The sequence below is a fragment of the Uloborus diversus genome, chromosome 8 (assembly GCF_026930045.1).
Source record: "Uloborus diversus isolate 005 chromosome 8, Udiv.v.3.1, whole genome shotgun sequence".
NCBI classification, from domain to species: domain Eukaryota; kingdom Metazoa; phylum Arthropoda; class Arachnida; order Araneae; family Uloboridae; genus Uloborus; species Uloborus diversus.
In genome coordinates this window covers 33,398,194-33,470,282 of record NC_072738.1, presented here as the reverse complement: position 1 = coordinate 33,470,282, position 72,089 = coordinate 33,398,194, and the positions used below count along the sequence as shown (strand labels likewise).

The following is a 72,089-nucleotide window of genomic DNA, read 5'->3' as shown; positions in this document are numbered from 1 at the left end:
AATAAACAAGTTATTAAGCAACAAAAACAGTCACACAAGGTGTATGACACGCCACGAAGGTTGTGAACCAAAAATTTTCTAAAAAAAAAATTAAAAATTTGTTGTCAGGTTTAAATAGATATATTTTTGATGACATTAAAAATCATCGTTAAATGAATTGTTCCCTAAAGTTTTTACTGTAAAAGCCGTGTGACAGAAAAGTTACACTTTTTGAACAATGACCCATAAACATAACTGCGGGCCCACCCACTAAATTAAGGCACGAGCCGCCACTGTTGATCATATGACAACTAATGATGTCACCTCCTAAGCTGTAGCATTGGCTGACATCATTAGATGTCAAGTGATCAATCGGCCGGTCGCTACCGGTTGAGCAAAGCTTGCGTTTGACGGTCGGCGTTAATCGGTTGCTAACCACAGCGTTCTTGAGAACTACCGGTTACCTGGTTGCTTTCGATATCGTTTTATGAGCCTCACCGGTTGATCTATCGGTCGACCGCAACTCCAGTTGGTTGATGGAGCCACGTGACATTTTTGACCAATTATATGTATTTTCAGTGGCGTAGCTAGACCCGACTTTCGGGGGGGGTTACTTTTATATATATATATATATATATATATATATATATATATAATACATATATATATATATATAATATATATATATATATATATATATGTATAATCGCTTGGAATTTTTTCCTTTTCTTCTTTTTTTTTCTTTCACTTCTCTCTTCATTCTCTCTTTTTTTTTGAGACTAACTTTTCGGCGGGGGTTTTGTCCCCAAAACCCCCCCCTTAGCTACGCCCCTGTGTATTTTTCACCTGGGAAGTGTCTGCTACTCCTCGATTTTTCTAGCAACCTTTGTAGTAACTTGGCGTGGTTTCAGACGTCCTCGATATTTGGCGATCACGTTCGCGTTGTTTTTTCCAACGAGCAACAACTGCGCCTCGTGTTTGCTCAGCATACTTTCCTATATGGATAGTATTTTAATGATCTAATTATTGTAATTATGGAGGAATGACTTTTGAAGTAGGGGCGAAGTTTTCCTCATTTGAAAGCTTACAAGACAAATTACGGAAAAAGAGAATTTTGTGCATTTTGATGTGCAAGATACTGCTAAATTGACGAGTGATGTTCATATTCGACACGTTAAAAACATGGAACTGTCGAATTGGTGTATTACAAATTAAAATACACCAATGTTTTTGGCGGGCGAGAGTGCCAAAAAAAGGAAAGAAAACAAAAATGAAAGGAAATCTATAAGTGAGTATAAGTTTTGTATGTTGACCAGTACACCGAACTATAAGAAATATAATCTAATTTTCTTACAAGTTGCTTCCTCTTTAAAAAATAATACTACCTTGCATGTATTAGCTGTTTTATAAGGTTATAAATAAATACACTGCTCAAAATGTGTCGCAATTCATTAATGACCCTAAGTTCGCTGATGATTGGTTTTATGAACCGTATTTAGTCACCAAACAAGATATCTGGTGTTTTGGGGACCTCGATTTGGTGTATTTTTAATCAACATAATTGCAGCTTTCTGTTTGATAATACATTTATTGCATTAACTGCCATTTTTAATACTAAGAGCTCCTACAGCTCAACAGGCAATTAAAATAGCAATGGGTAATTATTTTATACTTAATGCCAAATTGCTTCATGTAATATCTTTTCAATAGTGTTTTTATAGCTCTTTTACTGTGTGTTATTCTTGTTGCACTGTAATGTTTGTATTATATTCCTGGCTTTTTTCTTTTCATGGCAATGCATTACTGGTCCAGTTTTTGTGAGGCTACTTTTATCTAAAGATGGACAGCATCTTGTCAAGTGGATGTAAATAACAGCTAAATTGTTAGTGATTTTGACCTGGAGTTTATGGCAACTATGACGTTAGGCGACTGCAATGGTTTGACGCGCATGAACGAACGAAAAGTACCCAAGGATAATTGGTAAGGTCAAATTTTAATAATTAAGTTTAATTTATGTTTCACAAAAGAACTAGATAAGTGCCCAAAAAAACAGTATTGAAAACTTCAATTCTTAAAGAATCAAATATTTATTTAAAAATTGGTGCACCTAGTTAATCTATTACAAAATTGTTTCGCTCGACCTTGCATGTCAATAATATGATTTGATGCGGGTAAAATGTTACAATGTACTTAATATTTCGCTATTGAGGTGTAAATGATGTTTGATGCACTTTTGAATCCATTGGGAGACCTGGAATCCTATTTTCTCAAGTATTAACCTTGAAGTGGCCACTACTGAAGCACTGATCACAAGTGGTGTGTTTATCTTATATGTCTGTGAGCACTCCAGGTTAAAATGCATTGTGTGCAAAGCATTTCCCCGCTTGATATTTGTTATTCTTGATTTTTTTTCTATGCACAGAAGGCAGAAATTCATATTAATTTATTATAATTGTTCTCCTTTTGGATGCTATTCTATATTGTTCATCTGAGTAAGTAGAAACCTGGTGTAATAGACAACAGAAATATAACAATTTATTTATGAAAACAGTGAAAACTCATGCATTGCTTCCTATTCCATTGTGATGCATTGTAATATTGTTGCATTTAAGATTGAAATTACATTGTTTTTTCCCCCCACAGTTAAAGAAGTATTTTGGGCGTGCAGCTTCAGAAACTGAATTCCTTACTGAATGGTACATGGTAGAGAGATTTGGCTTCATTTACTGTCAGTCATTTCCTCTGCTTGTACTTTTCAGTTTAGCCTGAGCCTGAAGAGTAACAACTGAATCAACAGAAGTATGGATCTGTACAATGTTTCAAGGGTTTTCATCTGTAAGAGGTAATCAAGTAGAAAATCATACAACTTTAGTTGTATGTAGTATTTTTAAAGTAGATAAAGTAGTATTTTTACTTATCTTAGTAGTATTTTTAAAAGTTGATAAATGACACAAGTCTACATGAACTTTTTCCCATGTGTTCTAACTTGTGATTGTTTATTGATTTGTGTTCAAAAAAAGTTAAGCAGAGTAAGCTATTAAAAACAGCTTGTTAACCTATTAAAACTATTAAATAAATGATTTAATTAGAAATAGATGAGAAATATAATACAGTTGACTCTATCTAACGACTTTCAGGGGACCGCAAAAAATCATACTTAAATAGAATACTTCTAAAACTGCAGTGGAGTATCTGGTACTATGAAAAGTCATTCAATAGAATGTCGTTAAACAGAGAACCAACTGCAATTTGATGTCTGAAAAAGGAGAAAAAACAATGCATTGTGTATTATTCCAGTATGATTATGATGCATGGCAATTTTTGTGCATTTAAGTTTTAAATTAAGTTGTTTTTTCCCCTTCAGTCCAAGAAGTATTTCACATGTGCAGATGCAAAAACTGAAAATTCCTGACTAAATGGCACATAGTAGAGAGATTTGGCTTCATTTGCTGTCATTTCCTCTGCTTATGCTTTTCAATTTAGTCTGAGCCTGAAGAGTAATAACTGATTCAACAAAAGTATGAATATGTGATATTTCAGGAGTTTTAATCTGTAATAAGTAATCAAGGAGGAAATTATTCAACTTTAAAATCATCAAATAACAAGTGTACATGAATTTTTTCTTATGTTCTAACTTTATTATTCATTGATTTGTGTTATGCAGTTGACTCTAATTCTAATATTTTTTTTTATCTCATAGATTTCATTGGGTCCCTAACTCTTGAGAAGGCTGTGGTTGCTTCCCGTAACTCAAAGGTTACAGCCGTTTTTTTTCAGGACTTTGAGTACAGTGATTGAGAGTTAACTGTACTATGTAGTATTTTGTCTACACATCTGAGGAGCAAAAGCTAACTGTGCTGCTAGCAAAAGATAACAGCTCAGGCTCATTGATCTCTCGAATTTAGTGATTGGCATAGCTAACCTAAATAATTTTTTACTGTGTATTTGTTAAATAATTTTTTATACCTTCTGACACCTCTTTACACTCCCCTGATGAAAAAGTGTTACGCAGTTTTACTCCATATAGAGATGTTTGGAGCTTCTTTAGATCACCTGTTTCTTTCATGTCTTGATATCTCTTACCCCATCTTTGTTAATAGCACCCATAATTTTTGTAAAATAGTTCAAATGAAAAGAAAGTAAATTTTTAAGCTCAATGGAAGACTGTAGGAGTATATTCTTGAAGATTTAAAGCTTGGATCCTCCTTTTTCTAGATATTTGCCTAGAAGCTTGTTAAGACATCTTTAAAGGCATCCTACGTCGAACATTGAAGGAACAGTGTGAAGCAGGATAATGGTAGAACTAACGAGACATTGGGGCAAAATATTGAAATTATTTTGTGTAATTTGTCTGCTTGTCATCAAAAAAGGGTGGAAGTATCTGAAGACATAACATGCCTCATAACAATTCATTTAAGAGGAATTGGTTAATTTTTAAAAGGTTTTTGCCATATTGTTTGGAGGCTTGCTCCATTTCCCTTGAATTAGGATCTTTTGATCAAATCTAATTTGTTAAACTGATATATTTCTGTTTCATTCATAAAGAAATAAAGATTTGATCATTTGAATTGGTACCTACTATGCATATATTTTTGGAAGCTATAAATAAAGTTCTTGTATCAAATCTATGTGTCTGTATATTTTATGTTTTCTACTAGATTGTTAAAAATTTTTCTGCAACCTCTCAAATTAGCTACTATATTTTTTAACAACTACATCTAGCCATTTCATATAAATCTTAGAAGTGTGGTGGGAAAAAAAAAAACATTTTAATCATTTGAAGTTTGGTTGCTCAAAAGTTTGTTTCTTTCCTCTCTTTTTCAAGATTGTCATTTTTTTCAAGCATTTGCAGCATAGCCCATTCTGGTCAAAAGACCCCACAGTAATACAAAGACCACACACAAACTTTAATTTCACAATTTTACTTGAAAACGCATAAATTGTTGTAACTTGAAAAAAAGAAAAAAAAAAAGGGCCCTGGCATTCATTTGAATTTTGACGTCTTGAATTCAAATTATGTTTTTCAAAATCACAAATTGCGATAGGACCCTACTTGTTGAGTTTCTATGTATAGAATGGAAGTAAAGGACAAATTCACACTCATCATATCATGACCAATGATTTTCTAGGTTAGGTAAAAGGAGGCATATTCTTAAAAAAAAACTAGTAATTAGGATGAGGTAATAAAGAATGACCAAATTGCACTCGTGCACTTTTCATAAAGATTAAACTTACAACGTATAATGTTATACCTTTATCTTTACCAGAATTAAGTATTTTTAGATGTTTTTCCTGAAAATACTTGATTTTACACAAAAAAAAAAAAAAAAACTTTATGCAAAAACTATTTGAGGTAAGCCTTAAATGAAAACGATTTGTAACCATGACGACAAAAATTAGTCTCGCTAAATAAATATTTAAAACAAAATTTTTATTCGTTTACAAATATTTTATTAATTCCCTCATTATTTGGGGTTTGAGTATACATATTTAATATTTGTTTTCTCCTATTATGGGAAGAAAAAAAAAATTAATTTTTTGATTAATTTTGTATTTAATGACTCAAGAATCTCAACGGAATATCAATTTTCCTTGATGTGGAGTTGAGATACGTTCATTAATTAGCATATCTATCACTTAAATTTATTTTACCGATCAACCCGTGAAAAGATTATTCTTGGCGCTTTTTTCCCCCCCTACTCTAACCTAAACTCCAAATTCGACCTACAGAATCTGCTTTTCCCACTTCTGTAATGTTCCTAACTATGACATGAACGGAAAAATCGCACTTTTTTCCTTTCTAGGAATAAATGGTTTTGAGTTTTTTTTTTTTTTGGACCACCGTTTCAGGAGGTGTTTTGTCACCAACCCTAATCTATGCTAGACTGGCTGGAAGTTGCGCCCCCTCCTTCCCCAAAGGATAAATTAATTTCACTATTTTAGTTATTACTTGACTTTTCTTTTGCATTTTTTACGTAGTTAATTAAAAAGAACACAAAACACACACAGCATATTTGCTTGCTAAGGAAGTATTACTGGAGTCAGAGGCTCAGAGTTGCAGAATACATTTAACTCACTAGTTTCGAATTCAAGGGACCGTATTATCGCGATTCTTCCACTAATTCTTCTTTGATGGAATCAATAATTATTTTGATATTTTTTTATTTTAAATTTTTTTTTTTTTTTTTAATTTGTAGGTGCTCCTAAAAGAGTCATTTTGATCGAAGAACCTATTTGCGATTTTTTTTTTCAGCTCATGAAAAATGCAAAATGAAAGAAATCATATGGTAGTTTCTTGGGAAAAACCATGATTTTTAATGGAAACGGCATGTAGTATCAATACGTTATCTCAACTGTATCATGGTTTCAAGAACAAATCAGCAATTGTTTTGAAATTCACACAAATATAGTTTCTGAATTCTTCAGTAAAACTTATATGTTATGATTTTCTTTATAAATTAATTTAAAAAACTCAAGAAAAGTATGGGTTTATTTAATAGCTTTGCTCTTGTGTTATAATCTTAACGGCAATGTTCCTGAGTAAAACTGCTCATTGTCTAGCATCTCGGTGACATTATATTGGGTTTAGTATTTAAATGGCTTGAAACGTTAAAGATGTTTTCGGGCTACATTAAAAGTATATTAGTGCATAATATTCATGTACTTCGAAGTAAATTCCTCGATCTAAAGGAGAAATAAAAAACATGCACTTTTAAAAATAAAGTCATTAAAACTTTGTTATAAAACATCGAAGGTGACGCGGGGGGGGGGGGGGGGCTATTCAATTTTTCGTACCCTCTCCAAATGATTTTTCTGTATCCGCCCCCTGGCTGGCTGGTCGTCGCATTCGTATTAGTTATTAAGCACAAAGTACTTTTTTTTTATCAGGGACAATTGCCACAATAGACCATAGTCGTGGGGAGGGGGGGAGGTCAGGCCCGTTATTTGGACAGTTTGGTCTTAAAGGAGGGTAGCCTCCGATTGAAAAAACTATAAGATCTTGAAGGAAAACTCAAGCTCTGGCGGCCCTGTATTGGTAGGCCCAATTTTTTTCTTGAAGGGGCTCTGTTTTTTTATTTTACTTTAAACTGAGCAGGACCGGATCTATAAATTTTGTGCCCCAAAATCTGTAGGGTCCTTCCCCTAGTAGTATGTTTGTGACGTAAATCCAGCCTGGAACCGAGGACACTCATGCTCCCCTCTCCCATTGTGCAATTCATAACTATATCGTCCAAATAAGCTGTCGTGCTGTCTTTGTGTAGATCAGAAACACGGTTACAAAGCAAGATTCATGCTTAGGAACATATGACGTTAACGTAATGCTGACGCACGATATTCATACAAAGTCAGAAACCGAAACAGAGGCAGTGTCGGATTAAAAACCTGAAGAAATACTAAAAATGATGCTGAACAAAAAAAATCAACAGTTTCGGAATAGCGTTCGACCTTGCCAATGTTCATTAAGATAAAGTATAGTAGTTGACATTAGTCCAAAAAATTTTTATGACGGGGGGGGGGGGCAGTTGACACCTCCCGATCCCCAAAAGAGACAAACTTGGAATGAAGAAACAGTTTAATAGTATCAAAAGAGTGCCTAAATCTTTCTCATGAGCGGTGTCCTAACTCCATTTAACCCCTTGATATATCATATTGATCCCGGAAAATGGGCGCCCATATGCAACATTTTGAGAAGTGGGAGACCAGATATTTTCCCCATGGGTGTAGCAGGATATATTTTCCCCGTGGAAACCGATTTCTGTACTGATTAGAGTTATTAAAATTTGACATTTTTGATAACTTATTCATTAGTAGCTAGAGAAATGTTAATACATTTTTGCAAAGAAAAAGTACTAAAATCAAGAAAGCTCTGATTTCCGAGGGTGCCCACCTGGGATAGGGGGGGGGGGGGGTCATGGCGCATACTGCGCCATTAAAATATTTATAGGGAGGGGTATTTTTCTCATTTGGGGGGAGGAGCTCAATATTGAGAGGGGTGCGCCCTTGCCCTTAGGGGGACGCCTCGGTGAGTTCTAAGGGGGGAGAGCTCGAGCCCTCACTTGCCACCCATATGAGCGGCTATGACCGGAGTACCCCCCCCCCCATAAAGAGAGTCCCTCTAAAATGAGGATAAACATATCACTTAAAACTACCCCCTTAAAAACCTAATTAAACCTAAATAACGTCAACGGTCCTGTTCAAGCGACGCATCAAATTAAAGACAGTAGTCCCTGAAAAGCTTCATTTGAATGACAGGGGTGCTCATCCCCGATGGACAAGGGCGCATCTCTTCTCAATGTCGCAAAAAACACCCGAGCAAGAGTCCCTCCCGAATGAAAAAAATACCCCTAAAAGAACCTCCCTAAAAATGCCATGATCCTCCCCCTAGGTGGGTACCCCTGTGAATGAGGACATTTAATACTCAAGAACTCAAACTATATTATAAAAAGAAAAACATTCCCCAAAAGTCTCCATTAGAGTATTAAGAGATCTCCTTTCCAATACATATTCCTCTTAACCATTTCCGCCCTCTAAAAATCTCCGTAGGGACTCTATAATACTAGTTCGAAAACCCATGAGAACTCTAGTAGCCTCAAAGCTTTTGTAACATTGATTCCGAACGTATTTCTCAGCACGCAAGAAAAAAATGGCAACCGACAAGATTACTCAACTGTATAATTCGTCATGTAATTTATTTCCTGTAGAATTAGAAGTTTTTCGCCAAGATGAGCGATTGTTTTGCCAATAAGTAGTCTCTACTGGAGTAGACTACGTTAGCCAATCACAGCTGCTTATTTTCGAGGAGTAGTAGCAACGTCCTTTCACCTGCGTGTTATTCGTCTGCGTGATGTCTGCGCAAGTAACCGGTGATCAACCGAAAGCGTTCGATGAAGCATTGGTTCGTAAACAACCGGTTAGTAATCGCTGACGTCACTGTTGTCACGTGATTAATCAACCCGTCGCTACCGGTCATTCTCGTCGAACGTAAGCAAAATCAGCTACTCCAAAAAACCGGTGCAACTTACTGCTTAACTGAAACTGTAATCCCAATTTCAAAAGACGAGTTCGCGGGTACGCGCTACGGATTTTAAAAGAAAGTTGGTTGTTTGTAATGAAATTTAAAGCTTAAAAATGCCAAAAGTAAGTGTTTTCTTGCCATATTCTTCCATTTTATTCAATTGCATTAAAAATATTTTGTGATAGTTCAATCGATTCTTTACATTTTTGTTTTTGCTATATTTATCACTTTCCAAAAATCTATCGCCTCCGTGAGACCTTTCACTCAGGCTGAACAAATGTCAATGGGTCATTCCATATCAAATCAACCAATAAAAAATAAATTTTGAAGGTCAATGTTTTGCATTGTTATGATTTTTTGTCTGTTTATTATACTTACCTCCAGGATGAAAAAACTGAAGTTTCAATTTTTTTCAACAATTCTTTGCAAAGTTATATATTTTTTAAACTTTGGAGGAATTTGAAATTTTGCATTTATTAAAATCTTAAGAGGGCTATTATTAGAGTACTATTTGACTTAGAAGTTTACAATTGGTGCTGTTTTGTTCAGTCTTTTATAAGGTTTTCAAAAATATATAACAAAGCCCAGTTGCTAAAAAAAATTTTTTATAATTTTTTTATTAAAAAAGTTTTTTTAATTTGTAAAAATTCAAAATCGAAATTTTTAATTTTCTTGAAAAAAATATATGTTACTTAGCCTTTTGTTAGCAACATTTATTCAAAATTTCAAGATGGCATTCTTTTGGTATCATGCAGAAAATTTTTTTTTCCTCTTTCAACAGTGCTTTAATGGGTCATTCCATGTCAAATCAACCAATAAAAAATAAATTTTTAAAGTCAATGTTTTAGAATGTAATGATTTTTTATCTGTCTATGATACACACCTCCATGATGACAAATCTGAAGTTTGAAATTATTTCAACAATTCTTTCCAAAGTTATAAATTTTTAACTCTGGAAGCATCATAAATTTTACATTGTTTAGTAATCTTTAAAAGGCTATTATCAAAGAACTAATTGACTTAAAAGGTTAAAACTTGTGCTGTTTTGTTCAGTATTTTAGAAGGTTTTAAAAAATATATAACAAAACCTATCTACAAAAAAAAATGTCATTTATTTATAAAAAAAAAAACTATTTTGTAAAATTTAAAAATCAAAATTTTTAACTTTTTGAAAAAAAAAAAAAAAAAAACAGGGTACTTAGTCTTTTTTTAGCAACATAAATTCAAAATTTCATGATGGCATTTTTAGTGGTATCATGGAGAAAAAAAAATTGTCTTTCAAACAGTTGCTTTAATTTTATTTAAAAAACATTTGTTCTAATGAAAAATAGTTAAAGTTTAAACTGGGACTATTGCATAGAAGAACAAGAACTTGGCAGTATTGCAAGCATATTAACAAGTTCAAACAATTTTTTCGGTGAAAAAATATTTCTTATTGAATAAAAATCTAAATTTTATTTAAATTTGAAAACTTTAATTTAAAAGTTACTGAAGCTTTTTTAGTCATATTTTAAAAGCAAATTTAAGTTTTATTTATATATAATTTAATTGCTACAATATAAAATTTAATATTTTTTTAAAACCCATTAAGAAGCAGTTTGAGATGCGTGTAACTCACTTTGCTACTATAGAACTCAATTTGTAAGTCCTAGTATAGATATACTTTCTTCGTAAGATTTCAATTGCTTTTGCCATCTCCTCTTTCGAGACTTGGTATGTTCTGCTTGTAGCAGTGACATGATGTAATTTGCACAGAACAAAATATTTAGGAATGGTCAAAATGTCTGCTTTTCTTGGATAAATGAATGATGATGATGGTTCGCTAGGATGAAGGAAAGAAACCTGGATTTCTTCTTCTACCTGATCTTTTGAAATTACATATCCTATACACCATTTGCTGTCATAGGCATAAGCAATATAGCCCACAATTTCTTCAAACTGTACATTCCCATTATGAGGACTTATGAACTCGGGATCCTCTGTACTAGAGCCTGGTTTTGGATCTTTGCTGAACTCATTCATAACATCATCAGTTTCAGGAACTAAAGAATGTTTTTGCTTACTTAATTGCATGCGACAAGCAGTACAAATTCTCATTCCTTCTTAAATGCCATATGTTAGTGTTGTCATCCACAAACTTGCAGTTCTTAGATCTTTTTTCATCCAATGTCCTTCCTTTTTAAATGGATTGCAGCAAAATATGCTCCATTGTTTATCCATTTTCAACTGAAAGTTGGCTGTTAACAACAAAAATATGCATAAATTTAACATTAAAATAACAATAAAACTTTGAAAAAAATTTCTCAAAGAAAGCAAGCAGTAAAATTTAGAATGTACACTGTCCAAGAACATACTAAGTACTGAAGATTTCAATGCCTCTGTAGTGAGAGAAAGCAGACGGGTTTCATATTACACCAGGAGAAAGCTTAAGGATTCGTTACAGCAGGCAGCTGATGAGTGGAAGTGGCTACTTAGCAGGGATGTAGGTGCTGAAGCATGACTCATGATGGTCAAGCCCTTCTACTGTATAAACCCATGAATATAGGATTGAAAAAATGTTGATTGGAGACCTTTGCTTTACTGAATTATTTTAACTTTCGATTACGGACCATTTGCCATCGATAAGTAGACTAATATATTTTCAGTTAATAAATTTTAATTCTTGGCTATTTAAAAAAACCTGCATATATATATATATATATATATATATATATATATATATATATATATATATATATATATATATATATATATATATATATATATTTCTGTATAAATAAGCATCTATATATTTAAAGGAATCAAACAAAGGGTGCCAATAACACCTCCTCAAATACTATACAGGCCCTCCACCCCACAGGGACGAAACCTCTTTACAGAGAAAAATGTCCCTTAAACATACCCTTAAAAATCTTAATGCCACAGTTTTTGCCATCCTTCCACCCCCTTTGGTTGATCCAGCTGATCAAGCAGTAAGAATTGCTACATGAATAAAGATGTTGAAAGAGGAAATATTTTTTTTTTCTAATGATACCACAATAATGCCATCATGAAACTTTGCATAAATGTTGCTAAAGTAAGACTTAATAACATAAATTTTTTTCAAAAAAATTAAAAATTTCGATTTTGAGTTTTTTTGAGTTAAAAAATTTTTTTTCAAAAAAATGTTTAAAAAAAGAAAAAGGTAGAACTAGGTAATGTCATATATTTTATAAAACCTTATTAAATACAGTACAAAACACTACCAGTTTTAACTCTTTGAGTCAAATAGTTTTTTAATTACGGCCGTTTAAAGAAAACGTGTCAGGAAAAATTTTCAACTTCATCAAAACTTTAAAATATTATAATTCGAAAACAAATGAGTGAAAAAATCCAAAACATTGTATATTTTCTCTGTTGTGGTAATACTCCATTGGAACAAAAAATGAGCAAAATCTAAAGACATGACGTTTTGACCATTGGTTGATTTGATATGGAATTACCCCAATCTTGCATTTTAAAAGCTCTTCACCCATCATGGAGATAGATTTAGATTCATTTTAAGTTGCCTTCCATATTTCCTTTTCCTTCTAATAAACTGCTCAATCTCATTACTAGGGATTGCAATACCGGATCAAAAATTTAATACCGATATTCGGCTTTTTTAAAACGTGATACCGGAATACCGGTATTTAAAATTTCTCAAAAATTGCTTGAAAACATATTGTTTCGTTGCCACATTTCATAATTTTGTACAAAAATTGTATTATGGAAATGTTTTATGAACAAATTTAAAATACAAATACAAATACAAAAGTGACGACCAGCAACAGGCTCTGGGCCCAGCTAGACTGGTCCTAGTCAATTTACAATCCCCAGTGAAGATCAATGGCCCTCTTAAAACTATCTACTCCCATGCTCATTACCACCTCTTCCGGTAAGCTGTTCCAAGGTTCCACTACCCTGCTATAATAATAATTTTTCCTAATATCCGTGTTAGCCTGAGATTTAAATAGCTTAAAACAATGGCCCCTTGTCCTGTTTTCTGTGCTAAACTTCAACCCCGTAACATCTTTCATTTTAATAAATTTAAACAACTGAATCATGTCCCCTCGGTCTCTTCTTTGCTCAAGACTATACATTTTTAGCCTTCTAAGCCTGGAATCATAGTCTAAATGAGAAAGTCCGTTTATTAGCCTTGTAGCCCGCCTTTGAACCCTTTCCAATACATTAATATCTTTCTTAAGATAAGGAGACAATGTGAGGAATAAAAAATCAAATTTTGTTAAAAAAATTCATCTAATGAATTGTCTCTAAGTCAATTTTAGTGATCGACTTTCCTAAAGTTGAAACTCTTCTTTCTGTATTCACGCAGGTCGGTGGTACTGTTGACAATGCATGATACACCTCCTTTAATTTAATTGTCTAAAAGTGCTTTGTCTTCAAAAAAATTCAGTCTGTTGCATGTCATTTTAGGATAAACCCTTTCGTGTGTGTGTGTTTCTCTTTGGTATTGTGTGTATTTCTTTATTTTTTTAAATTTAAAGTTAGTTGAAATTTTTTTCCTGAGAGACGATACTTTTCCAATATTAATGTCATTTTCTCTCAAAGAGGAGGGGTTTATGTTTACTTTTTAATATCCCTTAGGTTTGAAATTTCTGATAAACTTGACTAAATTTGATCTTGTTGGTTTCTCTTATTCGTTTTAGCTTTCTTTTCAAAATTCTTTGCAATTATACTTTATGTAAATATCTGAAAATCTTTGAATTCGTGGAACATATTTATGCTTTTCTTCTATGCAAATTTTCAATCCAATATATAATTTCTAAATATTATCTTGCCAAGTATGAAGCCAAATAGTGAGACGGCACTACAAACCAATAATGATGCCAACAAATTGCCATTTTTAATGCTAACAAGAAACAGTTTTTTGTGAAAATTTAGTACAGTTGAGACAAATATTTAATAGAGACGTACCAAGTCGCACTTTTGCCGAGTACCGAGTTTCAATTATGTGTTAAGAAGAAACAACGACACATACGTGACGAATTTTGAACTCATTGGAGTAATAGTATAAACCTCCATGTCAAAATATTAGTTTTTTAAAACAAAATTCTAGCTGAAATTTAATTACACATTATTTAAAATATTTTGTTTGTGTTAATAATTTTTCAAGTAAGTTATTTTTTAAATTAAAAACAAACAAATATATAAAAAGTAGGGTTAATCAAGTTGGAATTATATAAAACAAATTGTATATCAATCTATATACTTCTGGTCCGCCAAAGGTAAATAATTTTTAAAAGCAACTGAAACAAAGTTAAAAGCACAAATGTGCAGTAGCACTGCAGACACAAGTTTCTGTATTATAAGCAGGGTTGGCAAGTTTCTGCCAAGGCGGTTAAAACCACTAGTAGAAACCGGTTAAAACAGGCATAGCAAAAACCACTTTCTGCCATATTTGCAGCAGAAACTCAGAAAATGACATAAAATGTAATTACTAATTATTGATGTACAATAGAAAATGTAAGGAAAAAATAATTAATTTTAACCAAAGCACAATTTAGTTTCAATATTGTCACAATTCAAAACCAAATGTTACATTGTTTGGACTCTGCAGTTGCCTCTTAGGCAAGGTGATTTCGAAAATCGAAAGTTTCTCAATTTAATATGCACAAATGAGAAACTTCTTTAGAATTCTTGCAACACAAGAGATAGCAGGCAATGCATTAAGGAACAAGCAATATTTGTGAAACTTTCTTCTGTTGTATATTTTTTTAATTGTTCCACCATGTAGTAACTGGGGTAGTGATAAAAATTTGACTGGGAAAATACGGAAATGGGGCCAATTTGTTTTGCAAAGCTGTGACATTAGACACAAAATCTAGGTTAGTATTGGCAATTGAAATTCCGAGACTTTCTTCTTGAAGCACATAATAATTTCTATCACAAGCAATTTAGATGAAGCACCTAAGCAAGCAAATTACAGTCAGTAATGCCTGTTTAATTCTGTGTGTCACTCCTCTTTCCTAAGCACCTATAAGAACTTTGTCCGTTGTTGAACTAATCCGAATATGACGAGCATCTGCAGTTGAAAAGTTCTCTTTCTGAACTAAATCAACGGCACTAGCTATGGATTTTATTTTTTACAATGATGAAATAAAGTTTCATTTTTTAGTTTATTTAAACAAATATCATTTAGTAATTACTCGAATTTTCAAAGACGCTTTTTAGTTTTTGCCAGTTCCTGCAGGTTTTTGCCGATTATAACCAGTTTATGCCACTGGCAGGGCAAAAACTAGTTTCTGCCGGCAGAAAGCCAACCCCGATTACAAGGAATGTCTGTTTCAGTGCAAAAAATGTGAGCTAACGAATGTAAAAAAAATCCGACTTTTGTGGTATGTCTTTAAATCTATAAGCTCATATTTTGTGCATTGAAAAAAGCGTTCCTTATAATGCCAAAACATGTGTCTACAGTGTTCCTGCACATTTGTGTTTTTAACGTTTTATTTTTCAAAAAATGGTCTTTTTATGCTTCTTATGAATAATTTTGTTTGTGACAAAAATAATATAAAAATTTCCTTTTTTCTGTACTTTCCTTTTTTGCCCAATTTTTCATAAATAAATTTCATTAACTTTGAGGTATTAAAAATAAAAGATTTACTACATTAAAACTAGGGATGCACCAGATATCTGGTAACTATCCGGTTGATTTTTTAACTATCCGGAACTATGAGGTATCCGGATCCGAACTCCGGATCCGGATATATCCGACAGTTTTTTACAGGATATCCGGGCAGTTATCTGGTAAAAATGTGAGAGATATCCGGGGTTGATGTGGGGTTATCCGGTACGAAATGAGGGTTTAATTTTGAATTTACTTTTGCAAAAATTCCAGTTAAAGCTTTCACTGTTTCATAAACTTTTCGATAATGCTTTCTCTTTTAATTGCTGCTTCAAAAACAACCATTCCTCTTCAAACCTAGCTTCTGGCATTCCCCCGCGTCGTCCCCCCCTCTCCTTCGCGAATCTGCTGACGGTATGTTGCCAGTAATTTCTCCCTCCCTCTCTCACTCTCTCTGCTTTAAAACACGCTGAAGTGAAAAGTCGACCTTGAAATGGTTCATATCAAAAAGCTTGAAGTTGGAGGAGCGGCCGTGTTGAAAATTAAAATACAGTCAAGTTCGGACTTGCGAGAGGAATGCATTCCACTACTCCTCTCGCGTAAGTTGAAATTTAGCGTAGTAGAAAAATGTATGAATTCGGATTTTTAGAAACACACTAAAAAATTTTAGGCATTTGTAAATACCTCTCACACTATTTTGAACCATTTCTTAACTATATATTACCGTTTCTTGCATAAAAGAAGCTGTATTATAAAAGCGTGAACGTGTTTAACACGACTCTTAATAGTTTGTTTAAAATGTTAATTTGCATCATTTACGAATGTGAATCTTTTTTTTCTGAAATTAAAGTGAAATTTTCAGTTGATTATTTTAAGTATAATTTTATTTATCTTTAAAAAAAATTGTTAACATGTTGAGAATGACTTTTAATAATATATTTAAGATATTAATTTGCATTTTTTAATAACGTGCATCCTTATTTTCTGGAATTACAGGGAAATTTTAAGTTGATTATTTAAGCGTAAGTTTATTAATGTTTTTAAAAAGTGAACGCGTTGAGAATGACTCTTAATACTATATTTAAGATGTTAATTTGCATCTTTTTAGAGAGTGAATCTTTGTTTTCTGGAATTAAAGTAAAATTTTCAGTTGATTATTTTAGCATAAGTTTATTAATTTGTTAACTGGGTTGCCCATCTGGGTGGGGGGGGGGGGGGTGTTTTGGGGGTATTTTCTCTTTTTTTGGAGGGCTTTCTATTTGGGGGGATATTTATGGTTTTTAGGGGATGGGCCCTTGCTCTTGGGGGGGGGCACCCCTGTATTTAAGATGCTAATTTGCATCTTTAGAGAAAATGTACCTTTATTTCTGGAATTAAAGTAAAATTTTAAGTTGATTATTTAAGTTTATTTATATATTGTTTGAGTCAAACTGGCCCTGTTTTAATATTTTCTTTTTTAACTTGTATGTTAGAAAAATTTTACACGTGTCTTATCTGTAATAAAAATGATTTCAAAGCAAAGTTTTATTTTTTGTTATTTCTAAATTGGAAACAAGAAAATGTATTACTTTATGATGAAGTTTAAAAAAAATTCTACACATCATGCAAATCTAATAACAAATACGACTCATTATACGACCTTTAAGATTTCAACTATGAGTAATTCAAAGTTTAAACCATGTGTACCTACATTACACACAGAATTAATTTTTGCCAAAAGTTTCTCTCTTTCGAAAAAATCTGTCGAAATAAAACAATATTTTAATGTTTCATTTTATATTATAGCACAATTCCTAAATTAAAATATAGAGGCTCTAAAAAAAGTACATTTGAATGTACTTAATATGTTTTTAAAGAAGTGATATGTGGAACAAGTTTGATTTATTGTAGGCGTTGTAGAAAAATATGGGAACATGCAATGCAATCGAAATACCGGATATCCGAATCCGGCAGGTAAGGGGGCATCGGATATCCGGTATCCGGCAAAATCACTATCCGGTGCATCCCTAATTAAAACATAACAAACTCCATTCTTCTCAAAATTTAAATTTTACTCGTAAAATTGAATTGTAAATTAGAGACGTACCGAGTACTCGGTAACTACTCGGTACTCGGCCTACTCGGCCAATATGCCGAGTACTCGGTACTCGGCCAAATTTTGATCAGATACTCGGCCAATACCGAGTAGTTGCAAAAAATTGAATATATTAAAATTAACAAAAAAGCTCAAGCATATATAATTTTCTGCAACCATTTACAATTCAAATTTAAATTTTGAGAATAATGAAGTTTGAAATACTTCAATGGAATAAATCTTGGTTTGAATGTCTCGAAAGTTAATAAAACTTTTTTGTTAAAAATTGTGCAAATATGGAATTTTTGCTACAAACTAAAATTAGTTATAAGATATATAAAAATACCTTAGCTTTAAAAATAAAAGGAAATAAAACAACGTTAGAAGCACAGTGCTGGATCACTGCAGATACGTGTTTTGGCGTTACGAGGAATTTCTTTTTCAATGCACAAAATGTGATCTCGTTGATTTAAAGGCATCCGGCAAAAGTCGAATTTTTTGTCGTATGCCTTTACATTCTTTAGTTCACATGTTATGCACTGAAAAGACGATCCTTGTAACACAGAAAAACGTGTCTGCAGTGTTCCTGCACATTTGTTTTTTTGCTTTTAAAAATTATTTATGTTTAGCGAACTAGACCTATAATGAATAAATTTGTATAATTTGTTTTAATTCCAACTTGATAAGTCATACCTTTTATTTATTCATTTTAAATTTAAAATATATTTTTTTTGCAAAATTTTGTAGTTAAATTTCAGCAGGAATTTAGTTTAAAAACTATTATATGGACAAGGAGGTCTATACTACTATTGCAATAAGTTCAAAATTCATCGGTGTGTGTCGGTGGTCCTTCTTTCAACATAATTGGTACTGGGAAACTCGGCCGAGTAGTGAAAGGCCGAGTTACTCGGTAACTCGGTACTCGGCCGAGTAGCAAAAGGCCGAGTACTCGGTACTCGGCTACTCGGCCAAAGTGCTACTCGGTACGTCTCTATTGTAAATGATTGCAGTATATTATATACTTGCACTTTTTTATTAATTGTAAAATATGCTTTAAACAATATTCAATTTTTTACTACTACTCAGTATTGGCCGAGTACCTGATCAAAATTTGATCGAGTACCGAGTACTAGGCAAATTGGCCAAGTAGGCTGAGTTCTGACTAGTTACCGAGTACTCGGTACGTCTCTAATATTTAAGAAAAAAATTGTAAAGCATTTCTGCAATTGATGGTTTGAATAAATTGTTCATTAGTCAAAGAAGGTGACAGAGTCTTGCATAATATAGACAAACGCACGAACAATGTTCACAGAAAATGTTTGGCTCTGCTGAAATTTTGAAATTTCAAAATTTTTAATTTAAAAGTGATCCTCCGCCAGTACACAAACAACGCTACTACCTGACGGCAATACATGGATGGTGTTGCTATGACGATGGATCCAAACAATTCAAATCAAATCGTTAATTGGTTAATTTTAAAATTTAAATTTAGAAGTTAACCAATTGTTTTCTCCGCTTTTAATTTCTAATGTTTTCGACCTTCGATAGTTGGCAGTAGCCAGACCTACGAAAATATGCTTACTGGGATCTTTTTGCTCTATGTTAAAAGGGAGACCGCGATAGGCATTTAGTATTTAGGAGGCGTTAGTTTGTCACTCACTTTGTATTTGTACTGGTAAAACTTTAAATTTTGCTTTGAAAAGTGAAAAAAAAAAAGAAAGATCTGGACATTGATTAGGCATATCCAACACATTTAATGTGAATATCATATTAGATTGCTAAGTTGTTTCACACAATAATTCTTTAAATATGTGATCAAAATACAATTTTGGGGCAAAAATGTATTGTTTTGTATATGGTTGGTTATATATACATAGTGGAATAGACAGAAAAGTATTTTTTAATTGAATATAAATTTTTGAAATAAATACCTGGGTAAATACCCGTTTTGGGTATTTACCCGGGTATTTACCCCTAAAAATAAATATCCAAGTATTTTACATCACTAATTAATATCCATATTAAACAATTGATATCTTGAATATCTGTAGATAAACTAATGAAATTAATCTCTTGCTTTCAGAGATACAAGATTAAAAACAAAATAAGCATTGCGTTACTGAAAACTTTACTTTTTTAAATACCTGCAGATAGTTGTGTGTGCAGATTATATTTTTATCTTACTATGCTGACAAACCTTTAAAATTTAATGAAATTATCAATTTAATTTTACAAATGCACAAATCTTGTCTCGCTCCCTTCCCCCTTATATTGATTTAAAAAAAAAATATCTTAAAGTCATGAGACAGCTGTTGTCTTATTATTTGCCCGCAATCCAATTATTTGCTAATATCTTAATATATAAAAATCTTCTGTATGTACGTAAGAGGATTTTTATATATTAAGATATAAGGCTTTTAAACGGCTGGACCGATTTTGATCAAATTTTTTGTGTGTAATTAAGTTATGGCAAGCATGGTTTCGAAGCGCAATGGATCGAATCGGAAACATTTTTGAAAATTAATTAATTTAAACATTGAATGGTTATATCTCCCAAATGATTTATATTTATTTTAACCTATTGAGCGATAATTGAAATAAATATTTAACCCGCTGCCAAAGGACAATAAGAAAGCCAACTCTGCTTTTTGTAATGAAATTTCCTACTGTGACATTTTAGTTGAGAATAGATAAAACATAGAGTGAGTGAAGCCTTCATTTCTTGAAAACAACGATTTTAGGTCCAATTATATATTTTAAAGTAAAGTACTGGAAGAAATCAGATTTCTTTCGCTAGGTTCAAGCAAAACGAGTATTTTTCGTTGTAGTTGAACCATGTGACTGTGTCGGTGCTTTAAGTTTTCCTAACCAAATGATCGGATAGTACCGTACATAACAACATTTGTTGTCTCGGTTCAAATCCATCTGAGTTTTGGCACCAATGGCAAAAATACTTCAAGGATTATCAAGCTAATCAGTACATTATTAAAGGAAAAGATGGTGGAATTTGAAGATGAAATTAATTTATTTTCGTCCAATTAAATTACAACAGGGTAGTTCTGTACACACAAGATCAGTGCAGTGGAAGCTTTTTTATCTTCAGTAGAAAGAACAAATTAGACAAATATATGAAGTTTTCATTCCAAAGATGGGACCGCTAATCAGTCGGAGTTCGCTTCGCTCACTGATCGGCTGGATTACAGGAACTTGGTGGCTTGGCGACCTTGGCCATAACAATACGGTTGCGTGATTATTTGTTTACTACTGTTAATGTAATTTATTGTATCTTTTGTTCATTTGGTAAAATATTTTAAACTGCAAAGAATTGTTTTTGGTTTTTAAAGAGTGTTTAGTCTATTTATTTGAAGAAAGTGTTTATTTTACATTGGGAGGGGGGAGGGGAGTGTTTTTCACTTATTCAGTGAACTGTTTTTACATTTATCATTTTTTAAACGATATCCATTCCATTGTTTTATGTTTTTTATATATGGGGGACGTTGCAGCGGGATTTCCCGTTTTTACTAGATGGAAAGTTATTTTTTTATACTTAATATGTGAGGATGATTTTTATCCTTTGAGTGTAGCTAAAGGAACAAACCATTCAATCTCTGAAGATCTTTGAATTATGCGAGAAAAAATAGTTGATAAAACAACTGCTCAGTGGGCACTAGATAAATCAAGTTGTAATAAATATGTACATTCTGACACCAAGCAATTTAAAACACTTTCTATTTGCTTATTTTTTTCAATAAAACGGTTTGAAATGCTTGATAGTTTATTGAAATTTTTCAACTTTTCAATTGACAAAGTTTGAACAGAACAACGTCTGTCGGGTCCTCTAGTGTAATAATATATTTACAAAATAATAGATAATAAAATAAACTATAATACTGTTCGTTTTTCTAAGACACGAGACTTAGTGCCAATTTGCGCATGCATTAGGTCTGCTGTGATTTTATCAAAATAGGGAGGGAAACTCGGAAGTAAAAGGTTCAAAATAACGTGTTCAAAGACAGCAAGTGTGAGTAATAAGTGCCCATCCTCAAGCTATTGCCCCTTTTTGAAATGGAAGCTGTCATGAGTGGTAGTCTTTGCTTTCGAGAACAGACAGTATATGTAGATGTTCATGGTAAAATAATAAATCATTGCCTGCCAGCAAATGAACAGAGGCTAATAGTTTTTCCTAGGTTTTTAATACAGGTTTTACCGATAAAAACCTAGTTTTTTCCATGTCCTGGGATAGAAAAAGTTTTCCCCAGTACAAACCGAACCCTCATGGGCGGATCCAGGGAGGGGGCCATGGCGCCCTCCGAGAAAATTTCAAGAATAGTTAAAATCCCCTTTTTTGAGCAAAAATGCTAAAAAATTTCCCTTAAAATACATAAAAAGTCTAACAATATGGAAAACAGTAAGGGGGGGGGGGGGAGGGGCATGGCCACCCTGAGAAAGTTTCAAAAATAGCTTAAAACCTTTTTTAGAGCTAAATAAAAAAAAATATTATTCCTTTAAGTCTAACAAGAAAATCAAAACAACGTCGGGTAGCCATAAAACCACACTGAGGAAGTTTCAAGTATAGTTTTTTAAACCTTCTTTCCTAGCTTAAATTGAAAAAAAAAACTTTATTGTAATTCATGTGAAGTCTAACAAGAATGGAAACAATGCCAGAGGGAGCATAATGGGCTCTTCCTGTTAGATGTGGTTACTTCCCCCATGGGGAAAGAAAAGGGATTGAGTTAGTAAGTGTCCGATAAAAGTTATACATTTAATGATTGCACATTAAGTTAAAGTTAGATTTAAGTTTTTACCTGGCTTTATACAGTGCTATGTAATTATTCTTCACTCCCTTTTTAATATGGGACCCGCCAAGCCACTTTATTTCCACGTTGATATTACCAAAGATCGTCTACAAACTACGTTTTAAAAAATAACTTGTAAAAGCTTCCAGGGGAGGGTCTCCCACCTCTCATTTTGGTCAACATCGTTCAAGATCGGCCTAAATTTCGTTTTAAGCCTTTGAGTTTCAAAATGTTTCCATTGAAAGTCTTCAAAAATTACGTTTCTGGAGCTTAAATTTGGAAAAATTGCTGGTCCTCTAAAAGTTACTCATGAATCATGGATTGCCTACATTTGCAATTTAAAGAGTTCAGTTTAAAAAAAATTTTGGGAGTGGACCTCAGAATCTCTTCAACCCCTAACCTTACCAATGATAGTTTAGAATGACTTTTTAAGTCTATAAATTAGTAAAATTTTCTGGGATGGGCCTTTTAATCTCTCTCTCTCCTCTCCTTTACATCACCAAAAACAGCCTTTTTAGAGCTACAATTTCGGGAGGAGCGCTCCAGACCTCTTCTCTCTTCCCATTACCAACGTTAATTAGAATGCATCTTTAAGACTGCAAATTAGAAAAATTTCTTGGTGTGGGCCCTCGAATTTCTCCTCAACGTATTATCACGAAAAGATCACATTAAAGTGCGTTTTTGGCTCTACAATGGCAAAAAAAATCCGCCAGAGAAACCCCAAACTTCCTTTTTAACATTATTGGAGATAATGTTTGCGTTTTTAAGGTTTCAATTTCGAAAAATGGGCGGGGGCGGGGGAATCACACCTGAGCCCTTAATATTACGAAAGACAGTTAAACTGCATTTCTAAGATTACAAATCCGGAAAATTTTCTTAGATGGGCCCTCAAATTTCTCCTCTCTCTAACATCATCAAAGATCGTTTAAAACTGCATTTTTAGGGGTGCTATTTCGAAAAATAGACGGGAGCGCCACTGAACCTCTTCTCCCCTAACATTACCAAAGATCGTCTAAATGCATTTTTAAGACTATACGAAATCGAAAAGTTTCCGGGGGGGGGGGGGGACCCTTTACTTCGGAGTTAATATATACTTACGGTTGGTTTACATTGGCTTCCTCTTAAATCAGAAGACTCTATACAGTCGCCTCAGAACACAGTACTGATTACAGATATACCAGTTTGAAGGGATGATATATGAACACGTTTGTTAAGAAAATAGGAAAATTATTGAGAAGGTTACAGCCTTTATTTTTAACTTACGTCGCCTAGTGAAAATTCCTTAAAAAATGCTCTAGTTTAAGGTGGGCTATATTGATTTTGTGAAACTCAAAAATATTCCAAAGCATCGTATTTTTCCAAATGGCTCCCTCCTAGAAGTCTGTCTGGATCCGCCCCCGCGAACCCTGGTGTTGAGGGAGCACAAGTTTGGTTTTTTAAGCTGTACAAATCCCAAAGTAATGCATTTACTGGGAGGACATAATGTGTATTAAGGCAAAGTATTGTTAAAAAGTTAATACTAATTTGGACATGGTTGCTACAAGATTGATAGTAAAAAGCTAATATTGCCATGCTTGCTTTCTCTATCAGTTTTTTGAATTTTTTTAGCCTTCTTAATTTTAGTAAAAATATTGCGCATCATTTATGTAATTTAGGTAGTACAGTGAAATCTTGTTACAACGAACTTCAAGGGATCGCAATTTTTGTTCGTTGTAACGGAAATTTTGTTGCAGTTTAATTTAAATAATGTAATGGCAATTATATAGGAACTGAAAATGTATTTCGTTGGATTGGTATTCGTTGTAATGGAATTTCACTATTTTCACATTTTTGGAAAAAATGCGACCATAATAGAAACTTGAGCACATACTCTGGTTGCAAAATGCTTGTGAAAAATTATTTCTATTGATGAATACCTATGTTTAAGGTTTATTTTTTCTGTAATATAGGTCCATATGTCCAGCATTGTGGATGATTTATCTACCTTAAGTGCAGCCTCCGATTCAATGATGCAACAATTGGTTCAGAATCAAGCGGAAGAAGATTGGTTTTCTCTGATAGCAGTTATTGCACAAAACATTTTTAATTTAAAAAATAAAACTGAGTAAGTGTTTTCTTTCTTACTAACTGAATTGTTTTAAGTTTAATAATTTAACTGATATGCGGTTGTGGACATCTGTTTAAGATGGAACTTAAAAATGTTATTTGTACTTTTATGTTAACTAGTGAGTTTTACATAAAGCTTATAAAGTATTAAGGTGCTTACCATGTCCCCCCCCCCTGTCTTTTTTGGGAGAGCCCCTCTTAAGCTAATGGTGTGTTCTCCTTGCTCCTTAGAAGATTTAACAAAACTTCATCACAAAAGCAAAGTTTTTTCGAAAGGTAAAGATTCACACAAGCCTGGTCTTGAATCGTCATTCCCTCATTTCAATCACTTATCCGCTAGAATCTAAATGAAATAAATCAGAATGTTTTTAGCATAATATTTTTAACTAATTAAAAAGCTTTTCATTATTTAAAAAACTAATAGGTCCAAAATATACTTGGATTTTGTATGTATATAATATTCTAAAAAGAAAAAAGATATTTTTTTATTGCAAAACTTTTATCAAAAAGTTTCCTTATGTTTGAATTCAGGTCTACCATTTGCGACTATTTTGAAGAGTTGCAGACTATGACAGTGATTTTAGTCTAAATTAAGAAAGAAATGACTATTTTGTAAAAAACTTACTATTTCAGCCCTTCTGAGTCCACGATTGCTAAATTATACTCGATTAGGGCACCTGTTATTAAATTAATCCATTTGTACTTATGTGCTATATTTTATGTCCTGATGTTTTTTATAACTGAAATTTGAAGAATACTAGAATACTATGGCTTTGAGAACAAAAAAATGTGCAATCTTAAGTTCTTCCCAATTTTCTGTTAAATTTTTAAAATTTGTTGATTGCACTTTTTTGTTTCCTCCTTTCTGGAAGCTTTTTTGATACATTTTTAGATATTAACCTTCAAAAATTTCCTTGCGATGAATTTTTAGATTTTCTCCTTTTTGCTCTCTGACCACTCTCATTCCCGCCTTTAAGATCAATCCATAATTCATTGGCTATTAAGCCAAAAAATTTCCAGCGAGAGACGCTGCTTCTAATGTGATGAGATACTTGGAGCTGGTGACAAAGCACTTAAAACTTTTTGATGCTTGCAGGAAAAGAGGCGGCACCTTTAGGTGTTAAAAATGGAGACAGAGCATTATTTTGCATTTTCTGTCAAGAATGTGTGCCGGATCATTCCATGTCAAATCAACACACTGATTCAGACTTGATGTCTCAGATTTTCATGATTTTTGTTATGCAGTAACATATCATAGACTTATGAAAAAATACCAAGTTTCAGTTATGTAGCGCAATTATTTTTGAAGTTATTAATTTTTAAATATTTAAATTTTTATGAAAATCTTTCCTGTTTTCTCACCTTTGGATGCCTATAGGCTGGCAACCAGTGATGATATATACCCAAGAGTGGTCTCATTTTGAAGCTGTTGAATGGGGCTTTGATATGATATGCCATAAGATAAAGGTAACAATTTCAAAAGACTTAAAATTTTTTAAATTAAATTTAAAAATTTAAATTTTTCAAAAAGTGGTTATTTTAAAATTTTTAAAAAAGATCAAATATAGTTTATTACATTTTAATACATAAGCAAAATCGCATCATGGGATCTCATTGAGATCAGGAAGATACAGGGCTTCAGAAATACTACAGGGTTTTGTGAAAAATACCATATTTAGTATGGTTTATTTTGAATACATAGTTCATTGAATGAAACAAGCAACACATTAAAATGAAACAAGCAGTGGCTATTTTACAATTTTTAATGGACAAAGGTCACATAGACATCAAGGGTGCCCCCTAAGAGCAAGGATGCACCCCCCAAGTGTTTTGAACCCCCCAAGAAATAAGAGCCCCCTGTCCCCCCAAAAAGTAAAACATACCCGTAAAAACATGCCCCCTAAAAAATTCAATGTTGCCATGACCCCCCTCCCCAAAGAAAGACAAGGGCCTGCTCCCCTAGAAAAGTGAAAAATACCCCACAAAACACCCCCTAAAAATTTCAATGCTGCCATACCCCCCCCCCCCCCACACACACACATAGGAGGCACCCTTGATGACACTTACCATTAAAAGTCCAATGTTATGAGTAACGTTTAGGGTCAACAAATTATTTCATTGAGACTTCAATCATTGGAAGAGACCCATGCATCTGTTCATTTCCTTTTCTTTCATGGGAGTGATTAGGTTTATTATAAGGGTTAAGACAATCCATTTTTAGTCTTGTCAGTGGTATCCATCAGTGGTTTTGTTTGTTTAATGAACTATCTTCCACTTTGTGAAATGGGTTTCCCTTGAGAAAAATCTTAATTTTATCTCAGTAAAAAGAGATTTCCCTGTATTTGTAGGCTAACCAGCTTTAGTTTTCTTTTAAAGAGAGGTTTCCAAAAATGGTACTATAAAGTAATCATTGTGGTTTATTAATTTAATAGTGTCCCGCACACTGCATAGACAAATTTGTAATTTAAAATTTTTTTTACTAATTTGGTACATTATTTGCAAAACATGTGTATTTCTGAAGCCTTGTATCTCCTAAACCCATTGTGATCCTATGATAGAATTTTGCCGTATGTTTTTGATGCAACAAACTACTTTTTGAGAATTTTTTGAAAATTTTAAAATTGGCACTTTTTAAGATATTTAAATTTTTAAATTTAATTTCAAAATTTTATTATTGGAAATTGTAACCACTATTTTGTGGCATATCATTTTAAAGCCCAATTCATCAGCTTTAAAATGAGACCACTCCCAGGTTCATATCATTACTGGTTGCCATCCTGTAGACATCTAAAGGTGACAAAAAATATGAACTTTTTCCAAAAAAAATATTCAATTTTAAAAAACTAATAACTTTAAAAATAATTGTGCTATATAACTGAAAGTTGGTATTTTTTCATAAGTCTATGATATAAGGCTGCATACCAAAAGTCATGAAAATCTGAGACATCAATTCTGAAAATCTCCCAAAATTGTGTTGATTTGACGTGGAATGACCCTGCCTGAAATTTTGATTTCTTGCTCTTTTCTGCAGTAAGTCTGAGTACTAAACAAATAAATGAAATCTTTTCTTTTCTTGCTCTTGTATGATATGGTTTTGATTTTGGGATCATGTTTTGTAGAAAAGGTCTTGCCTCTACACATGTACAATGCTTGAAATACTTTCAGGACAATTTTGGTTAAATGATTTTACATTGCAGGACCTCACAAAGTTTTCTGCTTAGGGGCCGCCCATATTTCTTCTTCTCTCAATTTTTATTGGCAGCTTTGGAATCATCCTAAATATAAAGATAAACTTCAATTTTTAAGTGTTGTAATCAAGAAATTAGTGCTTATTTTATTTTAATTTTTTTATTGCGAACCAAGCTTCTAGAAAGTCATTAGAAGATAAAAGCATTTTTTATGTTAATTTTTGTAATTTCTTATCATTTACCTTTCATTCATTTTTATTTTATAAATTTTGTTTTTTTTTTTTTTCTTTTTTATTAACATTCTAAGTATTTCTATTTTATAGGTGTCTTCTGAGTTTTACTTTGAACTCCTTTTTTTTTGGTAATGCAGTTGGTGTTTTTTTTTCTTATGAATCATTCTTGTTTTTTTAATCCTCATTTTCCTGTTCAATTTTCTTGTTTTGTGTTCATATATATATATATATGTATATATATATATGTATATATATATATATATATATATATATATATATATATATATATATATATATATATATATATATATATATATATATATATATTCATTTTCCTATGAAAATAGTTCAATTTTACTTTTTTTTCCATTCTCCATGGTTCAGTTATTGAGGCTGCTTTTGTTGGGGCTTTATTGCACTTTATCTTTCTGTCAGATGAATATTTATGTCCAATTAAATTTTACTCTGTACTTTTATTTTTACTTTTAACTGATCCCTGTGAGATTGCTTCTGTTATCAACATGGTTCGTGTTCTGTTTGTAACATGCTATTGAATCTTTAACTACTCTCTAGTTGGTTGTTTGGTTTGTTTTACTATTTTTTAAAATTCATTTTTTTTTTAACCTTTTCACTTTTGTTAGCTGTCTTTTGGCCCATAAACTCATTTCTACTGCATTATACTGAAACTGCTAGTTTGTAATTTTTATTGCTAATTGTGCATGTTTATGTTGCTGTAATGATTTTATTATTGATGTACATTTAATTAATCAGCTTGTTGCATTATTTTTGAAAGAAAAAAAAACTCTTATATTTATACATAAGATAATGACTCAATGAAAATATTACCATTATTTTTTGTACTGTTACAAATATGAACTATGTTTTTATTTCTTTACTTTTTTTTAATTTTCATTGTAGGTTGAGTTCAGCAAATGTGACAGTACCTTCAATTCTGTCATTGCTACATCCAGAGACTGAAGATGAGAATAAAGGTAATTCAAATTTGTTGCAGGAAAATGCATCAAGAGCTCATATTCACAAACTTAAACAAGCTTCTGTTGTTGCTAGTGAAAACTTATCTACTGAGGCCGAACATAAAGAGGTTTCTAAATCCTCTGCTGATGTCGACAAAACTGAATGCATTCCTGAAGAATCATGTCATCAAAACACTGATCCTGAAGCATCAAGACTTCATATTCAACAACTTAAACAAGCTCCTGTTATTGCTAGTGAAAACTTATCTACTGAGGCAGAACAATAAAGAGGTTTCTAAATCCACTGTTGATGTCAACAAAACTGAATGCATTCCTGAAGAATCATGTCATCAAAAACACTGATCCTGAAGCAGACAAAGTGGGTTGATCATGATTCCGAGGAAGCCAACAGAATGGCATCTATCAATAATGACAAACCGTCAGTGAAAGATGCCATTAACTTGCAATCGGAAAATAATTACAATCAAACTCCAAAAGTTTCAAAGGATCCACTAAAGTCATGTTATTTAACACAGGTTCTGGACAAAAGGTTCAGAAGCTGTATGCCAGAATGTTTCTGAAAACGTCCAAGTGAATGACATTGAAAATCCAACTAGTAACAGCCAGAAAAGAATAAAGAAAGAAGCTACTTCCAGAAGTCATTTGAGAAAAGAAGTAAGTGTGGATGTACACTATTAGGGTGTCCTCAAAAGAACAAAAGTCGATTTTTCAAATTTCACACCCTCTAATGTTTTTTCTTTTATGTCCAAACAATTGTAAAAAAAAATTTCATATAATTTCAACAATGGCAACCGGTGCCAACTTGCGCCTGAAATTGTACAGCAGCCAGCCCTGTGTACTAGGCAGAATATTTTTTTTTGAAGTTCGAAATTTTTATTTGATAAAATGTTGCCCCTATAGCCCCACATGTACCAGAAAAATATTTATCCAAATGAAAAATATTTAGGTGTCCATCAGGAGGCCTAAAATTTATAATTTTCTTCTAAAAATTGATTTTTTTCAAATCATCATTCAAAAAATTCCTTGTACACTTCAATAAGATATCAAATTCAAATATCATTTACAAACACATTTTCAAATCAACATTTGCTAATGAATAATAAAAAAAATTATATTTAAAATGAAAAATTTAACTTAAACTTGAAAAAATCCATATTTTGAGTACCACGTGGAGAAGACTTAAATATTGCAAGAGAGCAAATATTTCTATTTAACACTAATTACTGACTTTACTGTTCATATTTTACAGCTTGATTACTTCTTAAAGTTTACCTTACATTAAAATATATATATATATATATATATATATATATTTAGAAAAAAATCGATTATTTGAAGAAAATTAAAAATTTTGGGCCTCTTGCTGGACACCTAAATTTTAATTTGGATAAATATTTTTGTGGTACATGTGGGGATATAAGAGCATCATTTATCGACATGAAATTTCGAACTTTCGATTTTTTTTTTTGATTGCGTCTAGTACACAGTGCTGTTTCACTTTCAGGCGAAAATCGGCACAGGTTGCCGTTGTTCAAATTATATGAAACTTTTTTTACAATTGTTTTGCCCTAAAAGGAAAAATATAGCAGAGTGTGTGACTTGAAAAATAAACTTTCAGTTTTTTTTGGGGGGACATCCTAATGTACACATCTCTTATAAAATTATTTTTTATAATGCAAAGTTTTTGTTGTTGTTCAAAATGCATGTTTCATTACACATTTCTGTCAGTATGTGAAAATAATAATGATACTGCAAAGTGTTCTAATCAGAGTTCTTATTTCCTGGATTTTTGACTGCTTAATTTATTATAATTTGAATTTTTTTTTCTGGATAGAAATTGGAGACCAAAGCTATTTTCTTTTTTTCTTTTCTTTTACAAATAAAAGAAAAAAGCTATACATATTGTGTAAGATATGTATTATACAGTAGACCTTTGTTTTATGTGAGTTTATTACACGCGGTTTAAAATTTGACACTTCTATTTTCTTTCACGCCGATGAGTTTTGGTTTTAATCGGATGCAGCAATGCAAATGAGGGGCAACAAGGTCATAAATAGAATATGTATTACTCAAAATTGGATTTGATGCATTCCCACATTCCTTTACCTGTCCCCAATTATCATCGAATAACAATCAAGTTGTAAATACTTTTTATTAAGTAGCAATGAGTCATTTTATTTTAAATGGTGTGCTTATCATCCTTGTTTGCGATTTTGTTTATTTTTTGTTAAAAAGACACATCATCTTTAAATGTTAAGTGCCCTTCTTTTTTTTCGTTTTACTGTAAATTTTCTTTTGTTTATGTTTTAATGGATTGTATAGCATAACGTATCATTTAAAAAATAAACTCCTTCTCAGACTTGATTATTTTTAGAGAGGTGACCGGCCACTTGGTATTGAATTCTTATACATCTCCAACAGTTCGCCATGGCAGATTGACCACTGGTACTATACTGTTTGGTTGATCTACACAGTAGTAGACTGTGCACTTCGTATGGATTTTTTAATGTTCATCAAATAGTAATTAAAGTATTGACACAGCAGCAATTTAGCTGTTTTGAGTAAAAATTCCCTTTCTAACGTTATCTCTTCAAAAGAAAATGTTTCAATTTTGTGCCTTGACTTTTTTTTGACATTAAGAGACATTTCACCATTTTACTGCTTCTAATGTTAATTTTAGTTTAGAATTCTCAAAAACAGGGTTGATAACACATTGCGAATTTAGCCCGTTTTTGCGTTTAGAATATAAGTTCTGATATTCAACTTGTCATTACCAAATGATAATTTATAGGGTTTTTTGAAAATAAATCATGTTACCTTGATGAAATTGATAAAACAAATGATCTGATTGCAATTAGTACGAGGGTTGTTTTTTTTTTTTAAGCTCCGTTTGGCTATTAAAAAAAAAGGGTGAATATACAAAAAAGATTTTACTATCAAAAGTAAGGTACAATGCATATTATTTCTCCACATAATCTCCTTGACATTTTAGGCATTTGTCATACCTGTGCACAAGCTTTTCTATACCCTCCTCATATAATGATGCCGCCAATGATTGAAAGTGATTTTTGACGGTGTTTTTGGTACCCAGCGAGCTCAAATTTTTCTCTAACGCAACAGTTCTATAGCTATAGAATATAGGGATGTTTTTGAAACTTCTGGAAAATGCATCGATAATTTGCTTATCGTTAATTTTCGATTTTCCTTAACGGTTTTGTCAACTCGTTGAACAAGGTCGTCTGTAGCCACAGACTTGCGTCCCAGACCCCCTTCATCATGCACATTAGTTCTGCCCTCTTTAAATTTTCGGCACCACTTACGAACAACACCAGTACTCATTAAGTTCTCTCCATATATACATGACTTATTCTTCGATGAATTTCCGCTTCCCTGTTACCCTCTGCTTGCAAGAAACGAATAACACTTCTCAATTCACATTTGGCGGGAGACTCAATAGAGACAGCCATGTTTTCCTGTCTATAGCTCAACAGGAAATGGCAGATTAGCCTCGACAGTAACTGAGCGTTTGGACAGGGGTATGTGCAGTATCCTAGTACGCAAACCAGCCACCTGCCGCCCACCTGGCGTTCCTACTGTGAAAACGGAGCTTGAAAAAAAAAAAAAAACCTACAATATTTAATCGATAATAAATAAACGTCTCCATTATAAGGAATTAAGATGTAATACTTCAATTGTTATGTTAGCTCCAATTATTGCTCAATATACTAAACTGTTTGGTTCACCAAAGGTTCAAGAAATCTGTATTCTATTTAGACTAATTATTCCAAATTTTGGTAACACTTTTTATTACTGCTTCTAACTAAATATTTAGTTCATTGGATTTTCTCCACAAGGAAATCAAAATTTACTTCTTGTTTTGCTGAATTTGTTTTGAAATAACATGGTTTCAAAGTTGAATTACGTTACTTTCCACTCCATTTTAGTTTATTCATTGTTTATTATTGTTCCTATTGAAATCTGTAAGATTACCTTCATGACATCCCCCATTTCTCAATTTCAATTTACCCACATACAGACACGTCATTTGGGCTATCAGGGGAGGAGGGGGAGGGGCAATTGACCCTCTATATTTTCAAAACATAATTGAAATATGCATTTTTGTTTGTATTTTGATGATTATTTCCTATAAAATGCAATAAATTTATACCCTTTGCCCCCCCCCCCCCCAGAAAAACTATGAAAATACTCACCTGCTAACATAATTTGTCTTAATCCAGTTCGTTCACGATAAAAATACCTTTTTTTATGATAAATTTTGTTTTGATGTGCCAATGATTGGCAATCTTTTAAGTGCTTTTCAAACATATTTTTAACCGACTTCAAAAAGGAGGCGGTTATCAGTTCATACCGTATGTATGTTTTTTTTTTTTGTTTGTCCACTCATAGCGTCTCACCTAGTGAACCGATTTTGATGATTCTTTTTTTAATGGATAGGGGATGACTCAACGTAGGTCCCATTACTTTGTTTGACCATATTTGTTCGTTAGAAAAAAAGTTATGGGCAAAAAACAGTTATTTTTGTGCAATTTCCCTATTAAATGATATTGTAGCGAAGTTCACACTTTTCATCCGCGGATAACGGCGGCTCAGTGGTAGAATTATCGCCTCCCACACGAACGACCCGGGTTCAAATCCCGACTAGGACAAAGTGATTTTTACTAAAATTTCGTTTCTACTGTTTCCCGTATTTTCTCGAATGTTCTATTAATTTCTGTATCTTTCCAAGTCTGGAAAGTTTCAGCACTTTCTCAAGTTATATATAAGGAGATGTAACGTTCATTCGTGGTTCTGAATAAAGATCTCGATTCGCTTCATTTGGCTTTCACAAAGTCTTCGCTATCTTCATCTACGCGACAATATGAAACTCATTGTTATAAAAGTTTGGTGCCATATAACAGTAACATTAATAGTAATTGTAATGATAATTTTGAATAAAGGCTTTTCTAAAGCAATACAGTGATATAGAGCAGAACTTCTTACTAGGTAACTTCTTACTTTTACTGAAATGTCTACATTTACACTAAAAAGAATGAAATAAAAAAATTTTGAAAAAAAAAAAAAAAAAAGAACCGACTTCAAAATTGCTCTAAAAAGTGAAAAATAATTTTATTCTTTAAACACCATCGATAATACTTTTAAACATAATTTTTGAAGTTGGCGCAAAAACAAAAAGTAAAATCCATTGTAACCATGCTTCGTTCATATTGTTATCAAAAAATCATCCAAAGTTAGGAACGAAACATTTATATCGTTACTCAAATATGCTGTCATCAATGCGTAATGCATGTGGTAGTGAAGAAACTGGACCTGGTTAAATTTATACTTGTAGTTGAGTTATGGCTGTGAATGATTTAACGATCGTTTTTGCGCCAACTTCAAAAATTATGTTTAAAAGTATTATCGATGGTGTTTAAAGAATAAAATTATTTTTCACTTTTTAGAGCAATTTTGAAGTCGGTTCTATTTTTTTTTTCAAAATTTTTTTTACTTGTTTTGTTTTGAGGTGAAATTGTTTCCAAAACTGCAATTTCAGTTTTATGTTCCATATGTTGAAGTTTCATTCTAATGAACATGGACCAGTCATCTGTCAATCATATCAATCATTAATTCACTCTTTATCGATCATGAGTTCTATCAACACTTTTATTTAGTCCTTATCTTAGCATACACAGTTAATACAGCACCTTTTCGTGGGGGGGGGGGGGGGGAATCTACATTTCTCACGTTTAAAGATTCCTTCCCCCCCCCCCCCCCCAAAAAAACCCAGGTCTTTTCCATTCTTTAATTTCTATTTTTTCAGTAGATGATACTGTTTAAGTAAGTGATTTAGCAGATAAATAATTAAAAATGTTTTGCATATCCAAACTTGTTGCAAATTAAAAAATTATAAACATAAGATGTTATGAAGGCATCAAGAATGCATAATTACTTTGTAATTATTTTAAAAATTAATTTTGTTTGTATGTACAAAGCTATGCTGTAAGTTTCGCATTGAATTTCATTTAAATTTATTAACTCATACCTGACGAGTAATGAAAATGGAACGGTCGACTACTGGGTTCAAACATGGCCAAGCACAGGATCTCTATGGCCGAATACTGGAGCATTTTCTCGTATTAATAATAGCTTGGTTTTTAAAATAAAAATACTATTACAATTGAATACTGAAACAATTTAGCGAATCATTATCAGAAAGGTATAGCCTAAAGGTCTTACAATGTTTTTGTTGTTGTGTTAATTACTGATATTTATAGGTTAACAAAAAACAGCAATCGCTCTCTTAAATGGCCAACTATTGGAGCTCTTATCCTATATATATATATATATATATATATATATATATATATATATATATATATATATATTTTTTTTTTGTGTCGGCAGAAATAATCAAGAATTTTAGTTGCATTAATGGAGGGTTATGTTTTATTTATTCAAGACTTATAGTTTTGTTGTTAATGTTATTTAAAAATCATTTTCACAGGAAATTTTACCAGATTTTTTGTTTCTCTCTCCCGTTATTGAAGCCTAATTGTTAAACGTGCGTCACTTGACATAATTTTTATTTTTGTGGCAGACCGTGCGAAGCCGGGCAATGCAACTAGTAATAATATAAACGACTGATTCTCCACATACTTCAAATAAATTTTAGAATGTTCATGACCTGAAACACTATCTGAACTCGCAATTCGTTAGCCTAGCAGCGAAAACTAATACTTATAAAATGCTAATACAACATAAAGACGAATTCCTTTATGGCTGTTGTGATTACTGGACCTCTACCAAATCACATGCAAAAAAATTACTGATATTCAAGCAAAAAATCACAAGAAAGATATTTGGTGCTGTTCAAGATGAAATTAGCTGGATCATGTATACTAATCCAATGGGTAATAGAAAACAGGGAAGATCACCAGTTTGGTGGTCTGACGACAGAAAAAGAATTTCAGATCATTCATAAGGAATCTGAACACTCCCAATCTGAAACAACTTTACTATACTTGAGGCCTGGTGGGGAAAACTACTTGGGACTGTGTTAATCTGTAACTGTCCGTAGTGCCAGAGAAGATAAAGGAAAAAAAAATTTCTCTCAAGTTTAAACTCTTTTATGTGTAAACCGGTAAATAATGCCACTTCACAAAGGTAACACAACCGAAATCTAGTATCTAAAGTGCTTAAAACTGCATTATTTAATTTTATTTTGTTAAAAATATAGTGTCTATGGCTCATTCCTTTGCATTAAATGTTTCTACTTAGATAGAAAATTTACGAATGAGATTAAATATTTAGCACATGAAAGCAAACATTGTACCATAATTTAAAGTTCTTATAGTCTCTTTCTTACATTTATGTGAAACGACAAGACAAGACTGATGAGAACTCAATTTCCTATTCTGTCTTATTGAAAGGGGCAATATTAACTTGTATTGGTAGAATTTTTCCTGTGTTACACTATTACACAGGTATTCTTTATGAAATTACCTGCTATATATTTATTGGTTTTACCATAGGATTTTTTGCTTTGTTGTGTAGTAAATTATGTCAATTTTGAATTTTTTTCAGGTTTTAGAATCAAATTCTACAGCAAAGGCAGTCTCTAGAGAACATCTTACTCGGAGTGGTTCCTCATCAGTATTAGGCCCACAGAGAAGTGTCCTTACTCGGACCCGAACAAATAATGCATTATTGGCTTCGCAGAAAAATGCCTCATCAGTTATTCAACCTACATACCTTAAAAGTATGGCTGTTAAAGCTGGTGTTCAAGTCATGAGAAAAGAAGATGAAAAGTTAAAAGAATTAAAAATGAAAGAAGAAAAAAACAATGAAAAAGTGAAAAAGATTAAGGCAGAACGACAAATGCGATTAGAAGAAAATAAGAGGTTTGTGGTCATATATTAAAATTTAAATGCATGTCTACAGGTTGTGTGGTCTTGTATGACCTCAGTTTTTTTAGTTCTTAATTTGGTTCTAAATTCCTTAAATGTTTTTTCTTTTTTTCTTTTGCATATGTGCATAGTACATACTGCCAACTTGTATGATTTAGCCGTACAGTGTAAGATTTTCGGATGTTTTGTGCGGCTTATGACAGCTTGTACGATTTATACGAGAACTGTGCATTTTTTCTTTATCAAATAATAGCATGGAGAACATTTTAATCTGTAAGAACTTGCAGAAAAACTATTGTTTTGAACAAGTTTTTTATAGACAATTTTTGAAAGCTGCAAAGTCAGCAACTTTTCAAAGTTCAAAGAAATAAAAATTTATTTATTTATTTATTTTTAAATTTATTTATTTATTTTTTGCTTATAAAAGCATAGATCAAGTAAATGTAAGTATTTGAAAATATTATAATACTTTAAATTTTAATACTTTGCTTTATAACGGTCAAAAAAGCGTAGAAATATAGCCACCACTTACATTGTAAGATTTTTTAAGTTGTTGGCAGCTATGATAGTACATTAACATTTATTCATTTAAAGATGATGTTTTTATTGTGCTAATCTGTTTTTTTTTTTTTTTGGTAATTAATGAAATTATTTCAAAGAAAATACTGAGAATCTGCTTAATTGGACCAACCAGTTAACTGGAGCAGCCACTTCAGACCAAATCTGAAAAAAAGCTAAAACAAATCCCATTACACAAGCCTAATATTCGCTTCCTGGGAACAAAAATCCCTTTAATCGTACCAAGGTACATCAGCACAAATTTGGGGGGAAAATAGAAATTGCCCGCTTGAATCGAGTTTCAAGTGTTGGATTCAATGAACTTAAAAGCTAGTTCAATAAAAGTTAATGGTTCTTGTCACTTTCATTCAAGTCCAGCAATGTTTGCAGAAAAGAAAAATGCTTGACAATAGGTTCACTGCATGAGGACATTGTTCCAGCGGAGTGAAATTTCAAATTTATCCAATTCAGTTAGCACATACAATGAAACGGAATTTTTTTCAAAAGTGCTTTTTAGTTGTAAAATACGTAATTGACATTTCATTAGAATTTTTAATAGCTGATTAATACTTCAAACATATTTTTTCAGTCTGACATTTTTAGTTACTTCTGGTTATTGAATTTAATCAGTGCTGGCTGAAAGAAATGTAACTGAAACCGTATTGGTTCGAACGAATAAAATTTATTCCTTGCTATATTTTAATTTAATTTTTAAATGAAAATTTTTGTAAAGAGCAATATTTCTTCTTCTTTGTATGCTCACCACACATGTCTGCCTCACAGTAATCATAATGGTATTTAAATGATTTATGTTGTGTTAGCGTGTTGTACAAGGTTCTGTTCCAGTCTTCGAACCAGCCGGTTATTGTAACCAAAATGATCCCCTCTTAATGTGGCCCAATTAACCGTAATCAACAAAATACATTTTTATAAATTTAAGAATGAAAATAATTGCTTTTGGAGTTACATTCATCTGTTTCTGAGATTTAGAAATGTCTCTTGCCAGGGTTGGCAAGGTTTTGGACACTACGGTAAAAACCATGGTAAAAACCCTGGTTTTTACCGTCCTGTCCAAAACCCTTGAGTCCAAAACTGTCTGAAAGTGTCCAAAACTATATTTTTAGATAAATTGTATTCTGTGAGAAAACATCAAAACAGAATAAAAATTATCAAAGTAATGTTTTATATTGAACATTAATTCAATGAGAACATTCAACTTTTTTATGCAGCTGATTTATATCTAGTTATAGAAGTTGAATTCTTGATTAAAATCAATTTGTATGCATGAGTTTATTTAGTTATTATTATTATTTTGATATTAGTAACCTAATTTCCCTATGTTTATGTGTGTGTGAAAATGAAAGCAGGGTTGGCAAGGTTAGGAACAGGGTTACCATACTGTTCAAAACCCTTGTGTCCAAAAGTGTCCAAAACTACTTTTTGAGAAACTGTATTTTGTAAGAAAATATAAAAACAGAACAAAATGTGTCAAAATTATTTATTTATTTATTTTTTTGATTATTTAATATATTTATTTTATGCGAATATTTAAGTATAAATATAATAAAAATATATATGCAGCTTATTTATGCAGCTGATTTTAATCTAGTTACGTAAAAATTGAATTCTTCATTAAAAATTCCTCATTTGTATGCAAGAGTTTTTTTCTTTCCATAAACCAAATTTTTCGACATTTATGCATGTGTGCAAAAGAAAATGTTCAAAATATAGCGCAATAATTGATTTAAATGCAATAAATTACAATTTTTTAGTTACAGAATGTACTATATTTAAAATATCAACTAAAAAAGAATAGCACAAGTTTTATAACATAAGTATTTAATCATCAATGTCTTGTTCTTTAATCTATGATTTAAAGAACAACTTTTGTTAAAACATCATGCAAAACTTATTTGCAAAAACCATTTAATTATAATTTTTTTTTTTTGCACCTAAATATTGCACATTTAATAACATTCCTTTGAGTTATAAATGGAACTGAAATTAGCTGTCTTGGTAGTGTTGTGAATTTCCTTTCATAACTCTATCAACTGTTACTAAAGGAAGTTTTTATGTAATAGTTATTGGATTTTTTTAGTAAAATACTTTTTAAATGAACATTTTTCAGAAAAATATTATCCAATATTCATTAATTAAACCTCATTAATATCTTTGTTTATGCATTAAGAATATTGCAGTAAATACGAATTGATTAGATTACATCGCTTTAGCTTTAGCATAGTTTTGGACAGTTTAAGACAGTTTAGGACACTTTTGGACAGTTTTAGACGGTAAAAACCACCTGTCCCGTCCTAAACCAGTTTTGGACAGTCCAAAACCCAACCCTGTCTCTTGCTTTTTCACTTCTTAATGTTGACATGTCTACTCCATAGATGCAGTATAACTAGATGCAAAACTCCGTAGCGAAAGCCAATGGCTGCCATTGAAGGCAAGAAACTTGAAATTGATGGGCAAAAGCATAACTTACTCGAAAGCAACACTGTTTGCATACCATCAGGCTAAGACAAAAGTTGGTGCATGCATGCACTTTTTCGGACATTTGCCCGTCCATACTAGAAGAGCTTGTTGTCCATGGAACCGGTTTCCAGTTGTGTACAGGGTTCGTACGGGTCATGGAAATCCTGGAAAGTCATGGAAAGAAAATAAGCAAATTTCAGACCTGGAAAAGTCATGGAAAATTGAAACTTTCAGTCTAAGTCATGGAAATTTATTTTCAATCATAGAAAAATGTTCTGGGAAAAGGCAACAGTAGCTAAAAAGAGTATTAGAAATCTTGAGTGATTTAGTATTGCACCATGAAAGCTATTTAAACTGGAAAATTGAACGATCTCAAAAAACATTGCATCCAAGTTCGTTTCCATCACTCCTAAATCTTTATTTTAAAATTTATCAGAGTTTATCTCAATTTGTTCAAAGTGTTGGACAATCTTTAGTCATACAATAGAATACAGAAATAGGGGAATTCTAATGCTCAAAAACAGTAGTGCCCAATATACGGCCCACAAAACTAATCCATGCGACCCACTAGTACGTTCAGTGTCATTATTCAAACATGTTCAGGAATTTCTGAACCTATTAATTTATATGCATTTGAAAATGTACAAATAAGTAAACAAGTACATTTAAATCAAAAGATTTATTTACTATGAAATGTTTTTATTATTTTTTTAAAATAAATATCTGGTATAGAAACATGAATTTACTAAAGAATGTGGCTTTATTTTAAAGAACCAAAAAATTGTCAAGTTGACACTAAAAGGTAACTTTTGAAGCAAATTTATTGAAACTAAGTAATGATTCATTCAACCTTTTCCCCAATCATTATCATTCTGCCTGTTTATAAAAAAATAATCAACATTTAAGCATCATTCACTGTAGTTTTACTTAACTTAAACTTATATGATGAAAACAGGTAAGAATTATTCAGTTTTTTAGGTGTACACTGATATTTTTTCAATCAGGTAGTGGCATTCATATAGAAGTTTTGCTAATGCTCATTTCCAAAAAAAAAAAAAAAAATGGCAAGTTTGATATTAAATAGTACTATTCTCTTCATGTAACAAGGTCATGAAAAGTTTCATGAAGTCATGAAAAAGTCATGGAATTTTTTCATCCAAATAGAGTATGAACCCTGTGTGTAGTTAATACTTACTCTATGGTCTACTCTTGCTGTGACTTTTCTTACGTGTGAATTATTTTTTTCTCATCCTCCTAATTAAAAATGGTGGCCGAGTATTTTTCAAATAATGTCTTGATTATTCAGATTGATTCCCTATCAGTGCGACAAGCTTTCAAGGGGGGTAGAGAAGAAAAATGATTCAAAATGACACCATATTGTAAGATTAGAAATGTCTTTCTAATGTGAGAGAGTTTGGCATTTAGGAGTTTGATTACTAAGCAATTAATCAAGAAACTTATATAGCATGAACATGTAGACAGAAACATGTTGATTTGGACTTCTCTAAGAGAAAAAAAACTAAGCCCTGTGGCATGTGAACATATGAAGCTGAAAGTCATTTCTTAAGTTTTTGGATCAGTACTGTCAAAGACCAGTTCATAAAGTGGTTGGAAACATTTTTGATTTTGCAACAACTCTTGCTGAAGCTTTTTGCAGGAGTTCCAGCATGTTTCATTGGTACTGTGCCACATACTGACATAATTACATAATTAGCTGTGTGCCATCAATCATTTTCATTCTACCATTTGGAAAATTATTTTTTACTTTCCTAGCAATGGATAAAATCATTAGCACTAGAGATATAGTTGAGATAACCATTTGATAATGCATTTTCCTTATGCAATTCAATCATTAACCCCTTGAGGACCAGCGCTCGGAAAACGAAGCGCAGCTACGGGACCGAACGTTCTGAAATGGAACGCCGCCATCGGCCCGAGCATTTACAGCAGTTAAGCCTAACTGAACAAAAATATTCATATAAAATCAGCATCTCAAAATAATGGCTTGAAATTTTAATTTTGCTTAAACAATGTACTACTGATTACTAATTATTAATATAAAGACTATTACATTATTAGAAGGAAGTAAAATAAGTAGAATACTAAAACTTTAACCATGTGCACAAAATTAAATGATATGTGCACAAAAACAAAGTTAGAGTTTGACATCGGGAGTGTGGAATCAAAGAAAAAGAAATGTAGCAAAAAAATATGTTCCTTATGTAATTTTGATTAAAACAACTTAGGTCAACGAATTTAAACTAGTTATATTTCCCACGCGACAAGTCTCAAAACTGCTTCATAATTCACTCGAAAACATTCCCTTTCACTCACTTCGCTAATCATTTTTATTGCGGTTTTCTATCCCCAAATAAAAAAGAATAAATACAGAAGAACAATTTTAGAAAGGATTCAAAAATAATCATAAACTTCAGGCCTCTTGAAATCATTCCTATACTCTCATCGAACGGGGAATCCCAAAAGTCTGGAACACATACGCAAAAATATTTTAGCCTTCCTTCCCTCCCCCATAATTTATTCAGCTAGATGTATATCTCTTTCAATTACTCGTAAAAAAAAAGAGAAGCAAAGATATAAACAAGAGCAATTGAGACCTCATAAATCATATGCGCAGAGCAGTGATTCACTGTTGTTTACATTAAAAAAAAATCTATCCCATTGAGAGGCCCAAATAAGAAACTAAAGCGTGTACATGAAGGTCAAATACCATGTGACTCGAATGTGATTAAAGTTATAGCCATTTAGCGCCATCTAGTATCATTTAAATATTCAATTCAATCGTTCCATTTTGAGAAAGCATATACGTGACGCTGGGACTACAGCGTAGATCAGAGCGCGTAGCGGATAAGTGACGCTGGGCTGATAGGAGAGGAATCGTTGCGTAGCGTCCGCGTGACGCTGGGTGCGAACGGGTTAAATACAGGATCGACGAGAGGCCATGTCAGGCAAGTTTTCAAAGAGAGGCGGTTGATTATTTTACCGACCTTTTACTAAGTGTCTGATTACATATGAATAGGGGGGGGGGGGTTGCCACAGCATTTGTATCTAAAACAACTGAATTCGCCAAGGATATTCCCAAATCTATATTTCTTTTTGGATGAAAGTGGTATTCTGAAATTGAGTTTTAGAACCAATTTTGTAATAATTCTGGGGGGGGGGGGAGCGGGGAGGTTCCGTAACTCCTCTCCCCTAACCTCTTTGAAGATCATCTAAAATTGCACTTCAAAAAACTTTATATTCGAAAAATTATCGGAGGAAAGTCACTGAACCCATTATTTCCCGACTTAAACTTTTCCAAATGCTTGTGGACGGTATTCAAGTGCCTTCTCCTTTCTCCCGACATTGCGAAAGAGCGTCTGAAATTGCCTTTTTGGAACTTCAATTTGGAAAAGTTTCCAGGAGAAAGATTTGAACTCCATTATTTTCCTAAACGACATCAAAAATGGCCCACACTTGCGTTTTAGAGCTTCAAATTCGGAAGAATTGCCGATGCATAATCTTTCTAAAGAGGGGCGATCGCCCCTCCCTTGTATTTGTCTTTGAACCCGTCTCTTGAGGGACGGCCAATTCCGGCTTGAAATTGGAGCAGTATAAATTTGACGAGTGGGGGGGAGGGTAATAGCCACAAAATGTCTATTTAGGTTTTATTCTCACCAATTCATCTTAAATGATAAGTGTAAGATGTATTTACTAACTTGTTTCGTTATTAAAGAGTGAGCAGTTGTATTGTCCCGTTATGGACGATTGTTACGAGTCGCGATCAGAAAGTTACGATGTGTAAATATCAAAGATTGAATGATTCAAAGGATGTAACATCAGTGCGTGAGCGGATGGATGACGCAATCTCCTGCTGAGACGGGGTAGATAGAATATTCCAGAATCTTCCAGGTCGATCTTAAGTACTTATTTCCGGCGTGACGTGCTGCATCGTGCGATGTATGATATAAGCAGAGGGAATTGAGGCGGAATGACTTCTGCTCACGCTTTTCATCCCTTGTGCTTTAGATAGCCGTTTCTTTGACGAACGCTCGCTTATTGAAGCGGCGTCCAGAACTTAGCATAGGAAAATGGCTATTAGTTTTTGCCATGAATGTTAGGGAATTAAATTTTTTGAAACATATTTAGGAAACTTAAGTTAGTTGCATGCTGTTGAAACATGTTATGATTATTTTACTATTTACAGAAGTTATATATATAATTTACATTTGTTAATTATTATATTGTTCAATAGAAGTTAGTTTTAATTGACTTTTGTTACTTCAATCTTTGATGAAACTTTCACACATGACAAGAAGGCATCTGCTAACCTGTGGAGTTGACTCTATTTTTAGAATTACAAGAGTTTAGCTCGCGTGTTAGGTTAAAAGAGGGGGACCCGGCTACCAGACTGACAAGCCTTGTCTCTCCACAGTCCTGATCAAATGTGGGTCTAATTTATCAGTAAAATTTGTTCACTAAGTTAGACGATAATCCATACTAAGCAAACATTGTTTAATTTATTCTCACTAATGGAAAATAATTACTAAAAAAAAGGGAAGTGCTATGGGTACAATACAATCGGCCTTTAACACTGTTTGTGCCCCTTTTAAGAACTTTTAAACTGCCCAGTTTACTTTGTTTCTTCCTGAATTGTTACCTTTGGAAGAATATATAAATATATTTTTTAAATTTTAAATCAACTGTTAGATGCATTATGTATACAGAGTAAAGGAAAGAATATAACATCCATGCAGTAATGATAGCAACAACAATTCTTGGTTTTTATTTTTTTTCTCTTTGTCCACATTTTTCCAGGTTATCCAAAACTGTTTAATTAACATTTCAATTTAATATATGTTCTTACCCGCATGATCCATCTAAGTTTGAGATATGGCCTTTGGGTAAAAAGAGGTTGATCACCACTGTATTAGATTATTTGCACTATATTTATGGTACAATTTTCAACATACAGTATGACCTTGATTTAACGGTTGTCAAGGGACCGGAAAAAGTTATCGTTACATCAGGGATATTGTTAAATCAATCAGCATAAATATTTAATACAGTCAAATCCAGACCCATGAAATGTATCATTAAATTGAGAGAATCATAAATCGGGTATCGTTAAATCAAAGTTATACTGTATTTCAGCTCAATATATTTCAACTTTATTTTGCTTAAATTTTGTTGTTAGCAGTTTTTAGGATGACTTTCTTTTATTTACTATATTATTGTCATTATTATTATTTGCATATTTTAGAAAACGACAAGAGAAAATGGAACAGGCTGAACTAAAGCGACAGAAGTTAGAGAAGGAAAAACAGCTTCAATTAAAAAAATTTGCTAAACCTGAAGTTTCAATGAGTACTGCGAATCAAACAAAATCCGCGGATAGAAGGTAAACTGATTCCGAGATTTCTAAATTTGGATATATTATTTTTCTTAACATTAAGTAGTTGAGATTTTTCTGTAAAGCCATTTGGGAAACCCATGTTGTATCTAGTTATGTCATAGTTTTTCAACAGAAGGTGATATGAGCAGAAGTCCTGGTTGAGATTATTCAAATCTAATGTAAACTGTTTTCAAAACTTGTTTCGTCAGAACCAGCTGTTGATAAGAGTTTTGTGGATAACCTTGAATTTGAGCTTAGTGCTTTGGTTGCAACACTAAAATGGCTGCCAGAGTTCAACCTCACAATCACATTGAAAGCTACAGTTGTGTTAAGTAGAACCTGAATCATGTGGCTATGATTAAGGCAGAAATATACTGAATGATGGCAACAATACCTCTCCTGGGATTTAAACCCAAGCCCTAGGTACTAAATTTACATACTTAAATGAATGACTTTAAAATAGTTTTGAATAAACAAATAAAATTAAATTTAAATATTAAAACATATTTTAGATTTAATGTTTTTATTCTTAGTGAGCGATAGCGAGCATGGAGTGTAAGTCCCTAATAAGTAAATGAAATTTAAATCAACACGTTCAAATCTAATGTTTAAACATAAAACAAATATTTAGCCGTGGAATTTCCAGATGTTTAAATTCATTTTACATAAGTTGCGGAATGATGCATACTTGTTAGAGTATCTTATTTCATATTATTCAATTTCTAATTCCATACCATAACTTTTAAAAGCCTTGCCATTCCTTTCATCAGTTCCATGTCACAAAGATGGTAAGAAGAGTAGAGTAGCGAAGTTTTCAATCTATTACTGGAATTCCATAAATTAGGCTTAGGCACTACCACATAGAACATTGTTTTTGCCATAATTTTTTAGTATTTTATATTTTTGTATTTCATAATGTGAAATTAAGCCCTTCACAGTCCTTTGTCAGATTCAGTCGGACATAAAAAAAAATAGCCGTTGCAACCCTATGTCCTGTAGTGTCCGACACATGTTTAAACTGCAATATAACTTTCACGGACTTAAAAGGACATTTCTAAACATAATTCTGGGATACTGTATGACTTATAATAATCCTAAGTTTCATTTTATGATCTCTTTGGACTCACCAGGGGGGAAAAACTTTTTTAAAAAATTGATTTCAAAGGAAATATAACTTTTGTATATGCAGTGAAGCACCGTTTATACGTTTTTGAAGGGACTGTATGAAAAAAGCGTACAAACGAAAAAACATATAATAGGTATAGGTTAATGTGTATTAGACTTTGCAGGGACCAATTTTAAAAATGTACTAGATGGAAACGTTGTTTTAAGATTTGGACAGCAGCCAAAAAATCTCTTTTAAAAGAATTATTAGGATTTTACTTGCTTACCCATATGCAAAATGGCAACAGGAAAGAAATAAAAATCCCTGAATAACGCTATGTTAATTAACGTTTTAATTAATATCTCCGCTAATTAAAGTCGCACAATTACGCGATTGGTGTTATTGTTTTCTTTGGAAAATTTCGAATTGATCAGTATCTTGTTTGACTCTCAATTCGCAGCGGTTCTAGAGAAGATCGATCTTCAGACAGACAGACAGACGGACGGACGCGAACAGATTTTAATGTTATAGTGGATAATTGATAAAAACGTATAAAAGAGAAACGTATAAAGGGTGCTTCACTGTACCTCATAATCTGAAATTTAAACTTGTGCGATCCTATGTCAAGCTCAATCCGACATTTAACATTTGCCTTTGCAGTCCTATTTCCTGGAGTGTCCAACACTTGTTTGAACTACGATAAAATTTTCATCCGCTTGAAATTTCATTTCTAAAAGCAATCCTAGCATACTTGTATGACTTATAGCACTGCCATGGGCAAGTAAACAGCAGTATCTGCAGAAATGAGTTTGAGATATTTGAAGAAACATGTTCACGGTTATTGGCATTTTCTTTTTGTTTGAGCTTTGGCTTAATCTTTGTCCAATTGAATTCTTTCTTTCGGCTTTATGATACCTCAGAGAGAGAGCCCCACCCCTCGATTGCATTCCTATTGGTTTATAATTTTCTCATTAGTGTTTGGCTAATCCGCTATTTTTATCTTTTAAGCTGTTTGCTTATCTAGCTCTTGGCTTTTGTCGGATGTCTTTTCATCCATAAGCTCATTACTTTTTGCATTGAGAAAGGCATTCCCTGTAATGCCGAAACACGTGTCTGCAGTAATCTGCAATTTGCGCTTTTTTGACGTTATTTCTTACTTTAATAGGGGATTGTTCTGAATTAGAGGTTTTTTTCAGCGGAAACCAAATGACCAAGTTTGCGCAGTAAAATTATGGTACAATAGATGATAAAAATGCAGTTACTGCCCTTTACCTGCCCATGGCAGCTTGCTCCTCATTACATTTTGGGTGTGTTCGATTAGAGAAACCGGTAAACTGGGGATAACCTGTGATTAACCAGAAGTGTTCTAATTGACTACCGGTTCACTGAATATATATGAAAACATTCTATGGACACTCATCACACTAACCACTGACGCGCTTGCTCAAACTTCATGAAATCAACAGCCCGGGTCAACCTCAATTCGGACATACCCTTTATAAACTCTTTAAATTTACCATGGGGGAAAACTTAAAAAATTAAATGGATTGCAAACTGTTAAAGTTCTGAAATATCATTTTTGTACTAACCTCTTAATCTTATGGGCTTCAGTCTGACTCTCAGAGATAGGCCAAAGTTCTCAACCAGCGGTCTCCCTTCTTTAAATCCAGGGAGCTTAGTCTGAGTAGTAAAGAGATTCAAAAATCTGTTTGGTTACTAACTGGACATTGCATTCTTAATATATATCTTAATTGGGCAGGGCTTGCTGATATATATCAGTCAATATATATATCATGATATATACAGTCAAACTTGGATAATTCGAAGTGCAAGGGGACAACGCAAAACTTCGAATTATCCAAACTTCGAATTATCTAATTTTTTAAAAAATTTTATGACGGGAAGGAAATGGTAAATTATACTGCAGAAATTACAAAAACAAATATTTATTAATTTTTAATCAAATATTACAGCTGTTTAAAATATTGAAATATTTCTGCTTGCTTTAAAGAGCTTACTTGATTTTTTTAAACAAAATCTTCCAGAATATTTACAGCTCGAAACACACCTTCACTCACGTTGGGTTGTCCCTCCACGTAACGACGATATTCCGCTAGACGGAAAATTGCCTCACTTGCAGTTGGAATCTGCCGCAGCTCTTCTATCTCATCTTCAATATCTGCATCGTCCTCTTTCGAGTTGCTTTGTTTGTTAAGAACTTCGGATACAATATCCCAGGGCTCATAGTCCTCCTATATCTCCTATATTTTCACAATTTGTCAGATATTCTCCTATATTTCCTATATTTTCTCACTAACTCCTATATTTTTTTCATTAGATGTTAAATGCTACCCAAAAATCCAAAAACCTTTGATTCATTTTTTTCTTCTTTCTCCCTTGCACTGTGCACTCTTAAATCTTTAATGTTGGCATATGTACTAAACTTCTATTTAATTATTTTTATGAAATGTACAAAATATAGATGGTTTTACTTGCAAATTTTAACTTGTTTTCAATTAATGAGTTTACTTTGTAATTTTAATAGTATAACATGTTAACTTTATTTTGAAAGCTTTTAATTTTGTCACATATAATCTTACATGTAGCATAAATGACCGGATGTAGCTCAAAGGATTGTTTTTGAAAATGCATTTTCAAATTTTGGTAACAATTTAACTTTGAGTACTTCAAATGTTTCAAAAATCGGTCTTCATCTCAGATTTTTTTTTTTTTTTTGGCTCATTTTTTTATCTACTCGGTTACAGATACAAATTGGAGAGGATAATGGATGGTTCTATGCTCCCCTTGGGCTCTTCTAACAACCCCTTTCGTTTGACAAATTAAGTCAAATTCACCCTTTATACAATATGTGTGTACATACATATATATACACACGTTAACTGTAAGTTATGGCGTGAGCACCTGGTAATTAAATCAGCCATTTATGAATTAATTTCTCAAAAATGAAACGAAATCCAGTTTTAACATTAAAAAATTGCAGAATATTTGAATCAAACATGTCCCTTAATTATGTCTCTTGATGTCCCTTTAATGAATCAAGCGCATGAGACTGACACCATTTCTCTCTCTCTCTCTCCAAAAAACATGATGTATTCTTTTTTTTTCTTTGCCTTTGATTAGTAAAATTAGTTTTTTTCCCCTGTAAATAGTGAAATGAAGGGGAGGCAAAGTGTTGCACACTTTTTGTAACAATTTTCTTATGATATGTCCAACAGAACCTGTGAGACGAGAGAGACATGGAGTTGACTTTTCATTGGTAATGTTAGCATCGAAGCAATGCTGGTACCAATACCGAGGACTATGGGTAGATTTATGACATTGAAAAAAGAATGTCCAAATTAATTATTATCTAGTTTCAGCAATCAATGAGAGATGTATTTTTCGAAGCACTTTAAGTTAAAATCTGAATTTTGTAATTGCTTTTTCGTACTGTTTTGTGATAATATTTTTTTAAATAATCAAAGAATGGATATTTTGAGTGTGCGGTATACTTCTAATAATATATCATTTGACCAGAATTTAATAAAATTCTCTGAAATTGTATGTGGATTCCTCCTTAAAAAAAAAGAAAAGCACGCACACATAATTTTGCTTAATTGAATCAAAATTGTCTTAAACAAACATGATTCATATAAGCAACTGCGAGTACAAAAATTCATTTGCTCGCACATCTGTGACTCTTCACATTGCTATGACTTCATGCACTATAGAATTGTATTGATACTGGCGCTCTTTTTTTTTCTTTTTTTTTTTTTTTTTTTGTACGGTGCTCCAAACATATTAGATGCTATACTTTTTGAAATTCCCTATTTGTTTTTATACCAAACTCCTTTATTTTCCCTTTAAAACTCCTATATCTTTTGCTATCAATCTCCTATATTTTTCCTTTTAAACTCCTACATATTTTTTTCCACCCACTATGAGCCCTGTATCCGTATCAGATAGTTCTCCACAAATCTCTACGTTTTCATCCACGTTGACGAAATCATTAAATGGCAAGCTGTCTGTCCATGCAATTGGGAGAGGTAAACTTTCTTCATCGAAAAGTTCGCTAACGGCGCCGCTGTTGACGAATCCTGCCTTCCGGAAACAGTTCGCTATCGTTTTTTGGCTCACTGAAGACCACGCATTTAAGCACAATCTTGATGCGTCAAGGAGGGTGACTGGAAGCTTTATAGAAGAATCAGTAAGTAGGTGTTGCACGACTAGACTTCTGTAAAAATGTTTCAAATTTTTAATGACGCCTTGATCCATTGGTTGCACCACTGAAGTCATGTTTGGCGGAAAAAACTTCACTGTGACATTTTCCATAGATGGTATTGATTTGTGAGCCTGGCAGTTATCAATAAATAGAATAATTTTTCTGATTTTTCTTTGATACGTTCGATTTAGATCAAGCAGCCATTCTTCAAAAATATTTCTCGTCATCCATGCTTTCAAGTTTAGAACGGTATTTTACAGGTTTTGTTTTTACGTTTTTAAAGCACCTTGGATTTTTTGATTTACCAATCATTAGTAATGGTAATTTTTCAGTGCCGTCCATATTTGCTCCCACAAGTAGGGTTATTCGCTCTTTACTATGTTTTCCCCCACTACATTTATCACCTTTAAAAGACAAAGTCTTTGAAGGGGTACACTTATAAAAAAGTCTGGTCTCGTCGACATTGAAAATGTCTCTTTCCTGTGTGTGCTGAATGATTTCTGCAACTTCTTCTTTCCATTGATTTGCTGCATCTTGGTCCACACTTGCGCTTTCTCCACTCACGGACTTGAAAGAAATGCCATTCCTTTCCTTGAACCCGTCCAATCATCCGGAACTTGCTTTGAAACTGTTGTTTCCTAAGCTGACAGCAAATTCTTCCGCTTTTGCTCGAACAAAAGTTCCACTGGGAGGGATGTTTTTGTTCCGCGCTTGCTTGAACCATCTCAAAACACACTTGTCCACATCTGGGATATCTGGTTCTCAAGCTCGTTTGCGATTTGGATTAGATTTCAAAATTTTTTCCTTGTTTTTTAAAAAGGTGGAAAGAGTGTTCGGAGCTATTCCATACTCTTTTGCGATAATGCATTTCTTTTTCACTCCTTTCTCTACCTCTAGTATGACAGCAATTTTTTGATCGAAAGATAACGTTTTATAAGGAACACGGGGCTTACTCAACGACATCGTACTGGACTCGCTCAGCAGAAACTAAAAGCTCATGGAAGAAAACTCGAATGGTATTGACTCAATCCTGGTTTTGAAGGAAATGCTAAACGTGCACGTGTCATCAATGATTTATCCCATTGGCCAGAGTATCACTTGTCATTTACAAGAAAAGGGGTGGGAATCACCTTATCGGAGGGTGTAAAAAACAGGTGGCTGGAGACCTCCTGGAGACAGATGGTCTACATTCCTTTTCCCCCTTTTATCCCTGCTCTGTTTTCTAGAACAGATAAGAATATCCTCCCCCCACCCCTTTCTCTTCCTCACGGAATTTAATTTACCACGGTAGCTAAAAATAACCCCGCCAGCTTTCAAAAACTGTATTGAAACTACATTTTGTTCTTTTCTAAAAGGAAAAAAACTTCGAATTAAAGAAGTTGGACTTCGAAATAACCAAGATTTTGTAGCATTAATTTGAATACAAGTTTCAAGGGACCGACAAAAAAATCGAATTATTCACCAAATTTGAATTAAAGACGTTCGAATTATTCAAGTTCGACTGTATCTGATAATTATTTTAAAAAATGCAATAATATTTGAAAATATCGTATTTTGATGTTACTGAAACTAAAAACAATAAGTGTAACGCATTTTATTTCAAAACTGCTTGAATATACACATTGAAATTCAACTTCACCTAAACATCTAATCTTACATAATGGAAAAATTACGTTTATAACACTTTCGGGCCTTGGGTAATAATGAAACCGAGGCCCGCACCCAGATACTTTGCAAAAGGGGGTCTTTGCTGCCCGGGTGTACTTGAGCATAGTTCCAACTAGCCCATTAGTGACGGATTTATCACGTCGCAATGTGGAGAAGCTCCTCATGACAATAAGGGCTCTGAAGAGGCTCCAGAATGGCATATAAAAATAATTTTCAGTAGTTTCTGTTTTCGTCAAAGGGGCCCCCAAAAATGCTTTGCAATGGACCCCAAGCCTGTAAACCCGCCACTGTTGCTTATGTAATATTAAGATTGTGAAAAAACTTTGATAAAGCAGTTATGGTATCTTAATAATGTAAATAAAATGTTTCTCTTACCATTAAATTAATCACAGAGATTATTTGTTATCTCATTGTTTATCTCATCTGAATCTCTCTCAAACATCAAATCAAGCTTTATTACTTTAACCAATCTACAAGTTCAAGACAGTTCATTTCAAGCATAGTCATATTTACTTGGTACTTATTTAACCATCACCAGTAAGAGAATCCCATATTTAACTAAATAGAATCTGAAAAATATCATTATTTCTTAAGTCAAATTTTATTCAAAAATTCGTAAAAATATGATCCCATTGAGATCCCAACTTGAGAAAAAAGATAAAACACACACAAGTGTTGGGGAGTTTTTTTTTTTTTTTAATTATATATATTTTCTGAGAAATTTAAGTTAAAATTTTTAAAAATAATTTTTGTTATAAAATTACTCATGTTGCATATTATATTAAACAATAACTAATGCACTTTGAAATGCTTTTTACCAAATCCTTCCATCTACATTTGTTGCTGAGTTATTGTCCATTTTATGTTCAAGCGTCCATGAAAAAAAGAGGATTTTTTCTAAAATTCGCTAAGTCTCATAAATAAAAAAATAAAAAAGGTAAAAATCTAAAAATTTGGACTTTTGATGACCTAATCAATGAGACAAATTTCAAAGAAAAACAAAAATGTGAGTTAAAAGTTTCTCAAATTTTGGATCACTTGACATGGAATGACCCAGCTAACAAAAGAAAAGTGAATAAAACAGCTAATGTTCGAGTAATTTGATTAAAATTTTAAAGTAAAATATTAATCCTAAAATACATATAATTATTGCATATTACAGTGATCAGTAAAAGTCATATGTTTTTAAATAAGTTGTTTTTCATGTGTTAACTCTACATAACATTTTAAATTGTTTTGTACATGATACTATGACGTTCTTTCTGTGATTTCTTACAGCATTTAGGGTTTGTGTATATTTGTAATCAGTTTCATAGAGCACATGAATATAATAGTCAATAACCAATATAATAGCAAATATCCAACTTTAGTTATGCTATATTTTATTCTTAAAATATTAAATTAATCACATTTTATAAATTATTGTAGATATCAGTTGTATTTAATACATATTTATGTATAAGTAATGAAAGAAACATTAATTGTAAATCTATAGTAAATCTATATACCATATGAATAAAAGAAGAAAATAAACAGCAGTGATTTGAGCATACTGTTACTATTTAATGACTTTAATTTGAAAATATCGGATGTACATCAAAAATATATTTTGGAACTCTGTAAATCTAATGGGTATTGCTGACAATCCATCGTGTAAGGGTTGCCATATGGTGAAGAAAGCTCAATTCATGTACTATGTGAATGTGACTATTATTCTGCACAAAGATTCAAACATTTAGGATATCACTACCTTAGTAACAGTCTAACATGTTGTTTAGACAACTGCTGTAATTTGTTTCTGTTATTGGGCTCTACTAGTCGTCCTTTCGGGGATAGTACAGTAGACCCTCGCTTTACTCGGGTTAATTTTACTCGTTTTCGATTATACGTGGCTTAAAATTTGATACTTTTATTTTACTTTACACGAATGAGTTTCGGTTTTACGCGGATGCGGCAATGCAAAACAGATAAAATTTTCTCCTCTTTCAAAATCGAAACTCCTAAAGGTTTCAAATTACACGTAATAAACTGCATTTTGGCAAGCTAATAATCGAGCTTGATCCACTGCAGATATTTTATGCGGTTGGTTCTAGAGCTCTTTCCAGAAATATAGTTATTAAACTCACACAGTTCAGAACTCACTGGAAGAAGAACTTTTAGGAGTGACAAAGGAGGACAAAAGCAACGAGGATATCGATATCAATGACACAGAACCAAAAATGTTAACTTGAAAATTTTGAACCATTCCTTGACAATAGAAATGATCTTTACGATTCTTTAGTGAAGGAAGATTCTGTCATGGAAATGATCATGGATGCGTTAATGCTCTGCAAAGAACTACAGAGAAAAATTCTTGCTTCCCAAAAGACTATCATAGCCAGCTCCTCTTTAAAAACAGAATACTAAATTAATTTGTTTTCTTTAAAGCATGTTTTGCATAGAAATCGATATAAGTACGCATTAAACTTATTATACAATTAGTCATCACTAGAATGAAGCATTTTTTTTTTCTGTGTAACTTAACCCCTATTTTAGCACTAATGTTAAGTTTTAATTTACTCGGTTTTGATTTGCGCGGTATTTCCGAGGAACGTAACCCCCACGTAAAACGAGGGTCTACTGTACAATAGACCAATCAGTGGTCTCAGTGCTCATGCTCGTTTCAAGCCCCCCCCCCCCTTTTCACTTCATATTTGAACATGGGCGCCCATATGCAAAGTTGAAAGGGGGGTCTCAAATATTTCCCCTGTGGTTTAGCTGGATATTTTCCATGTGGAAATCGATTTCAGAGCAGATTAGAGTCATTGAGATACGACATATTTAATAACTTATTCATTAATGACTGGAGAAGGAATGTTGTTACATTTTTGCAAAGAAAAAAGTACTAAAAGCAAGAAAGTTCTAATTTCAAAGGGGGGGGGCTCGAGCCCCCCCTTGCCCCCCTATATGGGCGCCTTTGTATTTGAACCTTCTAATCTGAAATTTTAATTGCTCGTAAGTGTTGTCAAAGCAGGGAAGGGGGTGGGGGGATAATTATGTTATTTTTGCTATTAGTTTATGTTAAATGGTATTAAAATATTTTTTGATAGGAAATGTGATGATGATGTGGAAGAAATAAGTGAGACAAAGCTCAGCGCTAAAACAGAAAGGGAGGATATAGGAAAGAAATTTGAAAATCATAAAACTAATGTTGATACTTCGTCTGAATTAAATGTTACTAAAGTTGTGCACAAGGCTGAAGACAGGTATTTATTTTTTAATTTACCTTCTGTTTATCTATACTAATATTATAAAGAAAGAGGACGAATTTTTGTGTGTTTATATGTTCAAGGTAATCTCTGGAAGCATTGCAACTACAGGGAAACCTCAATAAGTAGTCGACCGGTTAAGTGGTCACTCCGTTTAAGTGGTCGTTTTTCTTTGGTCCCGACAAGGTCTCATTCACAGTAATGTGAAATGACCCTCCTTTACTGGTCACCAAATTTAATTTTACCCGTTTAACTAGTCACTCAAAAGTTGTTTTCTAAAATTCCTTTTCCTTATCGGATCTTAGAAAATAGTTTCGGATTTAGTTCAAAGGCTATTTGATATTCATTTTTCCTTGAACTCACGATCCTCGGTTCTGGTCATTCAAAGCATACTTCTTGCTGTGACTCTGCCAAGAATATGAATCTAACTCCTTCCAGCAAAGACAGAAAAAATGTAATACCTGGAGAAAGTTAGTCAGTATTTAACATCTGTTCACAAGGAACAATAAACACAAAATTTAAAGCTTGATGTATGTTAGAAGAGATAGTTCTTTTCCGTAAGCAACAACTTCATCAGTCAACATTGAAGGATTGTATTAATGTACCGTAACTACATTAAAATAAGTTGTTGTTATTAAGTAATCTATAAGTAAGAGAAAACCAAACGAAGTAACTATCATTAGTATTTTTCCCCCTTTCTAAAATTTCCACTAATTTATAGACATTTATTACATAAGCTGCTGTTTTTCTCACAGAATTTCTTGCTATTCATTAATATTTGTAAGGCTTTTTTTTTTTCCTTCCTTGATTTCCCATTCCACATTTCCACATAAGTAGTCACTCCGCATAAGTGGTCAAAAATTTTTGATCCCATGAGTGACGACTTAACGAGGTTTTATTGTATTTGAAAAATTCTTTCACCGTATGAAAGGTGCCTTCTTACTGAATAACATAGGCTATAATTCGAAAAAAATTCGATAAATAGTTCTTTTTTTATTCCAATTTAAGCTTAAATTTCACGTAAATTGCCTATTATTGACTATTAAAGAGATGAAAAATAACTTGCACATATTAATATTTTATATGGTTGAAAAGGGTAGAGTTTTCCACGTTCTAAGCAATTTGTTTCAATGCTCTAACTTTATTACGACGGGAGCAGTTTGCGTTTTTATCTCGAACTTTTTTAGGCTTAGCTCAAAATTTGGCAATACTTTGTTCATTAAATCTATCAATAAAAAGTGAAGGAATTGTCCCACAGTTTTCTTTTTGACACCGTTGGAAAAAGCGACGTTTTTTACTCCAGAAATATTTCCACCTATGGTTGGAAAAATAACCTTCTATCTCCAAAGGAAAAAAAGTTACAAGCCGTTAAAAATAAAGTTCGAATAAATCTAATCTCCATTAAAATTACTGATGTTTTGTTTCGCATTGCCATAGTTAGGGTCTTTTAGCTTCGCTTCATTTTAATTTCTTAAAGGTCCACAAACTTGGCGCCACGGAATTATAAGCAATGGGGAAATGTTTTCGCCAATTCTGCATATTTTACGATCTACATTATGATAATTCCCCCCAGACAATGTAGAAATTGCGGGAAGAGTTTGAAAACTAGGAGTCTTAGCAATTTTCCAAAATGTCGCCAAATTTGTGGACGCCAAAGACCAAGGGCTAATGTACTTCGTCCATGGCCTTGCTGATAGTGACCGAAGCAAAGAATTATAACCCATAATTGACGATAGCGACTAACCCCCAGGGGGGAAGCTGTATTTGTATGCGCTTTTACAGTTAATTCTAAAGAAGAACATTACTATGATTTAGCTTTCAAAACTTAATGATATCCAAACAAAATATCAATAAGTAGCCAAGTTCGATTGAAATGAGGTTCTGGGTAGACGGTGTCACCGACAAGATTCTGATCTCAACGGATAACAATTTTCATAGCAATTCCTCATGGATATTGGACTGCCCTGTGTCCTTTAATTCATTTTGAAAACATTTTTTTACATTCTTTGATCCCAGATTTAAACTTGGCAAGTTACTGTATAATTGGAGCTGTCAAATGTTTTGGAAATTGTTTATTGACAACCAAAACTTGCCGCAAGTTTAAAATCCGGAATCAAAGAAAATAAAAAAATTGTTTTCTAAATGAATTGAAAAACATGGGACAATCCAACTTCTATGAGGAACAACAATGGAACTTAGTACCCGTTTAGATCTGAACTGTTTTTTCGGTGACACGTTTACCCAGCGCCTCATTTTGATCAAGCTGGGCTCCTTTTCACATTTATGCTTTGTTGGGATTTTATTTTACAGCGATCCACAGCGTTCGGTAATGTCCACAGGCCGGCTATTTCAATTACAATAGAGAAAATAATGTTTTTTAGTTCAGAGCAATTCTACAGCAGACAGTTTTTTTTAAAGGTTTAAGCGATTACAGTGAAATCATTTTCATTTCAGCTGACTTTTTTTCCCTGCACTTCATTGTTAAAATATGAAAAACAAGACGGAGAAAAAAAAAATTATATTCCTTTTTTCTTCAATGTTTGTGCTATTTTCTGCTCCGTGATGAAATGACACTTTTTTGAACCAAGTTTTTAGACTTCTTAGAACAAAACGGTATTTTTGTGAAATTGTGTAACAATTCAATCTTTTAACTGACGAATACTTTCGTGATAGAGAAGTAACAATAAGAAACTGTTAATTTAAATAATTTTTCATGCACTAGGTTAGCAAATTCAAGTTTATGCGTTTTGACGGAATGACTGCGGTATAGTGGCTTTTAAAGTCTATTCATTACTATAAAAACGACCATATTTTTAATTAAGTTAAAAGTTGTTGCCTTTAACTTATATGACACTACTGTTGTTGTTTACATGTCCATAGTTAATAATTATGGAAGGATTGAGGGCCATTGCCTCGAGATTTTGGAATTTTTCTATTTGTTCACACATAAGATATGAGAATAATTTTCAGCGTAAAGAAAGGAAATACACACTCAGAGCGTCCAAGGTTATCGAACCCGCGTTTACCGGCATTTGAAGCGAAGTTTCTACCACAAAGCCACGAAGGCCCCCAGCGCATAATGAATGAGGCACAATGAGTGATATAGTTTACATTTTTCTTTGCCAAAGAAAAAACATCCGCTTCACTCGCAAAAGGGCTGGGTTCCAGTTGCGTGATCGCTTGGCGCGTTAAGCGCTGAGCAGTTCAGTCTTGGATTATTGCTTTTAAGCAACCGTAAATGTAGTTCATTGTTTTGGCGATTTGTTTTGGAAGAAAAGAAACTTTTGATTTGTTTTTATCCGAGTGAAATGTACAACATTTTCTTCTTTTTTTCTGATGATGATTTTTAAATGTTCCACTGGATGTTTTTTTTTGTTAGACGAATGGATTATGAGAGCATGGTTGTTGGGCGAGTTAGGCGATAAACAATAGAGTTGCGGAACTATTTTTCCATTTGAAAGATATTATTTGATGTCTTTTTTTGTTTATTTGGCGAAATATTTTAAATTGCAGTAAAAACCGCTTCACTCACTAAATAGAGTTTTAAAGCAACTGTAAATCTAATTTAATGATTTGACGAAAAGTTTTAAATTCCAAAGAAACTTTAATAGGTTTTTTTTTCTTTGAAAAGGTGTGTACGCATTTTATACAAAGAAAAATGATTATTTTACATCAGACGGGGAGGGGCCGTCAATTTGTCAATTTTTTTTTATTCAACAGACTTCCATTAAATTTTTAGCACAGGCATCGCTGTGTGGGTACTGCTAGTGTGATTTAAAAAGGTTACTTCTTACCAAGAAACCATGATGTAAATAATAAAGTAATCAAATATGTAGCAATCAAAACATCTTTCGATATGCATAATTTACTTACCCTTGTATGCCCGTTACCGAAATATGGGATCTTAAAATCTGCCAAAATTTTGAGGAAAGTCAAAAAATCTATTGAGTTTTCTTGAGTAATGGAGCACATCTTTTACACGCTTTGTAGATAGTGTCCTGCCTATCCTGCCGATAGTGTCCTGTGGCAATGAAGCCTAACTTTTATGTTCTATTCTTGAACCCCAGTTTTTATCTACTCCAAAAACTTCATGAGAGCCATGGACGCACAAATTCCAGGTTTTGAAATTAATCATACCAGTCTTTGCAATTAGTGATATTTTTGTTATTACAAAGAAATCCTTTTACAGAAGCTTAATTCCTGATTCATTAGTTCTTATATGCATTCCCCTGAACTATATTTCATAGCATGATTTGAGTTGATATGAATTCATTCTTCTCTGCTTTACTCCTTTGTTACCACTTGAAATATCAAAGAGAAAAAGAGAGTTCTTGTAGTTTTACTCAGTCACAGTAATGATTGTCAATTCAAAATTGCTTTTGGTGGAAGCATTTGTAGCAACTTTTTTCTGTAGAAAACGATATCAGTGCAAAGTTAGTTAAAACAAAGTAGTTCGCTAGAAAAATCTCATTTGTTCAGATTTACATTCATTTGCTTTTGACCCTAAATTGTTTTATAAAGACTGAAGTGATTTGCCATGCTGGACTCTTCAAATGCTAAAGTGCATGGTTAAAAGGACTCAAATTAAAACATTTCTGCAAAATTATTTTTATTGGAATTATTTTCAGTTATAACTTGAACATGTTTTATTACTTTTTCATAGGTCAAATGGGTTAACAGAAAAACATCCCAAACATCCTCTTGGTGCTTTAAACGTAAGTATAAAAGTTTCTCTTTTTTTTTTTTAAATTTTTTTTTTCACTTTTATGTTTAACTTGAACATAATAAGACCATAATCGTAATCTGCAACCAACTGCTAAAATATTTGGAAAGAAAAAGTAAAAAAATGAAGAAAACTGTTTAGCAGTTGACGTGTCTGTTTGCCGAATGTAATTCTGAAAGGTACATACTTAGGACCGAAGCATATTTAATTTAATCTGTAGTTTTAATTCTTTGGTTTTTCAACCATCGGATAAAGTTTCTACTGCTGATGAGACTGGATTTATCAATTTATATTTGTACTGCCTGTATTAATATTATTGTTAGCACTTTTTAAAAATCTTCTATTACACTATTTACTTGACTTATTAGTTTAGCTGCTTGTGCACGTCTATAGGTTTTTGGTTTTGTGTTTTTATCACTTTCATTTTGTTTATGTATTTATTCGAAAAATGTAAATACAACAGAATTATAACAGCAATGCAAAGTTAAATTTAAAACTAAAGTGATGGAGTCAGTACCCTTCAGCAGTGGAAACTCCATCTTACGATTGCAAAACCAAAAAATTAAAACTACAGACTAATAGAATAGCATAAGTACCCAAAATCGGTGAAACAGAATATAAACAGGCAAAATGCACCAACTGCCAAACTGCAAGCGAATAAACGGGAGCTAATATCTAAAACTACAGCTGGGGTTTCTTCTCTTTTATTAGAAGCCAAAAGGCTATCAACAATAACATTCCACCTTACCAACCAGTGCATGCAATTTCAGTATAAAAATCTTACCTTAAATTCCAAGTAAAATAGATCAAATCCAAAGCCAATATATCAAGTTTCAATCCAGTTGAAAAAAAAAAAAAAGACAGAAACATCATTGAAAAAAAGCATCTAGAGTCCAAAAAGTCATGATAAATCTTGTCAGGTCTTCTATAAAACCTGCATCCAAATGGTACATCGATAATCACAATCCACATGCGTGGTTTCTCCCGGGATATATACTACGATTGATCTACCAATATAAAACAAAATTGGAAAAAAAAAGCTTGCATCAATCTAAAGATATGTATCAATATATACAAGTGATCATTTTTCTACATAGTGTCCTTCCTTTGATACTTTTGTCTACCGGATTGCTAAGGTTTTGATGCCATCGTGATAGAGAGAAGGGGGAAATGTGCAGAGTCAGTTGCACACAAACTCTTCTACAGATGTATCATCATCAAGTATTTGTCCATCTAGGTCTTTTTTGAGTAACCCAAACAACTAGTAGTCACAGGGTGATAAATCTGGACTGTGCTGAGGATTTTCTAGAGGTGTCTGATGAAATTTCTCCAATTTTTTTGCTTTAAAGCGTGGTATGCGGCCTTGCATTTTCGTGGAGGAGAATGTCCTTAGGTATCACTTGCCGGCATCATGTTTTTCGATATGCAGCTTGTGCTTCATTCAAAAGGCGACAGTAACAGCCTGCATTAGTTGTTGTTCTTCTATAATGTCACCAATAACAGTAATGTTGTCGGTAGTGATGCTTGTTCATGGTTTCCTTTTATTAGGCTCATTTTCTACAGTTTCTACCTGGCATATTTGATATTCATATTATTTTGCCTACTTATACACTTGAGTGTGCAAAGTGTCCACAAACTGTGTGAAGCTATCTTAAAATTTCAGAGGGTTTGGTAACCTCTTTTGTGTGAAATTTAATAATGATGCATCATACAACAAACGTGTGCACCTCTTGCTCATTCATGGTGGACTAAAGTATCCCTAATCTCCTATGTGTGTGCGAGCACAAAATTCTTCTTCAGACAAATTTATCTTTTATTGAGAAAAAATCAAAACATGTAGATAAAAAAATCAATTTTTTGAAAATATCTTTCCCTTTAGACCTTGTGCTGCAGCACGTAAATATTTTAAAATTTGGATAATTGTTTTTGTGGTACATATGTAGTGCAAAGTTATGAACGTGAAATTTTAACAGGTGACACCCAGGGTGGGCCCCCCTCCCCTCCCGTAGCAACATCACTGTATATATGAGGCAGTGAGAAGCAAAGGGACGTAACTGATAATTAAAAATTTGGAGATAACCAGTACACATGGTAGGTGAACCTCTCCTTTGTCTTGAGGCAAGAGATGGTACTAGTAGCCCTGGTAGTTGCTGCTATACAGCATAATTTAGAAAAAAAATTCAAGGAAAGCCTTCCCAGGAGCTAATCTTTAAGCTCGTTTTACTCAAAACTTGAAAATGTCCGCTTGCATCCCTTTGCTTCTCACTGCCTCATGTGTATATTTAAATGCTTATACTCCCGTTTCAATTCTAGGAAACTGTAACAGTATCCAAATCAACTCCTCCATCAGCACCTTTGAAGTCCAAATTAATTGAGTCTCAATTGAAAACTCCTGCGAATGCTTCACCACTCAGCAGTTATGAGATGACGCCCATTCAAGACAGCGATTCCGATGATGAGAAACAAAGGGATCGCTCCAAGAAGATACCAAGTTGGGCACAAGGTATGTGTATGAGATTCATCTTATTATGATTGTTGCAGATGTTGTACAAAGTGTGTGGTAGAGAGTGATAATGAGTGAAACATTTTTATTTTCTTTGCTTTTATATTTTTTGTCTACTTATCAGCTTTTTTGCAACTGCTCAGGACTTCAAGTCAACTCTTGTTCTAATGACCCTGCCGTGTTTGTAATCCAAAATTTCCGAAAATATTGGATTACAAACCCTAAATGCATTAAACCACAAGAAATAATGTCTGCAATGGAAAATATAACGATTTTCTTAAAACCAACTTGTCCTGTTTCTATAATTGTTGTCACTGATACAATAGGTAAATAAATTACATGATTTGTCACTTTTTTAAAAAATCTTTAAGAGCCAGTTTTTATAAGAACAGGGCTGAAATAGGGTGTTCCGATATACACCATTTTTTATTTTGCTTAAATTTTTATGGTGGATTATTTTAAAGATTTTAGAAGACAGGTATTTTTTCTTTTCCTCCAAAAAATTTTTTGGGAACCTGTAAAAATTCGTAAGGTGGAGCCTGACGTAGAGGTTTTTCCAAATCCGTGTTCTTTAAAATGCGATTATTTCTGTGCATTAAGCATCAGCCAAAAAAATTCTTGTGTTGGCAGTATGGCATTTAGAACATAAATTGAAATATATCATAAATTTTGTAGCTGACCTTCAGTACAGAATTTCAGGGGTTGCCAAACTTTCTTGAAAAAAATTAAAAAAGTGCAATGTTTGAGGCCCTCTAATTCCCTGCATTCAGGCTCAACCATGGGTTTTGTACGTAATTTGTGTAAGAATATATATAAATTATTCAATACCCTCATTAGTTGCTTGGCTCACCCTCTGCGCTGCCAAAAATTGGCAGTTTTTGTACTGAAAAATTCTAAAAAGTGCAGTTTTTATAAGCTTTTATCTCAGTGCACTGAGAATCTGTGTTGAACTGGATGCCTGCATTTCAAACTAGAGTACGTGTATTTTCAAATAAGTGACAAAACTATGGGCAAATTCTTTTCAAGAACACAATACGTATTTCAAAACAGCAAAATCAACTATTCAGTTTTCAATTCAGTCAACATATCCAGGTTTAAACTTTCCTCCAGAGACTTCCAAATACTATTTAAAAGACTAGTATGATCAAAAACTTACCATAAAAGAGTTATAGACTCTAAAATAGACGGATTATGCTTACTCGCATACTTTATAATATGATAATTAGAAGCAAAGTGAAAGAAAAACATCAAAAAATGATAAAATATGTACTTTTTAGAGTCTTGTGTCTCAGTACACTGAGAGTTAGTATAGAACTTGATGCCTATATTTCAAACTAGAGTGTGTGCCTTTTCACAAACAAGTGACATAACTATGGGCAATGGTTCTGCAGACTCATACAATGCACTTCAAGATGAGGAAATTGCATAAGAGTTAAGGACACATCCAGTTAGTTGTACTCAAGCTACAATGCTTTGTCTTGCATTTTTTTACTGTCCCACTAGTCAGTTAGGCAACTATACCCTTGTTTTATAATGTCATAGTATTCAGGGGTCTGGCCAGAGGAAATTTGGGTCCATTAACCCACTCTTTACAAAAATCCGATCAACCAAAACGGACCTTTCACACAAATCCGATCAACCAAAACGGATCCTTCACAAAATTCTGATAAACAAGAACGATCTTTCACAAATTGTTTATTGAAAAACAGCAAATCTTAAATCAAAATAACTCATATTTCCTTGTATAAAACCAGTAATTTTTGGAACTTTTTTTAAAAGTTAAATTACAGGGATGAGCTTATACAAAACCAGCTAATTTTGCAAAAAAAAAAAAAAAAAAAAAATCGGCACTTTTGTGATGCTCCTACAAGCCATAAAATAACTACTACTGCCAAATAAATATAATGCTTGTTTGTTTCTTTGAAATAAATTAACAGCTGAAAGTCACTTTGGTTTTGAATAATTTTCTTTGTTTTATCATAGCTATTTAGCAGCTTTGTAGTTGCAGACTTCTCTGAAAAGGCTTGGTAAGCACTTTGCCTCTTAAGCACTTTTCTAAGCTTTTCTAAACACTTTTCTCCCCGCTCCCATGAATTAATAAACAATAAATGAACTTAGAACTTCAAAAGGATTAAAGGGGTTGAGAAAAAATGATCGCTTTAGATAAGGTTACCAACTTGAAAATAATCGGCACTTAGCGTTTTACCAGCTTGGCAGTGTTTGCGTTTCTATGGTGCAATGTAGAACTGTTATTTTGGGAGACAATTATATGGGTTTTATTTTTTGATGCTAACAGGGACGTTTACCTTTAAATTAACTCTTTTATTTACCGTTTTTTCCTTAAGATGCCTGCATTTTGAAAAGTGCAGTTTTTTTACATCCAATATGAGAATAATTTTTTATTCTTTTTCCAAGCTAACTTCGCTTTATTAGGATACAAATAAATGAAAAATCTCTTTATTTTTTTTACAACGCTTATGTCAAGTTTTTAAAGCGAAATTACATTCTCTAGTATGAGTCAAAAATTAAAATGCTAAAGCATGGTTTAATTTTATTTTTGCTTCAACTGTGTCGATAGATATTAATGATATGCTTATCATAGGCCTCTAAAATGCAATTCTGCAATATTTTTATCAAAAATATTTCTTTTACAAGCCATTTTTATGCTTTTGATGCCTTCACTTTGAGGATTGCGATCTTTCTGCATCTGCTATGGAAATCGTATTTTTCGAATTTTTGATGTTTAGTACGCTTTGTTAAGAGCTAAACAAATAAAATCAAATTTAATTTTTGTTAAAATCATGGAACTTATAAATTTTAAACGAAACTCTGTGCTCTTAGGAGTGTTTTGGGCCAAAAAGTCAAATGTTCAACCGCTGCCTGAATTTTTTTTTACTATTTTAAATACTATACAAAAAACACTTCTAGTACAATTTAACACAATCTAGAATGGCAAATAAATATTGATACTTGAGGGTTACCCATCTCCAAGAAAGCGATGCTGCAGCCCCCCCCCCCCTCGCCCAATATTAAAAAAAAACACTCAATAATGATATTCTCAACAGAAAAGAGAAAAATACTCAACTTTAAGTTCCAATGATGCAGTATTTGAGCCATCAAAATTCTAAAATTTTTGTTTTTGCAAAAAAAAAAAATTTTTTTTTTTTTGCAAAATTATTTGATTGTCACAAAATTATTTCATTTTTCACAAAAAACGGACCCTGTGAAAAACCCTGGACAGACCCCTGGTATTGCTTTTATCATAAGTAATGAAATATGACTTAGAAATTGTTTGCTATCATGGCAATTTAGTGCAGAGAAAATAATTTTTGTCACTATAATGTACAGCCTAAACGAATGTCAACGAACTATAATGTACAGTACAAACAAAAAAAAGCTATCTTAATTAAAATAATTAAAAATATACCTAAAACACCTTCAAAAAAGTATTACAAATAACTTACATTTTTACCGCAATAACAAACTTTTTTTTTCACTTTGCAACCAGTTATCTTATTATAAAGTATGCAAGTAAGCATAATCAGTCTATTTGCAAGTCTATCACTCTTTTATGGTAAGTTTTTGATCATACTAGTTTTTTAAATGGTATCTGGAAGTCCCTGGAGGAAAGTTTAAACCTGGATATGTTGATTGAATTGAAAACTAAATAGTTGATTTTGCTGTTTTGAAATACGTATTGTGTTCTTGAAAAGAATTTGCCCATAGTTCTGTCATTTGATTGTGAAAATAATCATACTTTAGTTTGAAATGCAGGCAGTAAGTTCTATACTGACCCTCAGTGCACTGAGATACAGGTCCCTAAAAATAACACTTTTTATCATATTTTGATGACAAAACTGCTATTTTTTCGCAGTAGTGAGCATTAACCATGCATTTATTGAGCCTATTTAATAATTTATGTATATCACTACACAAATTGTTCACAAAAACCATGGTTGAACCTCAGTGCATGGAACCAAGATGCCTCAAACATGACATATTTTACTTTCTTCCGCACAGTTTAGCCACCCCTTCCAAGGTCACTGAAGGTCAGCTATAAAAGTTATGATATATTTCATTTGACTCACTAAATATCATGTTGTAATGACAAAGATTACTTTTGCTGATGCTCAATGCACAGAGATAATTGAATATTAAAAAATGTTGATTTGAGAAAAACCCTAAGTTGGGACCAACTTTTGGAATTTTTGTGGGTCACAAAAAATTTTTTTGGAGAAAAGAAAAAATATGTGTTTTCTAAAATCATTCAAAGAAACCACTGCAAAATTTTTAGCGAAATAAAAAATCGCATGTATCTGACCTGCCTGACTCTTATAAAAACTAGCTCTTAAAAAAAATATGCATTGATCTTTTGATTTTTAAAGTTGTATAATGTACATCAGACTTATGATTCATTTGTAGATACTGCAAAATACCTTCCATGTTTAAGCATGCTTTCACCATTATTTATTATTCTTGCAGCAATAATTATACTGCTTGAAAATTTAGTTCAAAGTTATTTCCATTTAAACTGTTTAGTTTTATCATGATTAGATATGTCTTAAAGAGTGGTTTTAATAGTTTCATAGAATTCTTATGTTAATTGGTTACTGGAAGTAAAGTATTTGTTTTAGATTTCTCCTATAACAAACACTGCATTTTATTTAATATGCGATGGTTTTCAGGTTGGACAAAGAAAGGAAACCATTGTCATTGGTAATGTAAATCAGGGAAATTTGTTGAACTTAATCGGAGAAAAGTCAGGGAAATTTTCTTCACAGTTCCTGACGCCACCCTGTAGTATTATAAGTTATTGTGCTATTCCCTTGCAAAGACTCACTCATCCCCTTCATTTTCATGTATAATATCTGTTAACTCGAAAGTATACATTACCGATTTGCAACATTGAAAATGTTGGCCAGTTTGACACTGAGTTCCACCAGCTAACATAAGACTTCAAAAACGTAAATCCAGTAATCGGAAAAGTGCTTTCCTACAAGATAATTACCTCACTTCTGTAAGGAGAAGCACGGAATAATTGAAGCTTCTCATTTTGTAACATTGTACAGCAGGGCTGGGCAATGTAGGGATTTCTACATCGTAAGTTTTTTTTCCCTTTTTTTAACTAAACTTGTTTGTTTTAAGTTTTACAAAATAAGTGCAAAGTATAAAAGAAATTTTCATGCCAGATACGAATTAACACATTTCAGCACCAGAAAGAAATTTGTTATATTATAAAGCAGTGCTAAAAGCGCAAGTTAGCATAAAATACGGAAAGCAAATTTTGAGATTACAATGAACCTGTTTTTTCAATCCAAAAAGATATAAGTAAATGGATGCAAAGTCATTCATTCCATTCAAAAGCTCACATATCCTTGCATTAAAAAAAGGTTCTTTTTAATCAGTAGCGGGAGAGGAGGGCCGCACCGGTGACACTCAAAGAGGATTTTATTGTTTATAAAAAATATAAATACTTAAATTCTTAAAATTTCCACGAATGTATCTTAAATTACTAGAAGGTCACCCGTCATGGTATGACGGGTGAAAACTCGCTTCTACATTTAAACGCAGCGATTGCCTGTTTGGTGATATTGTGGTAGTTTGTTATATTTGACAGTTTAACCCTAATGCCAGTGGATTAAACATTAACTCCAGTTCGCAACTCCGGAGCTTGAATACACTACCTTGTGGTATTTAACAATACTAAAGAAAAAGGTGAAACATTCCATTCCATGTGTTTTCTTTGGGGTAAATTACAGGTTTGTGACAGTTTGTGATGTAATGTAATTTCAGAAGAACTGAAAAGAAAGCTTCCCACTAACACGATGAAAAGTTATTGTCATTCACTAAGCGTCAAAGCAAATTATAAGTTACGGCGTGCGTTTGTTTTACCTTTTTTTCATCTGCCATTAGAGAGTTGCTGCAGCGCCCCCCTATAGTTTATTGGAGTTGCGAGTAGATAGCGGTCATTGTTGACCAATTTTTACGTTTCTTTATTCTTCTAAAATGACAGTCTTACCAGTAAAACAGTTAAGTCACCGGATCACGTTCAGCCTTGTCACGATAAAGCATATCCCTGCATGTTAAATATTACCAAAACATATTATCATACCATGGTGCGAGTTTCATTGTTGAAACATGCGGGTTATTTCCTCATCGGCTATTATTTATATGATGATATTTAATCTAACAAATTTAACAAATATAGAGTGCCCAGTATTGCAGCGAGAAGGGGAGGTTACATATATCATCTAGGACAGTGCTTCTCAACCAGTGTGCCGCGACAAGGTGTTTGGTGTATTTTCGGAGTTGTAAGAAAAGGAAAAGCTGAGATGTATTTTAGATGCAATATATACCAAAAGCTTGGCTATCCCATCTAGAGGGCGCAGTTTCATCTTGTTATGAACTCATTAGTCAGGAATCTGGAATAACCCAGCTGGAGGCAGATGGTCAATTAATTCCACGTCAAATCAAATAAAAAAAAAAAGGTTTTGACCTCACCATCTCCGATTTTAACGAAAATTGGTGTGAAGGATACATATGACAAGATAAGTAATACTGCCAATTTTTAAAATTCTATTTAAAAAATTTTATGAAATACAAGGCTGTCAAAAAACTGAAAAAGTACGAAGAAAACAAAAAGTTGTGATATTCAAATGACTGTAACTTCTATCTTAATTACTAAAGGGATTAGGAATAAATACATGGTGAGCTTTCTGCAATGACACAAAGTAACAAAAAAAAAGAAGGACTCAACCAGGAAATTTTTCCGTGAAGATGTCAGAAGTTTTATTGGTTTTTACTAAAAGTTTCATTTTATTCTATGTAATAACCACAACCTTTTTAATATAGTTCAATAGTAAACGAAACTTAATGAACAAAATGTTCGTTTTAACGGTGATTCCTCATTAACCATGGTCATATTAAGAATTCAACTGTATTGTGAAAAATCGTGACTTTAACCACAGTGACTTCACAGTTGGGCCAACCATTCCTTTCTTGCAATTATAGCTATTTTTGCTGTTCATACATATGGATTTTGTATGCACAAGAATTAATTCTTTTACCAGTTGCAAGAGAAAATTCTTGTTTTGGAATTCTAAAACAGTATTTCTCAAAATCGCTTCACAGTTTTTTTTTTTTTTTTAAGTTTGACCCCAACCCCTACGGGGTCCGCAGACTACAAGTTTCGAAACCCTGATTTTGATTTTAATTTTATTTAAAAGTTTTTGGATAGTTTGCTGTAATTTCTGAAAGAATTTCCAAAATGACCGTTATTCTTTGTTAGCTGCCCTTAACTTCACACTTGTTTTGTCTACGTTTCTGCATGCTTTTTTAAACACTTTTTTCTGATGTGTGTTTGGAGAATAATATTATTCAAAACTGTGCATTCGTTTTTAGGTTGTTTGCTAAGGACTGCGGTGATAAACCAAAATCACGAAGGCAGGGACCCAAACGAAATATTTGGGTCTGTAATTGAAAGCCCTAACTTGGAGAAAATATTTTGTCGAAAGATACCTTGCTACAAAAGAAGAACAAGCTCTCAATTTTGGGAATCCATACCTGATTGAAGAAAACTAAAGACAACAAGGAGGATGTTTGGGACAATTAAAAGAAGTTATACTCAGAATATGAGGACAAGACAAATCAGCTGCAAATGATTTGTCTAGTGACATAATATATTAATGATTTTTTTTAAGCACCTGCAATTATATTTTTTTACTTTTTATCATATTATTTGGTGCATCTGTGTTATTCATTTAAAGCCTGTAATCTGGTCTTTTCCCATTGCGCAATGTTACTCCATTATCAACCATCTTCAACCTATTTAGAATGGAAGAACATGAAGAAAACTGGTAGAATTTGATTGGACAGTTGTTTTATATTTGATAGTTGAATCAGTTACAATCAGTTTTTTTTTTAAATTTTAAAGTAGCCTATTATAATTATGCTACTCTTTCAACTCTAATTTTTTTTTTAAATTTTGATTAAGAATACTCTCCTTTAAAATCGAGTCATTTCTGGCATGCATGCCAGTTTTCTTCGAATTTAGATTTGAATTGATAAGTTTATTTTCATGCTTTTAACTCTAAATTTTTCTTGAAATTTAATTAAGCAGATTCTCATCTGAAGTAGAGTCATTTTTATCATCTCGGTGACCTTTAAGTTTGAATCTCAATTGATAATATTTTTTTTAATCAAATTCAATTTGAATTTTTGCAGATTACAACAACAATTTCTTTAAATTTTGTTTAAAATTGATTCACTGTTAATTTTTTAATCAGTTTAATTTAAAAACATGCAAAATTTTGTGTACTTTTGTACACTTGAAGCAATGTCTTTCTTTTATGTTAAACACAATTTGTTTGTTGATACAATTATTAAGTATGATTCTAAAAGCATGAAATTATTTATGATTATATTATTTTAGGAATTTGAAAACATTTGTACAAAAAAAAAAAGTGTTATATAGTTTAAACTAAACAATTATTCACAGATTTTTGTGTGTAGATTTCTGTATTTTTTGAAACGTTTTGTAATAAAATAATTTTCTTATTAATTGTTTCCCAAATTTGCTATTGAACTACTTCATTTTACTTTTTTCTGAATCTAATTACAGATCTGACAGTTTTCTTTGTTTTCACAGAAACCCGTTATTTTAAAAGCCCTTCTGGCTGCTTTTAAGATGAATGTAAATCTGTTAATAAATCATTATAAATAATCGATAGGGGGAGGGGGCAGTTATATGCAATTGTTTTGCTTTTGACATTCTTCTCTCTTGATATTGTGATTTGTGACAAACTCAATGTAGCTGATCTCAGTTTAAAAATTCCAATTTTCTGTTAAGCTTTTCCGTAATTGATTACCATCGATTCAGCAGATTGAAGGTATATAGACACTTTCAAATTTTTCTCACCTCGTTATTTTTTTTCCTCATCACTTTTTAAGAGTGACACTATATGCAGGGATGAACAGATAATAATTCAGGTAATCAGTTTTTAATGCATTAACTAGGAGGCTCTGCTACCTGCTCACTGACGCACACAGAAATCTGAAGATTGCTTAATCATTTTATTTGGTTTGGTTTGTGAAGATAAAATTGGTCTGTTAGGAAGAATAGGATATAATACGTAGTACGATTACCAAACAAATTTATCAAAGTTGAAGTCTTAGAAGAAAATTTATAATTCTAATAAATATTAATTAAGAAAATGAGATTAGTTGCCACGGGTTTCTAACTTGAACCTTAAACTACACCGCTTGGACTATAACTACAGCTGTGTCTCAAAGTTG

The 72,089-nt window shown here is 32.6% G+C and overlaps 1 protein-coding gene across 1 annotated transcript; it reads left to right on the top strand.

Moving 5' to 3' along the window:
- Positions 1–29,122: 29,122 nt before the first annotated feature.
- LOC129227807 (inner centromere protein-like) lies at positions 29,123–70,714 on the top strand. Its single transcript, XM_054862419.1, has 7 exons — positions 29,123–29,645; positions 36,576–36,892; positions 45,195–45,332; positions 55,411–55,566; positions 60,233–60,284; positions 62,606–62,795; positions 70,197–70,714. The coding sequence occupies exons 2-7, from the start codon at positions 36,753–36,755 to the stop codon at positions 70,364–70,366; spliced, it is 846 nt and encodes a 281-aa protein (XP_054718394.1). The 5' UTR covers positions 29,123–29,645; positions 36,576–36,752; the 3' UTR covers positions 70,367–70,714.
- Positions 70,715–72,089: the final 1,375 nt, after the last annotated feature.

Excerpts from the sequence above, each read along its gene's own strand:
- LOC129227807 (XM_054862419.1), top strand. The coding sequence starts at position 36,753 with ATGGCTGTTAAAGCTGGTGTTCAAGTCATGAGAAAAGAAGATGAAAAG. Across the intron at positions 45,333-55,410 it reads ACAAAATCCGCGGATAGAAG|GAAATGTGATGATGATGTGG; the intron begins GTAAACTGATTC and ends ATTTTTTGATAG. Across the intron at positions 55,567-60,232 it reads GTGCACAAGGCTGAAGACAG|GTCAAATGGGTTAACAGAAA; the intron begins GTATTTATTTTT and ends ACTTTTTCATAG.